Here is a 72,089-nt window from a genome sequence, read left to right as displayed (position 1 = left end):
GGAGCCTTGGAGACATTAACTTGGTGAGGTTGAAATGCTAATTTGAGTGTGATATCATGATTCTCAGTCAGAGAAGCTTTCATTGTATTCTTTAATTAATAAGTCTATAACAGTTGCGTATTCTTTAAATGATTCGCATGAATCCCCCTGCTCATCAATGACCTTCGCTAACTGGGGAAAATGTTCATCCAAAATGTCATTTTGAAGAAGTAGTTTTGAAAAAATATAGCTTTTTTCGAAATGCTTGGATTTTTTGCCACATATCATATGTAGACATAGTTTTACCTTGCAAAGAAACATTCAAGTCATTTTGCTTTGACATGATATCACATGAAATCTTCTTTCAATAATTCACATTGCTGATTCTGTTCTTCATGAAATTCAACTATCTGTTCTCGCAAAGATAAACATTTTTCTAACACCCGTCCTCCCTGCGATAGCCAATGCTCTACAATGCTGCAGCAAATCCACACTGAATGCCTCATCGTCCAACTTTAGCATATTACGAAACTGACGATGCCGTGTTGCATTTGCACGAATATAGTTAACAATACTTATAACTTGTTGCAAAGTGTCACGTAAAAAAGTAGATTTAGCACAGAGATTTTGCTGATGTAAGATACAATGAAAAGAAATTCGAGCATCTGGATCTGATAATACCTTTTTTATCTGTGCAATAAACCCTTCACGTTTACCTGTCATGGAAGGTGCACCGTCTGTACATACACTCACTAGGATGGAAGGATTATTTTGTTGAATCTTCTTTTACTCTTTGGTATTTTAAATACGTTCATTTTAAGATTAAAATAAAAATAATAAAAGACAAACAAAAACATATTAATAACAATAAAATGATTTGTCCGACAAAATGTTGATTCGTTCAACTTAACAGCCTAGAAGGCCGCAGGTTCCCCACCCCTGATCTTAATCGTGTGAAATTAGGAAAAGGGGAGGTGCAACGAGACCTGGATGTCCTTGCACTTCAGTCACTGAAAGTAAGTATGCACGTACAGCAGGCAGTGAAGAAGGCCAATGGCATTTTGGCCTTCATAGCGAGAGGATTTGAGTATAGGAGCTAGGAGGTCCCACTGCAGTTGTACTGGGGACCGCACCTGGAGTATTGTGTGCAGTTTGGTCTCTTAATTTGAGGAAGGAAATTCTTGCTATTGAGGGAGAGCAGCATAGGTTCTTGAGGTTAATTCACTGGGTGGCAGAACTGACATATGATTAAAGAATGGATCGACTGGGTTTATGAAGAGGGAAAAAGATTAGGTTTCATTGCCTTCCATCACAGTGGGGAATGTGGAACCCACTGTGGTGGATGTTTATGTTAACTTTTATATAGTTGTGTGGCTGGTTGCTTTTTTCTGGTGTTACTGTATGGTAAATCGAATTTCACTGTATACCTGACAATAAAGGACCGTTGAAATGTTGATGCTTACTGGAATTTAGAAGGATGGGAGGGAATCTTGTGGAAACATAATATTCTTAAAGGATTGGACAGGCTAGATGTAGGAACAATGTTCCCGATGTTCGGGAAGTACAGAACCAGGGGTCACATTTTCAGAATAAGGGGTAGGCCATTTAGTACTGAGATGACGAAAAACGTTTTCACCCAGAGTTGTGCATCTGTGGAATTCTCTGCCACAGAAGGCAGTGGAGGGCAATTCACTGGATGAAGTCAAGCCAGTGTTAGATATAGCTCTTAGGGCTAAAAAAAATCAAGAGATATGATGGGGGGGGGGGGGGGGGGGGAGACAGGTATGACAGGGTGCGGGCTCAAAGGGCCAAAAGAATGACAGGTTGAATGGCGGTGCTGGCTCGAAGGGCTAAAAGGCCTACTCCTGCACCTACTTTCTATATTTCTGTTTCTAACCCCCGCTTTGTCCCCCCCAAAAAATTCTAAGCTCATTAAAGCCTTGCAAGAATTTTTTTTCCGCCCTGCAAAATAAGAGCTTCATAAATGTCATTAGTATGCTCATATGTTCTACCTTGGAATCAGGATGCATAATACAGATTTGTTAGTTCTCCATTAGATTCTTGTGTAAATTAATAAATAACCAGCAGCAGCTAGCTAACAAGAAGTGACATTTATGTCTGTGTCCACTTAGAGGAAGTCAGAGAAGGAAAGTTTTCTATTTCAGTTCAATGTTTGTGCAAACCAAAAGTCCTCCCTGCGCAACTACCTCAGAAAAATAAACCTTGATGTATTGACATTCACACTTCCCGGTTGACCAAATTTAAAAAAAATATGGGGGAAGCAGAACAGAGCAGGAAGCACAACTCTCCTGTGCTTTGGCAAAAGATGGACTGGCTTTAAAAGGAGTGATATGGCTGGAATGTGGACTAGAAATAAACACACCAACATTTAGTGATTTGGGTTGTCTGAAGAAATCTTGTGACATGAATTAAAATATCCTGAACTTGGAAAACTTACAAGAAGAAATGGAACGTACTGCAAATAGTAAAGATATCTGGCACAATATTCGTTTAGTTTCAACTACAGCAAAATTGAATCAAACTTTAGTTGGCTGATCAAATATATTTGTATGAGGGGGCTACTAATATGCAAGAAGGGAGCTGCTGCCTCACAGCTTTGGAGATATGCATTCAATCCTGACCGCATGTGCTGTCTATGTGGAGTTTGCGAGTGATCATTGTGACAATGTAGGTTTCATCCAGGTGCTCCGCTTCCTTCTCACATTCCAAAAAGTTAAGGGTTTGTAGATTGACCTATAAATTTCCCCTAGTGTGGAGGGAGTGGATGGAAAAGTGGGATAACAGACCTAGTGTGAGCAGGTGATTAATGGCCATCTATCTACTGTCCCACTCCTTCCAGCAGTATGTTAAAATCATTCACCACTCAAGTTTTTCAACTCCTGCTCCATTATTACATTTGTGGTTCAATGTTTCTTCTGACAAGCACCCTTGAAAAAGCAAATGGAGTGTCTCAGATAAGGAAAATTGCGGATTGAACTGTAAAGCTGGAGCGATCGATATGGGTAGAAGGAAATGGGGGAGGGGAATGGAAGGGGGGGGTGTAAAATGAAGAGATGGGATTTGGGCATGGGCGACGAGTGTCCAGAAGAGGGGTAAGGAGCAGGGAGACCAGGGTGGTGGAAGAAATGCGTATGTACTGGGAAAGGGGGATGAGGGAAGAAAGAAATATTATTTGAAAATGGAAACTTCAAATAAAACATGATAATTTTTTACCATTACTGAATCTCGGTTATGCTATATAACATATCACTTTAAACAGTCCAAATCACAACTTAAATCAAAAAACTCTTTATGGCCCAGTACAACTTGCCAATTCCTATTTTAAAAAAGCTGAGAAATATTATTTTTGACGATACACGCAATAAATGAAATTCTGGTAAAGTCGCTGGCTCGCATGCCAGAGACCCGGGTCCGATTCTAAACTCAGGAACTGTCTGTGTGGAGTTCGCTCGTTCTCCCTGAGCTTCCTCCGGTTTCCTCTCTCATCCCATGATGAGAAAATGGGTGTTTGATGGCTGCCGTGGACTAGGACAGTGGAAATGCCGTTTCCAGGCGATATCTCTGAATTTCGCAGTACTCATTAATCCAAGTACTTATTTTTTTTATTTACAAGTTTTGAAGGATACACCTTAGCATCCTATGACAAGAAATATCATGCTGAGTAACCTTCAATCACACCTCTCCCCCAGGCACTGGTGAATTCCTAATTTGTACAGGAGTCCTGAACATCACAATAATCTGTTTTACCTTGGAGATCTCAATGGATGAATCATAGTAACAGTTGTACATGAGGCGAATCCATGCGGAAACAGGACATTTGGCCCTGCAGGCCTATAAATCTTTATTCCCTTCCCCTTACGCTTCTGTAACCTCCTTGCTACATGTCTATACTGCTCACTTCAATTAATCTCTCAGTTCATTCTAACCATCCCTAGGTAAAGAGGCTTCCTTTCCATTCTCCATTTAATTTCTCTTCAAATATGTTTTATTGATAGTCTCTGGTTTTGCCTTTTCCTATATGGAAGCACAGTGTTCGCTGCAATATTACCACCAGTGGTGACACAGGTAACTTTGCTGCCCCACACTCCAGAGACTTTGATCTTGACCTCTGGTGTTGTCTATGTAACGTTTGTATGTTATTCCTGTGTTTGTGTGAGATTCCTCCCATGCTTTGGTTTGGTGGCTGCCAAAGGTAGGTTGGTTGGGTCCTGTAAATTACACCTAATGTGGTTGGACTGCAAAGTTAATTGACACACGAGTGAGAATAGGCTACAGGGAATTAAAGTGGATGTCATTGCTCCAAGAGCTAGTATAAACTTAAGGGGTGCATGCCCCCTTCTACTTTCATAAGAAATATGGGGGGGGGGAAATAATATTTCATAACCCTCCATTAAGTCACCCTACAAGTTCATAAGTACTAGGAGCAAAATTAGGCCATTTGGCCTGTCAAGTCTACTCTGCCATTCAATCTTCTTTCTATCTTTCTTTAGTTGAATAAGAAAACATCTCATTCACACAACCATGAGGGTCATAACCAGCGGGCATATATTTAAGGCACTTAAAAAGATTAAGGGAAAACTAATCACACAAAGTATGGAAATAGTTGTGGGGATAGACAGGCTGGTCTGAGAAGTTAGTGGATGTGGCACGTTCATCAGTTTTAGGAGCAGAATTAGGCCATTCGGCCCATCAAGTGTATTCCGCCATTCAATCATGGATGATCTATTCGTTCCCTCTCGACCCCATTCTCCTGCCTTCTCCCCATAATTTCTTACTAACCAAGAATTTGTCAATCTCTGCCTTAAAAATATAATTTGAGTTGCCCTCCACAGCCATCTGTGGCGGCTCTACCATTTCATGAGAAAAGAAATTGATGCAATTTGTTCATCCTTTCCTGATAGTAATATGTAAAACTCTGCTAGTAACCTTGCAGATCTGTGGTGTGGCATGCTGACAGTGTCATATATCCTTTCTACAATGTGCTGATTGAAACCTGACAGAATAGGATTATGTATTCCAATCCAGGGTTTGAATAAAGTTCAACATTGGAACCAACCCCTTTGGTTCCCATTCTGAAGAAACAAAAGGGAGAGATTAAAAACGAGTAACCCGTGGTTACTTAATAATTCTATTCCCTGTAATTGCTGGGTAATGATGCAGAATTGCCAGCAAATTTTGATCAAATGGATTTGTTAAATTGATTCATAATGTGGGCAACTGATAGGATCAGATCAGTGGACTATTTAATCTCCATCTGATTGATGTTTGATTGAATGTTGTTATTCCAATAGCCTTAAGCAAGGGACAATTGTCCTATTTTAACCTCCTTTGTAAAGGCATTCCCAACTCCATTATAAATATCACAAATTTAATCTTATGCCAATGTATCTCTATTCTTAAATTATTCAAAAACATTCTGCTTACATTGATAAAATGAAGGGAAATGCTGAAGGCAATGCATGGTTAACATGAAAAAATGTAAACTCCAAAAAATAAAATATAAAGTCCCCTCCATAATGTTTGGGACAAAGAGCCATCATTTATTTATTTACTCCACAATTGGAGATTTGTAATAGAAAAAAAATAAAAATAAAATAATAATAATAATAATCACATGTGGTTAAAGTGCACTTTGTCCGATTTTAATAAAGGGTATTTTTGTACATTTTGGTTTCACCATGAAGAAATTACAGCTGTGTTTATACATAGTCCCCGCTATTTCAGAGTACCATAATGTTTGGAACACAGCAATTTCATATAAATGAAAGTAGTTATGAGTAGTATTTTGTTGCATAGCCTTTGCATGCAATGACTGTTTGAAATCTGCAATTCATGGACATCACCAGTTGCTGGGTGTCTTCTCTGGTGATGCTCTGCCAGGCCTGTATTGCAGCCATCTTTAGCTTATGCTTGTTTTGGGGGCTCATCCCCATCAGTTTTCTCTTCAGCATATAAAAGGCATGCTCATTTGGGTTCAGATCGGGTGATTAACTTGACTACTCAAGAATTCACCATTTTTTAGCTTGGCAAAACTCCTTTGTTGCTTTAGCAGTATGTTTGGCAACTTTGTCTTGCTGTAGAATGAACCGCCGGTCAATGAGTTTTGGGGCATTTGTTTGAACTTGAGCAGATAGGATGTGTCTATACACTTCAGAATTCATTATGCTACTACCATCAGCAGTTGTATCATCAATGAATATAAGTGAGCCAGTACCTTCAGCAGCCACACAAGCTCAGGCCATAATACCCCCACCACCGTGTTTCACAGATGAGGTGGTATGCTTTGGATCTTGGGCAGTTCCTTCTCTCATCCATACTTTGCTCTTGCCATCTCTCTGATATGTTAATTTTCATCTCATCTGTCCACAAGACTTTTTTCCAGAATTTTCCAGTTGCTCTTTTAAGTACTACTTGGCAAACTGTAACCTGGCCATCCTATTTTTGCAGCTAACCAGTGGTTTCCATCTTGTAGTGTAGCCTCTATATTTCTGTTCATGAAGTCTTCTGCGGACAGTGGTCATCGACAAATCCACACCTGACTCCTGAAGAGTGTTTCTGACCTGTGGGACAAGTGTTTGGGGATTTTTCTTTATTATAGAGAGAATTCTTCTATCATCAGCTGTGGATGTCTTATTTGGCCTGCCAGTTCCTTTGCGATTAGTAAGCTCACCAGTGCTCTCTTTCTTCTTAATGATGTCCCAAACAGTTGATTTTGATAAGTCTAAGTTTTGGCTGATGTCTCTAAAAGTTTTATTCTTGTTTCTCAGTCTCATAATAGCTTCTTTGACTTTCAATGGCACAACTTTGGACCTCATGTTGATAAACAGCAATAAAAGTTTGCAAAGTTGATGGAAAGACTGTAGGGAAGACTAGATGCTGAGAGCTCTCTTATTCCTGCATTAAACACACCTGAGCAATTAGAAATGCCTGTGAAGCCATGTGTCCCAAACATGATGGTGTCCTGAAATGCAGGGACTATGCATAAACGCAGCTGTAATTTCTACATGGTGAAATCAAAATGTGTAAAAATACCCTTTTATAATATCTGACAATGCCCACTTTAACCACATGTGATTTTTTCTATTACGAATTTCAAATTGTGGAGTACAGAGGCAAATAAATAAATGACGGATCTTTGTCCCAAACATAATGGAGGGCACTGTAGTCAAGTGGCAAACTAGCACACAAAAATCCAGATGAGCTGATGTATGGGTCAGCAGAAGGCATCATAGGACATGTTTTTTTTTAATGTGGAAATGACAAGCAAAAGCCAAGGCTCCAAGGGGTCAAGTTTCACCTGGTATACTACATAAGAATGACTGCAGATCAAAATAATACCCAAGTTTCTCAGACAGCAAAGAAATTCTCCTGTCTCATTAAGTTTTACTGCAAGGTGTACAATTTCTGTTGTATTAATTATTGCTGGTCCTCAATGCTACCCATCAGAATTTTAGAGATCAGAAGAAACAATATACCAAAGGCAGAGTAGGGCTAGTGGAGAGACATTGTTCTATTTCAACTGTGTCACAGTTTGTCACCCGACAGGGGGCTTACCCAGTGAAAGCTAGGAACTCATTACACATGAGAATGCATGTTTTCAGCTTAAAATACAACAGAACATATAACAGTGTCGCACTAGAACAATCCCACTAGAACTTGCTAGCTGAACTGATCTTGTCTGATCCATATCCCTCTATTCTCTGCATTTCCATGTGTCTATCCAAAAGTCTCTTAAACACCACTATCATATCTGCTTTCACCATCACCCCTGGCAATGTTTTCCTGGCCCCCACTACCCTCCGTGTTAAAACATAGCCCCGCACACCTCTATTAAACTTTTCCCCTCTCAACCTATAGTGTTGGATATTTTCAAGCTGGGATAAAGGTTGTGACTATCTAACCTAGTTATGCCTCTCATTATTTTGTATACTTAACCAAGTCTCGCCTCAACCTCTGACATTCCAGACAAAACAATCCGAGCCTATCCAACTACTCCCTGTAGCTGAAACCTTCCAATCCAGGCGGCATTCTGATAAATCTCTGCACCTTCTTCAAAGCTTCCACATCTTTCCTGTAATGGGGCGATCAGAACTGCATGCGATATTCCAAATGCTGCCTGACCAAAGTTGTATAGAACTGCATCCTGACCTTGATTTCTGCTCCAAAGTTAAAGCTTTTATAACAGCATTGAATGCAAGAATAGCTCTCACCTTTGAATGTCTCCTTTCTATCTCAGGACTAGAATTAGCTCCACATTGGCCAGATCAGAGCACTGGTTTCATCACTAACTATTTAAAAAAAATGCATTGCACAGCTGAATACACTTTGATGACTGCTGCATGGAATTGGTTACTTTGATGACTGCTGCATGGAATCGATTAGAGAGTACAGAGGAGATTTACTAGAATGTTGCCTGGGTTTCAACAACTAAGTTACAGAGATAGGTTGAATAAGTTAGGTCTTTATTCTCTGGAGCGCAGAAGGTTAAGGGGGGACCCGATAGAGGTCTTTAAAATGATGAGAGGGATAGACAGAGTTGATGTGGACAAGCTTTTCCCTTTGAGAATAGGGAAGATTCAAACAAGAGGACATGACTTCAGAATTAAGGGACAGAAGTTTAGGGGTAATATGAGGGGGAACTTCTTTACGCAGAGAGTGGTGGCGGTGTGGAATGAGCTCCCAGTGGAAGTGGTGGAGGCAGGTTCATTGGTATCATTTAAAAATAAATTGGATAGGCATATGGATGAGAAGGGAATGGAGGGTTTATGGTACGAGTGCAGGCAGGTGGGACTAAGGGGAAAAAAATTTGTTCTGCATGGACTTGTAGGGCCGAGATGGCCTGTTTCCGTGCTGTAATATGGTTATATGGTTTATATGGTTATATGGTTACTTCATCTCATATCCATTATCAATTAGCTCTGCTATTTGCCACATTGCACAGGTGTGATGCATGGAGTATTTTCAACACCCCTAACATTTTCCCGTATTATCCATGGAATGACCATACAATGATTCCTACTTTGTACGTACATTGCAATACCTGTATCAAGTTTAAATTTAATCTGCCCAATCTCTGATTTTAAGTAATTTTCTAATTGTCATTAATTTCCATTCCACTGACCTTCCTACTTTGGTTATATTTGTGAATTGGTCAGAGTTACAGTGATACAGCATGGTAACAGGCCCTTCTGCCGAACTTGTCCACACCGACCAACATGTCCCAGCTACACTAGCCCCACTTGCTAGCATTTGGTCCATATCCGTCTAAACCTGTCCTATCCATGTACCTGTCTAACTGTTTCTTAAACATTGGGATAGTCCCTGCCTCAACTACCTCCTCTGGCAGCTTGTTCCATACATCCACCACCCTTTGTGTGAAAAAGTTACCCCTCAGTTCCTATTAAATCCCCTTCACCTTAAACCTATGTCCTCTGGTCCTCAATTCACCTACTTTGGGCAAGTGACTCTGTGCATCTACCCGATCAAAACCTCTCATGTTTTTATACACCTCTATAAGATCACCCCTCATCCTCCTACGCTCCAAGGAATAGACCCAGCCTCCTCAAACACTCAGAGAGTGATACTATTTGGAAACAGGCCCTTCGGCTCAACTCAGCCACACCGGCCAACAATATCCCAACTACACTAGTTCCACTTGCCTGCGCTTGGTCCATATCCCTCCAAACCTGTCCGATCCATGTACCTGTCTGTTTCTTAAATGATGGGATAGTCCCATCCTCAACTACCTCCTCTGGCAGCTTGTTCCACACACCCACAACCCTTTGTGTGAAAATGTTACCCCTCAGATTCCGATTAAATATTTTCCCCTTCACTTTGAACCTATGTCCTCTGGTCCTCGATTCCCCTACTCTGGGCAAAAGACTGTGCATCTACCCAATTTATTCCTCACTATTTTGTACACCTCTATAAGATCTCCCCTCATCCTCCTGCACTCCATGGAATAGAGACCAAGCCTACTCAACCTCTCCCTATTGCCCACGTCCTCTAGTCCTGGCAACATCCTCGTAAATCTTTTCTGAACCTTTTCATCCAATCATTGATGTAGATGACAAACAGTAACGGGCCCAGCACTAAACCCTGAGGCACACTACTGGTCACAAGCATCTAATCTGAAAAGCAAACTTCCACTATTACCCTCTGCTTCCTTCCATGGAGCCAATTTGCTATCCATTCAGCATATCAGCTATCTCTCCTTGGATCTCCTTCAAAGTAACATTAGCATATTTGCAGATGACACAAACCATATAACACCATATAACAATTACAGCACGGAAACAGGCCATCTCGGCCCTACAAGTCCGTGCCGAACACTTATTTTCCCCTAGTCCCATCTACCTGCACTCAGACCATAACCCTCCATTCCTTTCCCATCCATATACCTATCCAATTTATTTTTAAATGATAAAATCGAACCTGCCTCCACCACTTCCACTGGAAGCTTATTCCACACAGCTACCACTCTCTGAGTAAAGAAGTTCCCCCTCATGTTACCCCTAAACTTCTGTCCCTTAATTCTCAAGTCGTCCTCTTGTTTGAATCTTCCCTACTCTCAGTGGGAAAAGCTTATCCACGTCATCTCTGTCTATCCCTCTCATCATTTTAAAGACCTCTATCAAGTCCCCCCTTAACCTCCTGCGTGCCAAAGAATAAAGCCCTAACTTATTCAACCTTTCTCTGTAACTTAGTTGCTGAAACCCAGGCACCATTCTAGTAAATCTCCTCTGTACTCTCTCTATTTTGTTGACATCCTTCCTATAATTAGGCGACCAAAATTGTACACCATACTCCAGAATTGGTCTCATCAATGCCTTGTACAATTTTAACATTACATCCCAACTTCTATATTCAATGCTCTGATTTATAAAGGCTAGCAAACCAAAAGCTTTCTTTACCACCCTATCTACATGAGATTCCACTTTCAGGGAACTATGCAGTTATTCCTAGATCCCTCTGTTCAACTGCATTCCTCAATTCGCTACCATTTACCATGTACGTCCTATTTTGATTTGTCCTGCCAAGATGTAGCACCTCACACAAAGCTGGTTCAAAGTAACATTAGCAAATTTGCAGATGACACAAAGCTGGGTGGCAGTGTGAACTGTGAGGAGGCTATTTGGGTGGAACTGAGAAATTGGAAAGGGGTAGCAACACTTATAGGGGTGTATTATAGACCACCAAATGGGGAACGAGAATTGGAAGAGCAAATATGTAAGGAGATCACAGATATTAGTAGTAAGCACAAGGTAGTGATTGTGGGAGATTTCAATTTCCCACACATAGACTGGGAAACGCATTCTGCAAATGGGCTGGATGGTTTGGAGTTTGTAAAATGTGTGCAGGATAGTTTTTTGCAGCAATACATAGAGGTACCTACTAGAGAAGGGGCAGTGCTGGGCCTCCTTTTAGGAAATGAGACAGGTCAGGTGGCAGAGGTATATGTTGGGGAACAGTTCGGGACCAGTGATCACAATACCATTAGTTTCAATATAATTATGGAGAGGGTTAGAACTGGACCTAGGGTTGAGATTTTTGATTGGAGAAAAGCTAACTTTGAGGAGATGCGAAAGGATTTAAAAGGAGTGAATTGGGACATTTTGTTTTATGGGAAAGATGTGGAAGAGAAATGAAGGACATTTAAAGGTGACATTTTAAGAGTACAGAATCTTTATGTCCCTGTTCGGTTGAAAGGAAATAGTAAAAATTGGAAAGAGCCATGGTTTTCAAGGGAAATTGGACACTTGGTTCCGAAAAAGAGAGAGATCTACAATAATTATAGGCAGCATGGAGTAAATGTGGTGCTTGAGGACTATAAAGAATGTAAAAAGAATCTTAAGAAAGAAATTAGAAAAGCTAAAAGAAGATATGAGGTTGCTTTAGCAAGTAAGGTGAAAGCAAATCCCAAGGGTTCTACAGCTATATTAATAGCAAAAGGATAACGAGGGATAAAATTGGTCCATTAGAGAGTCAGAGTGGACAGCTATCTGCAGAGCCAAAAGAGATGGGGAAGATATTGAACAATTTATTTTCTTCGGTAATCACCAAGGAGAAGGATATTGAATTATGTGAGGTAAGGGAAACAAGTAGAGTAGCTATGGAAACTATGAGATTCAAAGAAGAGGATGTACTGACACTTTTGAAAAATATAAAAGTGGATAAGTCTCCAGGACCGGACAGGATATTCCCTAGGACATTGAGGGAAGTTAGTGTAGAAATAGCAGGGGCTATGACAGAAATATTTCAAATGTCATTAGAAACGGGAACGGTGCCGGAGGATTGGCTACTGCGCATGTTGTTCCATTGTTTAAAAAGGGTTCTAAGAGTAAACCTAGCAATTATAGACCTGTTAGTTTTCACGTCAGTGGTGGGCAAATTAATGGAAAGGATACTTAGAGATAATATATATAAGCACCTGGATAAACAGGGTCTGATTAGGAACAGTCAACATGGATTTGTGCCTGGAAGGCCATGTTTGACTAATCTTCTTGAATTTTTTGAAGAGGTTACTCGGGAAATTGATGAGGGTAAAGCAGTGGATGTTGTATATATGGACTTCAGTAAGGCTTTCGACAAGGTTCCTCACGGAAGGTTGGTTAAGAAGGTTCAATGGTTGGGCATTAATGGTGGAATAGCAAGATGGATTCAACAGTGGCTGAATGGGAGTTGCCAGAGAGTAATGGTGGATGGCTGTTTGTCAGGTTGGAGGCCAGTGACTAGTGGGGTGCCACAGGGATCTGTGTTGGGTCCACTGTTGTTTGTCATGTACATCAATGATCTGGATGATGGTGTGGTAAATTGGATTAGTGAGTATGCAGATGATACTAAGATAGGTGGGGTTGTGGATAATGAAGTAGATTTTCAAAGTCTACAGAGAGATTTATGTCAGTTGGAAGAGTGTGCTAAAAGATGGCAGATGGTGTTTAATGCTGATAAGTGTGAGGTGCTACATCTTGGCAGGACAAATCAAAATAGGACGTACATGGTAAATGGTAGCGAATTGAGGAATGCAGTTGAACAGAGGGATCTAGGAATAACTGCATAGTTCACTGAAAGTGGAATCTCATGTAGATAGGGTGGTAAAGAAAGCTTTTGGTGTGCTAGCCTTTATAAAGCAGAGCATTGAGTATAGAATTTGGGATGTAATGTTAAAATTGTACAAGGCATTGGTGAGGCCAATTCTGGAGTATGGTGTACAATTTTGGTCGCCTAATTATTGGAAGGATGTCAACAAAATAGAGAGAGTACAGAGGAGATTTACTAGAATGTTGCCTGGGTTTCAGCAACTAAGTTACAAAGAAAGGTTGAACAAGCTATTCTTTGTCTTTGTTCTTTGGAGCGCAGAAGGTTAAGGGGGGACTTGATAGAGGTCTTTAAAATGATGAGAGGGATAGACAGAGTTGACGTGGATAAGCTTTTCCCACTGAGAGAAGGGAAGATTCAAACAAGAGGACATGACTTGAGAATTAAGGGACATAAGTTTAGGGGTAACATGAGGGGGAACTTCTTTACTCAGAGAGTGATAGCTGTGTGGAATGAGCTTCCAGTGGAGGTGGTGGAGGCAGGTTCGATTTTATCATTTAAAAATAAATTGGATAGTTATATGGACGGGAAAGGAATGGAGGGTTATGGTCTGTGCAGGTAGATGGGCTAGGGGAGAATACGTGTTCGGCACGGACTAGAAGGGTCGAGATGGCCTGTTTCCGTGCTGTAATTATTATATGTTATATGATGCTATGAGAATGCAGGGTGACTTGGACAGGTTGGGGGACTGGGCAGATGAAGTTTAATGCGGATAAATGTGAGGTTATCCACTTTGGTAGCAGGTACAAGTGAACCTCTGCCTCATCTGAAAAGACTGTTGGGTTCCTTGGACGGAGTCGAGGGAGTAGGTATAGGGACAGGTGTTGCATCTCCTGCGGTTGCAGGGGAAAGTACCTGGGGAGGGGACGAGTTAACCAGGGAGTTGCACAGGGAACAGTCTCTACGGAAAGGGGTGGAGATGAGAAGATGTGGCTAGTGGTGGGATCCCGTTGGACGTGACAAAAATGTTGGGAGGATTATGTGCTGTATACGACGGCTGATGGGGTGAAAGGTGAGGACTAGGGGGATTCTGTCCCTGGTGAGACTGGGGGAGGTGGAAACAAGACCAGAGCTGCGGGATATCAAGGAGACATTAGTGAAGGCCTCATCTATAATGAAAGAGGGGGAACCTCCATTCCCTAAAGAATGAGAACATCTCAGATGTCCAGGTAAGGAACACCTAATTTTGGGCGCAGATGTGACGTAGACATTGGAATTGGGAGTATGATCAGTGGAGATTGACATGTTCTTGATTAGTTGGGGGTCAAAGGTTTCGGGGAGACAGCAGGAGAGTTGTTGAGAGGGAAAGATAGATCAGATACCTTTGAGTGGAGTAGACTCAATGGTCCAAATGGCCTAATTTTGCTCCTATGAGTTATGAAACATCGGATTTTGCACTATTTCTGTTCAATATGCATTGCATAATTATCAATAATATTTGACTGATAAATAAGAATATTTATGGCCATCTGTTAAGCCTTTGAATAAATTCTGCTAGGGCACAACCACACCAGTTTATTGAAAGGCTTAACAAATGGACATAATTATTCTAGTTATCAGTCAACTGTGCCTTTAGAAAATACACCTACCAATCCAAAATATCCGAAGAATAATGAACAAAAAAAAATCCAAGGCCTTTCCAAAGGTAACACTTGAGACACAAATTAATTAAAACAATGTCTCTCTCCTTACATGGAGGTTTCTTAGGTTGCATTTGCCAAACTGATGACCCTATGTTGCTATTCTTTTGATCCGCTACATTTAATGAGATTTTGCTTCCTCCAACCATCTTCTTACCCTTGCCCCGACCTTCAAACTCCTAAACAATATCCCAAAGAGGTTATGTGTTGGAAGGAACTGCAGTTTAACCCAAAGATAGACACAAAGAGTTGGAGTAACTCAGCAGGTCAGGCAGCATTTCTGGAGAAAAGGAATATTTGACATTCTGGTTCCAGTTGACAAGAGAGTGATATCGAACTAATGAATGAAAGAAACGTAACAATGACCAAGCAAAGATGGAACCCACAATGGCCCATTGTTGGCTGTGGGCTAGGTTAATCAATACAATGATGAATCATGTCTTCCTTACTGGAGTGACTTCGCTGCTGGGCGAACATACACATAGAATACACACTGCCAGTGTAAATTGAAAAGCAGCTGTTTGGAAAAATGCATGAAACCTAACTTGAAATTATATGAATTCTGAATGCCACAGTTAAAAAAAAAACTGAAAACAGTGGAAAACCATTTATAGTAGATTACTGAGAACGAAATGTCACATCAACAAATTAATAATAATTTGATTTACTGCTGCATGGAAGAATTTAAGATATGTCTTTTATTTTTTTTTGTAACCATTCTCACTGAATTTGCACATAACATTGCAATAGTTTTAAGTATTGTAGCAAGGACTTCTCTGGAACTCAATTTTTGAGGTAAAGTAATAAATGTTGCTGCTGCTAACATACAATACATTTGGTGGTACCAACCAAGGGTGATTTTCTAGGCACATGTAACAATAAACTAAGCATTAGTGGCCAGAAGCAGCTTTCTAACACTTTGCATTACTTACAAAATATCTAATATCATTAGAGCCCTTCGGAAAGTTGATTTTGTGTTAGCAAGGATCACAAATGTACTAAACAGACTATCATTTGTAATTTAACTATTAGCAACTTTAATCTAAGGAAACTTTTCTGAAATGGCAATTCAATTGATGTTTGTTAGACATTGAGTATACCTTTTAAAATGCAAAACAGCATTTGAAATCTCAAAATGTATGCCCTAACGGATGTACATAAACACAAATATGGTGAACTCAGGCTAGTAATTCTAACAAGTCCAGAGGCTGGCACAAAACAAAATGTTAACCTTTTTCCCCATTTCCTCCACAGTTGCTCCACACACTGCCTCTCATTTCCCATCATTCTTCCTCAGTCCAACAACCCCCCCCCCCCCCCCAATTGAAGCCACCCACTCCAAATTGAGGCCCCCCCACTCCCAAGTGAGCACCTCAAGTCATCTGTCTTTGACTATCCGTCTTAGTCATAGACAAAGACGGGAAAAATGTGTGAGTTTCTTCATAAAGTTCTGTTTTACGAATTCCAATTTTTTATTTAATCAAAATAGTTTTCTTACAGTAGTACTAGATAATATTTTAACTTTCCTTTAAAAACAGGATTCAAAATTTCAGAAGCAATCTTTAGGTTGGTTTTCAAGGAATTTGTGCCACCATGATTCCATGATGCACAAATTAAAAACAAAGGAAAGTATTAGATGACTTGATGTTTTAAAGTATGAGATTTGTGACTCCAAAACATAAAATGCTGGAACTAGCAAGTCAGGCAGCATCTGTTAAAAGATAGTCAGCATGTGTAAGGTCTGTGACTTTTCATCAAAGAGGATTTCAACATTTAGTTATTTTTGCTCTTCAAGACTTGATGTGCAAGGTGGCACAAATCTTTTTTTAAATATCACTATTTATTCCAAAATAAAAACATTAACATATCACGTCCCCAACAGGTCAAGATAGAACCTAGCACCAGACTGAGAAAAGTTCTTAAACACTTCCGTAATTCTTTCAGTTATGAAGCTATATAATTGCTTTTCGTGTTTTCATCCAGCATCCACAATCATGTTTTTGTATATCCTTTTTTTATTTTCTGCAGTGGCTAAAAAGAGTTTGTTTCAACTTAATGTGCATTTACTCCATTTGGACTAATAAAGAATGGTAGTGCCTGATTGGGTTGTGAATGTGTTGAAAACATTGTAGAGGATTGGACCTATTGTGACATTTTTGTTTCTTACCTTTTGTGAATCAGCCAATGTCTGCAGAAATAATTACTCTTTCTAGCCTAAAAAAATTTCAATATCCCAATAAATGTGCAAGTGTTCACCTAAGCAGATTTGGTCTATTTTACTATTCTCTCTGTATCTGAAATGTACTAAACAATGAAAAACAAAATTACTCTGCTATCTCCAACATTTAAATGTTTATTTTATAATCCCAAGTAGAATGTTAAGGTCCAATAATTGTATTAAACCAATTGTTATTACCCATCTAATGAATGTAATCAAGGTAGAACAGGAATGTTCCTGTCTAATATACAAATGGCATTTTTATATTATAACTCTTTAATGCACAAATCGATTGGCAAACTTGGCCATTCCAGCAGGTTATGTTTCCAAAGTAATTTCACTCTTCTGTCACCGATGTCTTTCTGGGTTTCAATACAAGATCTTTGACGAATGGTGTTAATTCTTGCAGCTCCTTTCGAGCTGCCTCTCCTTCACTCTCTGCCTCTTTCTCAATGTTACTGTATTCGCCAGAGTCCTCATCTCCTTTGCCTTTTCTGTGCTGACCAATAAGTTGTTTCACGACTAGACCTTGATATTTCACGAGGAGTTTGTACTGGTCCTGAGGGGGAAAAACAAAAAGATCCTATTTACTACTTTAGGATTTTTTTTGTTACAACTGCTTTTCTGACTAAGCCATCAAGACATCTTATGATGTATAGGAAGGAATTACAGATGCTGGTTTACACCGAAGATAGACACAAAGTTCTGGAGTAACTCAACGGGTCAGGCTGCATTTTTAGAGGAAAGGAATGGGCATCAGACTTTGAAGAAGGGTCTCGACCCGAAACGTCACCTATTCTTTTTCCCCAGAGATGCTGTCTGACATGCTAAGTTACTCCAGCATTTTGTGTTTATCTTATGAGGTGGTTGTTGATGTCATTAAATCCCAATAAACAGTTTCTCAGGTTAGAATTGTAATGTAAAACACTGTGGAGAATATGAACGATGGGGAAACCAGCTTTTAAAAATGGGTTGAATTGCAAGTGTTCAGCTGGCAAGTTCTAAAATTTGCAAGTTCTAAATTTGTGCAGACCTGCTGAAACTCAACGTGGCATACGTTATACAATGTGGAAACAGGCCCTTCTGCCCAACTTGCCCACACCGGCCAACATGTCCCAGCTACATTAGCCCCACCTGCCACATTTGGTCCATATCCCTCCAAACCTATCCTATCTATGTACCTGTCTAACTTTTTTTTAATGTTGGGATAGTCCCAGCCTCAACTACCTCCTCTGGCAGCTTGTTCCATATACCCACCACCATTTGTGTGAAAAAGTTACCCCTCAGATTCCTATTAAATCTATTCCCCTTTACCTTAAACCTATATCCTCTGGTCCTCGATTCACCTAATCTGGGCTAATGTCCCTGGTTTTCAATGCTTGATACCACGCTGTCCAATTGTGAAGCCTGATCGCGTTAGAATCCCTAGCTCTTAGATGGTGAATCCACCTCTCCAATCTCACGCCAGCCAGAATTATTTTAAAAAAGCAATCTCAATAGATTGAACATCAGAAACATTTAAAAGCCCCCATCTTTGATCTGAGGTGATGTGCCCTCCTCAGTTTTGCTTAGGGTGATTTTTGTGCATGGTCTGACAGCTAAACTATTCCTTTTCATTCAACATGAGTAAATGCAGGCAGACAGCTAATTGAAGCAGGTTCCATTTGGACCTGTGTTATGTTGAAGGTCATGCCTTGGAGATAACAGCATAATCTTAACAAAAAATCTATATATATTTTTGGGACAGATTAAGTATTTGTTTTCTACTTAAGGTGCCAATGGGACATTCCAATCCCGCTGCAGATCACAAATCGGCATGGCAAGCAATCATTGCGGGGGAGAATATAGTATTAAATATTTATGCCTCATTAATGAGAACACCAGGGACATAATAGATCAATAACGCTTAGTCTTCCACCTATTTCTGGCTTTATACATTCACAAGATGATGCAAGTTAAATACTTCCAAAATATTTGATTATTCTGGCTGCTTGAATGTCAATTCAACATCAGGTTTTAAAGCAGTTAAATAATCTGAAGCAAGCAACATTGTCTTTGGACCAGTTGTGTAAAAGTTATTCTACATATTTATCTTGGATGTGAAGTCCTGCAAATTCACAGATAATCAAGATTGTCTATTATAAAAAAATGTCTATTCATCCTCTCATTGCCAATCTGCAAAGATAAGTGTAAGAGTATCAGTGCAGGGTATTCCTTCCCAAAGCCCGCTCTTCCAGCCAATTCATGGCCAATCTACGTCACTCAAAGTCCACTTTACCCATAACACTTATTGATTTTTTTAATTGATGAAAAATCATGTGGTAAGGAATTCCAAGGCTCAAAACTCTGAGAAGAAATTCGCCCTCATCTATATTAGGTGTCCACTTATTCCAACACAATGACCTTTGGTTCTTGTCTCTACCATGAGAGAAAATATCCTCTCATCATTTATAGTCCTAAGAGTCATGCAGCACAAAACCAGACTATTTGGGCCAACGCAGCGAGGCCGAAAATGCAGGATTATACCTCATGGATCCAGAATCTCAATACCCATTTCTTTGAAGATCCTTGGGGATTACTAGCCTTTAGTCTCATTCTGATGGAGAATTAACATCTTGGGTCAAAGACAGTTTCTTTTTCTGCAGCTTGACCAGCTGAGTGTTTCTAGTATTTTCAATTTCTACTTTAGTCCAATTGGTTTGTGTAATTATTCCTCTGGTGATGCGATAGTATTTAATTCTTTGTCGGCATTACTCTGTCTTAATGGGAAGTTCACATCACCTTCTCTATTGAGGAGTGATGCAATGTGTGTTACATTCATCTGCCATTTTCTTGTTTCCAATTGCTATTTCACTAGCCTCCCTGGGGCCAAAGTTTACACAGTGTCTGAAAAAGGCTCCTGACCCGAAATATCACCTATCCATGTTCTCCAGAGATGTTGCCTGACCCACGGAGTTACTTCACTACTTTGTATTGTTCACATGGAACGTTCTCCTTCTTTGGATGTTCAGATTCTCTTTCACTTACAAACCAAGAAGAAAATACTCTTGTAGCTCCCTGCTAAAGACCATGATATAAAAAAATAGGGCTTATTTGATGAAACTTGCTTTGCTCAAACAACACTAAGATACAGGAAAAATGAATAAATAGTAAGAAATAAAAGAATGCCATGCAACATATGAGTTTTTTCTCTACATATTCCAAAGGGGAACTAGCAATTTTAAAATATGTAACAGTCATAAGGTCATAAGTGATAGGAGTAGAATTAGGCCATTCGGCTCATTCAATCATGGCTGATCTATCTCTCCCTCCTAACCTCTGGGGTTAGGAGGGAGAGATAGATCAGCCATGATTGAATGGGCCGAATGGCCTAATTCTACTCCTATCACATGACCTCCTGCCTTCTCCCCATAACCTCTGACATCCGTACTATTCAAGAATCAAGTTAATTTTGAATCAAATCTACCAACTCCCCATGTATCCCTAGTGCCTTAATGTTCTGGATCAGTCTAACCCCAGGTACCTCAGCGAGAACTTACCTCAGGAATCTTGCCATTGAGGAAACTGATAATCTGCGGTACACATCTGCCAGGTGCATGAAGCATGTGGTGTGATGAAAGTTGGAACAACAGAACAGATGTCAGATGCAGAACCAGTGCAGGGTCCTCAGATGTTTTGACTTGTTCAAGTAATGCTTGCCTGTGTTGGAACAGGACTTGCCTAGGACAAGAGGGCATGTTGGTTGAAAGTTAACTGGTGTTTAAAAGACATGTTAGCCAGAATTCAGATCTGGACTTATTCTGCATTGCTCTGAAGATAGACACAAAAATCTGGAGTAACTCAGCGGGTCAGGTAGCATCTCTGGAGAGAAGGAATGGGTGATGTTTCGGGTCGAGACCCTTCTTCATATTGGTTAGGGAAAAGGAAACAAGAGATATAGATGGTGATGTGGAGAGATAAAGAACAATGAATGAAAGATATTCAATAAAGTAACGAAGATAAAGGAAACAGGCCATTGCAAGCTGTTTGTAGGGTGAAAATGAGAAGGTAGTGCGACTTGGGTGGGGGAGGGATAGAGATAGAGGGAATGCTGTGTCTATCTTCGGTTAAAACAAGCATTTGCAGTTCCTTCTTACACATTTTGGCTGCATTGCTCTGACTTGCATACAACATAGCCCAAATCTAAAACAAAAGTACTGTTCACATTTTTGATTTGACAAATTGCCTAAAGAATATTAGGAATTAATATCTGGAATAGTTGAAGAAATGAGAGACAAATTGCCTTCTGGAAATAAACCACCTCAGTCCATTGTAAATGTGTTTCAAGGATATTTGTAAAGAGTTGCCTAGAAATCAGATCTTACACAGCATCTATTTAAAAATGTTTATGGTGTGAATGTTAAATTGGAAATGACGAACAAATGGTCAAAATCAGAAGCTTTAGATGAAGAAATGTTAACTGTAGTTTTCTTCCCTTTAAGAATATTTATAAGATGACCTGCACATTTCATTGTTTGCATTTGCTTTATCATTCACACGTTGACCCAGGCAAAATGGGTACGTGCTTTTGGAGATCACTCCATAGAGATGATTAAAAATGGGTATGCACGATGGGGGAAAAAGGGTTATTTCAAGCTGATTATAATTGTTAAAAACAAACCACTGGAAGAACTCAGCAGGTCAATAAGTATCTGTGGAAGCTGAGGAACGGTCAGGTTTCAGTTTAGTTTATTGCCACATGTACCGAGGTACAGTGAAAAGCTTTTGTTGCGTGCTAACTAGTCAGCAGAAAGACAATACATGATTATAATCGAGCCATTCATAGTGTACAGGTACATGATAAGGGAATAACGTTTTGTGCAAGATAGAGGCAGTAAAATCCGATCAAAAACAGTCCAAGGTCTGGGGCTGTAGAGGGGAGATGGCCAGTATAAAGAAGAGGTGATGCGGAGGGATGAGGTAGGAGCTGGCAGACTGTAGGTGTAACTTGGGGATGAAGGAGTTGATGATAGGCAGATGGAGCCAGTTGGGGGGGGGGGGGGGGGGGTGAAGAGGGTGGAGGTACAGACAACGGTTAGAAGGCAATAAATAAAAACACAACAGGCTGTAGATGCTGCAATCTGAATCTGGCCTCCGCAGCCTTCTTATGTTTTCTCTCATCACCTTCCAGCCTCAGTCTCTACCTCCAACCCTTTCCCTCTCCCTACATGGATCCATCTGCCCCTTTTTGTTGTTCTTCTTTCTCCATATGTCTATACCTTTCACCCACCGGCCACTGTCTCCCAACATCTTCCCTCTTCCCCCCCCCCCCCCCAACCTAGCTATGCCTGCCCAATATCTCCTTCCTCACTTGGTTCCACCTATTGCCTGCCATCTTCTGCCTCATCCCTGCATCTCATCTCTTTATAGTAACCGCCATCCCTCCCTGATGCAGGCCTTGACCCGAAACACTGACCATCCCTCTGCCTCCAACGCCGTTTGGATCTGTTCTAGGTTAAAGCATCTAAGGGTGCCAGAGACCTGGGTTAGATGCTGACTATAGTTGCTGTCTGAACTGAGTTTGTACGTTCTCCCTGTGACTGTGTGGGTTTTCTCCGGGTGCTCCGGTTTCCTCCCACATTCCAAAGATGTCAGGGTGTGTAGGATAGAACTAGTATGCGGGTGATCGATGTTCGGCCTGGACTCGGTGAGCCGAAGGGCTGTGTCCACGCCCCATCTCTAAACTAAAATCTAATCTGCAGTCGCTTGCGCCTCCGATTATATAAAGGTTGTTGATGGCGGCATTTTAAACTAATTGTTAATTTTTTTAAAGAATACGGTGCACATGGATATAATCACCTGTCGGGTGGGGGTGGGGGGGGCACATGAAGGGCAAATTAAACCTGCGTTAGGGTGATTGGCTTCTACATCTATCTGGTCCAATTTCCCTGTGGGCGTGACTGGACTGGAAACGGACACAAGAACTTCAATACAGGAGAATATCGCTTTTTATACATGATTTATAAATCATAAACTGATGCAAATGGATCAAATTTCTAAGCAACTGGTGTTACTATTTGTTATTTACTCTTAAAAGGCCTGCAATCAGATTTACCAAGTACAATGCACACTAACATAAACCCCATCATTGTAAATTACATTTTCCAATGTCCACATTTTTCTTATAATTTTACCTTTCTTTCTTTTTATCGATCTTTTTGAGCATAAGTCCACAAACATCTGTTACACCATCCAAAATGGAAAGAAACTCTTCAATACACTGAATGGGGGAAAACAAAAGTAAATCAACCAAAAGTCCTGATTAAGTCAATCAGAAACCTTCCTTTAAAGGAGCTGGTTCTGTTTTAATACTTCACTGAACCTTTTGATGAGTACTCATTGCTTCTGGATTTGTTGCTTCACCAATTTCAAGTGCAGGTTAAATACAATTGCTGAGCTGGAACTAACCTTTATTAACCTAGAATTTATTTTACTAATTTCAATCTCAAATGTATACATGTATAATCTTAAAATTAATGGCATTTATCTTTCTCAAATACTATGCAAAGGCAGAAAAGTCACACCCTATTTCAACTCTGCTATAATTAATTATTCAGTCATGAAAACTGCAGTTTGAATGAATTTTTCATGAACCCCCTACAATATCAACTCTCTTAGTGTGCGGCACAGTGGCACAATGGTAGAGTTAATGCCTTCCAGCACCAGAGACCCGGGTTCGATCCTGACTGTAGATGCTGTCTGTCTGGAGTTTGTATGTTCTCCCTGTGACTGCTTAGGTTTTTTCTGGGAACTCCGGTTTCCTCCCACACTCCAAAGATGTATAGGTTTATAGGTTAATTGGCTTCGGTAAAATTGACCCTAGTGTGTAAGATAGATGATTGTTTGTTGGCATGGACTCTGTGGGCCAAAGGGCCTTTATCCACACTGTATCTCCAAACCAAAGTAAACTAAACTCTTCACAAAAAAGACACAGTAAAGGTAAGCATAAAAGTAACAGACACAAGTGGTGTAGGGGTAGAACTACTGCCTAACTATGGGTGCTGTCTGTACAGAGTTTGTACGTTCTCCCCGTGAGCTGCGTGGGTTTTCTCCGAGATCTTCAGATTCTTCCCAGACTCCAAAGACGTACAGGTTTGTAAGTTAATTAGCTTGATATAAAAAAAATTAAATTGACCCTAGTGTGTGTAGGATAGTGTTAGTGTGCGGTATTGCTGGTCGGAGCAGACTCGTTGGGCAGAAGGACCTTTTCTGCGCTGTATCTCTAAACTAAACTAAAAGTAGGAATATTGGGCAGCTCATATTCTTTTAAATCAGTTCACACTTGGGTACACCTTTGTCACTAAATGTTTCCTACAACTGCAGGAATAGGAACACTCCCTCTCCTAGCCTGGTTTAAAGCTCAGCTTTGAGAGCACGGGGAGAGGAGGTGAACAGGAAATAGGATGTCTTCTCCTGGCAGGAGAAAGATTTCCAGACAAATGAATAGCAGGAGGGGAGAGATGGTGGAGGAGGTCTGCAATGGGTAACCCAGTTATACATTTTCTAAGTACTTTGATGATTAGACCAGGGCTGCTAAGATCTCTCAATCCTTTCTTCAGTACTATTTTATTTACAAGCTGACCATTCCCCTACAACCTGGACTCTTGTTTCAGTCTCTGGAGCAAATGATTCTGCTCTTTACGGTCTCTTAACTTAGTATGTGCTTCCAGACACACCAATATGGTTGACACTTAACTGCCTTTTCAGTGAAGAGGTAAATAGGGGTGAACAATAAAATATGGTAGTGTGTAGGAAGGAATTGCAGATGCTGGTTTAAACCGAAGATACACACAAAAAGCTGGAGTAACTCCGTGAGTCAGACAGCATCTCTGGAGAAAGGTAATAGGTGGCGTTTTGGGCGAGATGTCACCTACAGGGTGTGATAATAATGGAATTTGGAGGGAGTGTATTTTGAGGGAGAACTTGCAGCCTTCCCTTGGAATAATGAACGACATATATACATATATAAATACACACACACCTACTAACTTAAACTTGCATACATACAGAAACTGCTATAAAATCAAGGTTGAGAAAAACTACTTACTGATTCATAGTGGAAGAATCAAAACTTACTTTGCCATTCAGTGAGTTATGAAGCTTCAAGAGAGGACCTCTACTTTCCTCAGCTAGTTTTGCCAACATTTTCAATCTGAGCTGAGCATTAAAAAGGACACAACTTTAGCCTCTGCAAGTGCAACATTCAAATAAAACCATTCAGATAAATGTTACATAGTTGTGCTGACTTCTCCTTACCTCAGAGGTTATTGATGTGTAGATTTCGACTGACATCATTAGGTCTCCGGCCATGAAGTTGAACAGGAGGTTGGAGATGTCAGTGCAAATGGTCTTCAATAAATGCTTTTCCAGTTGAACTTGTGTGTCATCTAAAATATCCCAAAACATGACTAGTTTGCATGGCATGACCAACAAAATGAGCACCATTAGCATAAATGAGATTAACATGTAGACACAAAATGCTGGAGTAATTTTGTGAGGCAGCATCTCTGGAGAGAAGGAATGGGCAACATTACAGGTCGAGACCCTTCTTCAGACTGATGTCAGGGGAGGGGGCGGGACAAAGATAGAATGTAGTCGGAGACAGTAACACTAGTGGGAGAACTGGGAAGGGGAAGGGGATGGAGAAAGAAATCAAGGGTTATCTGAAGTTAGAGAAGTCAATGTTCATACCGCTGGGGTGTAAACCACCCAAGCGAAATATGAGGTGTTGTTCCTCCAATTTGTGCTGGGCCTCACTCTAACAATGGAGGAGGCCCAGGACAGAAAGGTCAGATTGGGAATGGGAGGGGGAGTTGAAGTGCTGAGCCACCGGGAGATCAGATAGGTTAAGACGGACTGAGCGGAAGTGTTCAGCGAAACGATTGCCGAGCCTGCGTTTGGTCTTGCCAATGTAGAGAAGTTGACACCTGGAACAGTGGATACGGTAGATGAGGTTGGAGAAGGTGCAAGTGAACCTCTGGCTAACCTGAAAAGACTGTTTGGGTCCTTGGATGGAGTCGAGGGGAGAGGTAAAGGGACAGGTGTTGCATCTACTGCGGTTGCAGGGGAAAGTACCTGGGTGGTTTGGGTGGGAAGGGACGAGTTGACCAGGGAGTTTCAGAGGGAACGGTCTCTGCGGAAAGCAGAAAGGGGTGGAGAAGGGAAGATGTGCCAGTAGTGGGGTCCCGTTGGAGGTGGCAAAAATGTTGGAGGATTACATGCTGATATGCTGTGGAAGGTGAGGACAAGGGGGTCTCTGTCCTTGTTACGAATGGGGGGAGGGGGTGTAAGAGCAGAGCTGCGGGATATAGAGGAGACCATAGTGACAGTCTCATCTATAATGCAAGAAGGGAACCCCCGTTTCCTAAAGAATGAGGACATCTCCGATGCCCTGGTGTGGAACACCTCATCCTGGGTGCAGATGTGGCGTAGACGGAGGAATTGGGAGTAGGGGATAGTCTTTACAGGAAGCAGGGTGGGAAGAAGTGCAGTCAAGATAGCTATGGGAGTCAGTATGTTTGTAGTAGATGTCAGTCAATAGTGTGTTTCCTGTGATGGAGACGGTGTCAATAATGTGTTAAACAAGCATGTATGTGTTGGCTTTCAAATTCTCAATAAAAATCACAGTTGGTAAACAGTCATATTTCCTGGCTGCACTGCACAAAATGGTTACTGCAATAGTTCTAAGAAAATGTCTGCTGCGATAGTTCTAAGAAAATGCTATACAAAGGATGTTTGAAGAGGCTAACAATTATTGAAATATCAAATACATAAAGGCTGGTTATTAAATGCAATCACTCGACATTAAAAAAAAACATACACCTATACATTGCACACTAAAGTGAAGTATTGCAGAAAGCAGAAATCTGAAATTAAAGTTTGTTAAGTAACAATCATGGAGAGATACAAAACTAATACTACAAGCACGGTGGTGCAGCGGTAGTGTTGCTGCCTTACAACGCCAGAGACCCGGGTTCGATCCTGAACGCGGGTGTTTGTCTGTAGTTTGCATCTTCTCCACGTGAGCTGCGTGGGTCTTCTCTGGGAAGCTCTCATTTCCTCCTACACTACAAAGACGTATAGGTTTGTAGGCTAATAGGCTTGGTATAAATGTGAAAAAATTGTCCCCAGGATAGGTAGGATAGTGTTAGTGTGCGTGGATCACTGGTCGGCTCGGACTTAGTGGGCTGAAGGGCCTGTTTCCGCACTGTATCTCAAAACTAAACAATGACCTTTCAACAGAAATATATATTGTTGGAGTTGCGAGTGTTTTGTGGAAAATACAAAAGACACGTAAATGAGAGAGTGGAAGGGAATATGATGGAAATAGGAAGAGAAATTGGATGTCAAAGGTAATGATTGTGCAAGGCAAAAGGGACTGAGAGTGTAGAGGGTAGATAGCCAGCAGGGCCAGCCTTAGGAGGTGCGGGGCCCAATTGTGAAAATGTTTTGTAGAAATATAAATAAATAATTATAAATGAGTCACGTGTCGTGAGTAAAATGACAATTTGGGGGAGAGTTCCTTTCACAGCGTGTGGGGAGTCTAGCCAGGGGTAAAGTTGCGAGGAGGGAAGGAGGGAAGAGAAGGAGGGGGTCGGGTTCATGCCTGTAACACTCACTCACCGCTGCCACGACGCTCCGGGCGCTACCGCATTGTGGCTGGGGAGGGAAGCAGCTCGCGTGGCTACGAGCGGCTTCCATCGCCGGACAGCGGAATCGACTGCCATCTCAGCGCCTTCTGCCGGCCCGCTCACCTCTGGCAGTGCTCTCCGTCTGACCAGTGAGGGGACCAGCTCAAGAGCAAAGATCATAGAGCGGAGTGGGTCAGCGGGTGATGGATAACATCACAGCGGGCGGTGGAGCTTACTCTTGTGTTAGCGCGAACAAGGGATCAATTGAGGTTACAACCACTGATACATGGAGTAAGCTCCACCGCCCGCTTGCCTATTATCCATCGCCCCCTGACCTGCTCTTGAGCTGGATGATCCCCGGCCGACCCCCTCCTTCTCAACCCCCCTGCCCTCCCCACAACTTTACCTCTGGGACAGACTACCCACACGCTGTGAAAGGAACTACCTCCCCCCCAGCAGCGCTGTCCTTTTTCAGCCGCTTCCCACTTTACAGCTGCTTCCCATCAGCTGCCAGCAATGAGGGATAGACTTGGCTATACCTCAGTACAGCAACATCGTTCTTGACGTTGCTGTACTGAGGGATAACAAAGTCTATCCTTCTTGGCTAACAACCTAACCTTCGGCCTCCAAGAAGCAACTACATTTTCTAGCAATGTTACAACATTTTGAGATTTTAAAAATCAAGTCTGCAATTTTATCTAATTCTGAAATTGAAGATAGACAAAAGCTGGAGTAGCTCAGCAGGAAGGCAGCGCAGTGACTCTGGAGACAAGACCCTTCTTCAGACTGAACTGAACTCTCGTCGGTGAGAGTATTTGTGATTGTCTGAAGAAGGGTCTCGACCAGAACCGCAACCCTCTCCCCAGAGCCCCTGCCCATCCCGCTGAGCCACCACAGACAGGGAGTTGAAGGTAGACACAGGGGGGTCCACCTTCAACTTCAGAGCCAAACAAAAAACAGAGTGCTGGAGGAACTCACCGGGCAAGGCAGCACCTGCGGAGGGAACCGCCACGGGCCAGGACTCTCCCCCCCCTCCCCCCCAACAGAAAGGAACCGCAACTGCAGCCATCACCGCAAAACGTCTAAGAAGGAACTGTAGATGCTGGAAAATCGAAGGTAGACAAAAATGCTGGAGAAACTCAGCGGGTGAGGCAGCATCTATGGAGCGAAGGAAATAGCCGGGTCTGAAGAAGGATTTTGACCCGAAACGTTGCATATTTCCTTCGCTCCATAGATGCTGCCTCACCCGCTAAGTTTCTCCAGCATTTTGGTCTACCGCAAAACGTCAATGATTCCGGGAATGTCGAGAGTTAGAGAGAGAGGTGGGGAACGGGAGAGAGAGAGAGAGAGCGCACGGGAGAGAGAGCGCACGGGAGAGAGAGGGAGGGAGAGAGCGAAAGACAGAGACACAACGTGGCTCGGTAGGTAAATTGAATGACTAACTTGCTGTAGGCCAAGAAGTTCTCACTCATGATGGTGAGTTTTAAGAAATTCTCAATGTGTCATTAATGCATCAATCTACATTCCTCAGTAAAATGTAATTATGTTTTGAAGAAGTCTTAATGACGCCGCGTGAATTGTATTCAAAGGAACGCAGCATCATTAATACATCTTCTAAAACACAATTACACATTTACAGAGGAATGCGGATCCATGCATTGATGCCGCATTGGATAACGACTTGTAACTACTGGCTGTTAACACAAGTGCTACAGTCGTTAACACATCGTTTTTTGTCTGATAGCCGTACAGCGCTTGTATTCCATGTATAAAACCATGTAAGTTTTGTAAAAAAAAAACGTATGGCAAATGTTTTTTTTAAATCTTTATTTAACAAAGCGGATTTGAGTTTCCATGTGAAATACGGAAAATTAACGCGGGGCCCCCCTTGGGCGCGGGGCCCAATTTGGAAAAATCGGTCCATTTGGCCTAGGGCCAGCCCTGATAGCCAGTATAAAGATATACATTTTAAGCAATGCACAATTATTGCAGGTGGTATAGTTGATGTTTATGGGATTTCTAACGTTGTTTGACAAAGTACCAAACTATTAACCAGTTAGCAAAATTAAAACCTTGTGGGGTGCAAAGGAACAGGACAGTGGTTACATGAAGACAGGTTTTCACTGAGAAAGTACCATATCTTTGGATCGAAGATAGACACAGAATGCTGGAGTGAGCAGGTTGGACAGGCAGCATCTGTGGAGAGAAGGAATGGGTGATGTTTTGGGTTGAGATGCTTCTTCAGACCACTGTCAATGCCTTACAGAGGATTCAGATAAGATTTACTCATGTGATACTGAGGATAACTAAAGATCAACATACAATGACATCTTCATTGTTCTTTTCTTTAAATTTGATGGACAAAAGAAATAGAGGGCAAAGTAGCCAATTTGGCACATTGTCCATTCCACTTCATCCAACCAGTGTATGTCTAATGGTTTACATCAGCGTCAAGTTCCTGATCTAACTGCATATCCCATGATTCTGTAATATCCCAAATTTTTATCAAATCCAATAGTTTATCAATCGCATTACTAACAGGGCTTGCTGATACCAATCAGGAGAATATTACCAAGAAGTATTACGTTCCTCTACCTGGAGATGCAAAAGCCAATTACGCTGCTTCTAGTGCAAGTCTGAGATCAGTTATTATAACCATACATATAAGAATTTCATTGTTCCATTTCAGTACATATGACAATTAAACACTCTTGACTCTCAACACAAATGCTCACTCAACTCATTGAGCAATATGATTTGACGTGGTTCATTTTTCAACAATGTAAATGTGGCAATGGTCAGCCAATGGCAAGTTTTCTCCCTATTATTATCTTTCTCAAGTTCTTCCCCCCTCCCCCCCCAATAGTCCCCTGGGCCACAACTGTACCATGGCGGTTGTAATAGCTGCAACCAGCCAGACGAAGACAAGCGTCCACACTAGGGTCCGTTGGTCAATTATGCAAAACAAGGAAAACCACACAATATAAATAATTGAAAAGTCAGCGCTGCGCCGGTAAAGTGATCCTGAGATTTGAAGGAATCGAGAGATTCCCAGGACACATATCACAGATAGGGCTGGGGAAGGAGGCAGAAAGCAGGTAAGCGGATAATCACTAATTAGAATGCCCAATCACTAGTTCGTCGAGACAAAACACACATAAACAGAAAATACATAGGACAGAGTACAGAAACACAAACACGTGTGAAACAAATCACGTACCGGGATGAATAGAGTGCCATGGTGTCAAAGTGCTGCGCGCGCGTTGCGGACGCAAGGGGGTCAAGAGTTATATAGCCGAATTTAAATAACATAAAAGGGTGACACAGTGTGTGAATGACGAGTGTGCTCGAGACGACGCACACCAAACACACACAAAACATAACCAACTGCCATCTGCCGCTATCACAACCCCTACAAATTGGCGGCTCGCTAGCGCCCCCGGCGCACCCGGCGATCCGGGAGTACCGCCTGCTTTGGTACGTCTAACCACAGACCCCCCTGCCGTAGCCTGGGAGACACCCCCTCACCTCTTGCCAACCCTCAACCTGACACACCGGGGGGCGAGCCGCACCTTGGGCGGAGCCCCCGCCGCGACGACCTCAGTGCACCGAGTCCGTCCACACCGGGACCGTGACTAACAGCCCATCAACAAGAGGCAGAAATGAGACCGGTGATGGCACACACGCAATCACCAAACACAACTAACTAAGAAACCGAGCATGAGGGTGGCCCCAGGCACGCGTGAGCACGGGCCGCGAAACAGTCCCTGGCCACATTACACCGAGCCAATAAACCATAGACTTCTAAAAAAACGGGGCTAAAGACGGGGCAGCAACCATCAAGCTCGCTGCCCCACCACCCTCATGCACAGGAGACAAAGGAAGGCACGAGGTTTCTACAAAATTCAGGGCCGGGATGCCCATTGCAAATACACGAAAAACCGTTACGGATGACGGTGAAGAACCACAACAAATAACCGCGACTCTGGCAAGCTTAACCGAGGGTGCGTACGCGTCATAATAAGATCCAAAGAAGAACGGAAGAAAAAAGAGTTTCCCCCCACACATCTCATACTCAAAGCCGGATTCGCAGAATCATCACCACGCAGTCCCATCGAGAGCGCCTGACCCTGCATCACATGAAAGGATGCACTGACGGTTGCCCCCGGAAAGCACAGTCAAGGGGGGGGGATTGCCCCCACGCATCACCGGAGGGGGCCGCGCGCCCCCGTCCAGTGAGTCCCTGTCCAACAACGCTGGCCCTGCGAACCGCCACTCCCTAGACTCGCGCGCACCACCCACACTCAGGCTTGACCCGCATACCTCCCATGAGATGCGCGGGTCTCAGCCAATATAGTACGGAAGCACCACAGGTCGAGGCAGCTTACGGCCCACGCGCCGTGGGGTCCAACTAAGGTCTTCTTCAACATCCCAGTAATCCCTCGGTAACTGCGGCTCTCAACATACACAGGTGCTAGGTCTCCACTATATGATGCGTCCTGCCCGCAATACAGCGACGATGCTAATGCAGTTGGGGAAGCCCGGCGGTACTGGACTACGGACTCTCTTCCTCGCACTACGTGAAATTTGTCCAGGTCGACGGTGCGGCGAGACCGGATGCTAATGCGGTTAGAAGCAACATTATGTCAAATCTGCTCACTGAGGGGAAAATAAAGGGGCGTTCCAGACAAAAACAATACTATGTGAAAAAGGGGGCTGGTGGCAATCATTCTGCCACGCCTGTTCTCTGTGAGGGTGAGGCAGGAAAAGGGCAAAAAATTGCATGTCCGTACCCCAAAAGGCTAAAATCAGCAAGTCCGGGTCGAAACAACATTTGCAAGCCACGGATCACCTCAAAAGCACACTAATTAAAAAAATAGACGCATGACACGGGAAGATCCGTAAAAAAACAGGGAGAAAGGGTTAATACGGAGCTTGAGGGGTCATCCAAGGAGGGGCCAAAGTGTAGTTCTATCTCTGCAGAAGCGACCGCAAGGCTCGTCAAAGTGGACGGGAGGGGTAGCATTACCGATTAGGCAGCCATGTGCTGGGGACCTCTCGGTACGGCGCTACCTGAGCGATGCCTGCGGGCTCGCAAATACATAGAAGAGACAGCCCGGGCACTCAGGTCTAAGAAGAGCGGGACAATCACGAGAGGTCACCGCTCCTCCGACGGTATGGGGGAGGCGAGCAGGAGTCCAACTTACAGGGCCAAAAGCCCAGTGAGTGTCAGGGAAACACCGTAGTGAAGTGAGAGAACGACAGGACGCAGCCACCGGAAAGCAGTGGAGGGGACTGCTCACAGAGTGGGGCGCCGCGCGCAACCACCGGAGCGGGGGAGAAACTGGGAGACCTCCTCCTAGCAGGCTGTCACGTCGTGTGTTTCTCCGATGACGCCCGAGGTAGAGGAGGATGTGGATGTGAACAGGGGGGGGGCTGAAGCAACACCTTCCTTGGACGAGCCTTTGCTATTGGTCAAGCACTTACGATGTAAATCAGAAAGCCTTGGGAAAGGGGGTGCGTGAACTCCGGCAAGAAGGACACACACAGCCTCCGGTATCTTTAAAAAAGGAGTCGGGAGTGCAGGAACAGGTGGGACTATGTCAATGCTATACTGTTTTATCACTATGGTAGCTTGCGCTCGGTACAATCACACGTGTGTGTGCCAAAAGAGATCAGGGCACGTTCGGAAGACCGTCCGCGTCACAGGCAGAGACCAAGAGAATGTTAACATCATCAACTCAAAGACCTCTAGTGAGGGGGAAGGGGGTTTTCCACCCGATGGCGGGACATTGATATCGTAAGGACATGATAGATTGCCACGCAGCTGGCCAGCAACACCGGCTTCGGCCGGCCGGGCCCAATCGGTAATTCAGGGGCGGCAAATGAGACGCACGGTCAAGTTGTATTTGATGTGAGTTGGCAGATACCTCGGCGAGGCGCGGGCGCTGAGGGCCTCGCGACGATGGGTCTCGGTAGGTGACTGGCGTACTGTGACGCGGTCCATGATTGAGGACAAATGCGCACACCCCTGCCATTCCGAGCGAAACCCGTGCCGCGCGGCGCTGGTACAACACACTAAGCCGCTCATGCGCCAGCGACGTGGAGACCTACAACAAACGGATCATGCTTTCGGCCGTCCGTTGCAACGTTGGCAGCACCCGTCGTTTGCTCTCTGCTCGACCCTCAGTCCTGTACACTGTGATGTTAAACCACTACAGTCGTTTCTCTCCTAGCTACCAACGGCAATGGCTTCGGCCCTGTCACCAGCTCGGCGCTCCAGCGCCTCAGCAAAGCAACTACTAGAATAGACACTGAAGGGGCCATGGTCGGCGAGAGGCGGTTGAGAAGACGAGCGAGCGGTTTCCCAAGGTCGTGCGTCTATCGGGGCTCGACGCGGTTAGATGCAAGGTAAAGTGGAAGGTGGGGGTCAGGGGTGGGTGGAAGCGAGACCAGCAGCCTGACGCGTCGCGAAGAGAGTGGGCGCCAGTGCCCCTGTCGCGCTATGCGTGGCGGACTCAAACCGCGATGCGGTTGCCACGGGCCAGGAGCTGTGCAAAATGCTGTCAATGCGCTGTGGCGAGAGAGTGAAAATGCAGGCCTGGGCTTGCGTTTTAACCGCGTCACAAAGAAAAAACGACACAGAGTGTGTGAAGTATGTGAGACACCATTGCGCAAACCGATGAGCCTCGATTTCTCAGCGCCGCACGGGTTTCCTCCTGTGCTCACCAAGTGCACCAGGCGTCCAAGCGAGATAGAAGTAAAAGTGGCGAGGTGTAAAAATCGTAACAAAAAGCTTGCGTGTTCGCAGATCTTTCGCCTCCTCCCCGCAGCGCCCACTATTATCTCCCCCATGGCTCTTTCCCCTGTCTTTTCTCTGAACTCTTCCCCCCCGCCCCGCTCCCTGACGCCTGGTCTGAGGGCGCCGATTGCTGATGCTCCTCCGGGGCACTCAAGAAGGGAGAGGAGCGACAACATCGAGATCCTGGGGAGGGAGAGTGGGGGAGGAGGGGATAGAAGGAGTGGCGTAGAGAGGAGTTATGGAGGGGGGAATGGAGTGACTGAGGGCAGGGGAAAGGAGAGGTGAGGGAGGGATTGAGGGAGGGTAGGAGGAGAGGGAAAAGAAGAGGGAGGTGGTGAAGAGGGAGAGTAGGGAGGAGGAGGAATAGTGGGAGATGGGGGTGGAATAGAGGAGGGGTAGTTGGGGAGGTAGGGAGTGGGGAATAGATGGAGAGGAGGGCAGCAGGGAGGTGAGGAGGGATAGTGGGAGATGAGGTGTGGGGGAGGTGGGGGTTAGAGGGATAGGAGGGGGGTAGGGAGGGGAGTTAAGTGGGAGTGGCACGGAAAGTGGAAGTGACAGACGGTAGGGGAAAGGAGAGGGAGAGAGAGGTGAGGGAGGGATTGGGGAGGGGAGGAGGAGAGGGGTAAGAAGATGGAGGGTGAAGAGGAGGGGGAGAGAGTGCTAGGGATGAGGGGAAATGAGGTGCGCCTGTGCAGTTCGGGGCTATGGGTGTGTGGTGGAATATTGCATTGAGGGGACCAAGCCTCCTGTGTGACAGGGACCCAACGGGTCCCACTTAGTCTAGTCATCACTATTTTTCAGTTTCCTTTAAGTACTCGTTTAGGGGATTACAATCTCCACTTCCCTAGGCTATACTAAACTATTATTATAGAAAGCATTAATTTATAGGCAGGAATAAAGCAATACTCTTAACATTCATTGGGGTACATTTGTTCATCTTTACATAACACTCTGGTGATTATACCTGTATCTTAGCCAGAGCTCCTTCAAATTATTTGCTTGCTTCCCAGTGTCCTTGGATATATCTGAATCAGGCCTAGGAGATGTAACTGCATTCACAAGCTTTCAATGTGATGTCCAGCATCACTATAATGTGGACTATCCTCAATACATCTCCACTAACTATCCCAAGTTCCCTAGTATTCATGTCTTTCTCCACAGTAGAAACAGAGGATAAATACTCATTAGGGCTCCTGCTCATCTCATGGGGCTCCGCTTTGGGTTGTGAGGTGACCTATTCTCTAGTTGCCCTCTTTCCCTTAATATACACAGAATATCTTTGGATTTTAATTTATCTTATCTGCCAGAGCTATCCCCAGGCCTTTTTCTCCTCCTGATTTCATCCTTAAATATGCCCCTCAGTACTCCTCAACTCCTTGACTTGATCCCAGCTGCCTATAACTATCCCAGGCCTGAGACACAATTTCTCTCATCATCTAGACTTCCTTAGTTCCAGTTGCTTGGGAGGGGATAGAAGGAGTGGCGTAAAGAGTGGTCCTTGCTCTGTACTCTGACAGGAATATGCATGCTTTGAACTCTCACCATCACATACTTTAAAAGCATCACATTTTTCAGACATCCCGTTGCCCTCAAACAAACTATTTCAATCAACTCTAACAAGTTCCTGCCTAATATTATCAAAGTTGGCCTTTCCCCAATTCAGAACTTTAACTTGTGGGCCTGCCCTAAACCTAAATCTGTAACTAATTGTGCATTGTTATAAAGTGATTTTCACAAAAAAAAGAGGAAATTAAGCCTTAGGAGGCATATAAATGGGAACAAAATTATAACAAACTGAAGTAAATATTAGAAATGTACTGTTTATAATTCACTGTATTAAAAAATGAAAGAATTGACAGCAATTAGTCTTCACACACACACACACACCTGTGATTGGCATCTCTTCATCACTATCCTCATCTCGCTTTCCTCTCTTCTTGTGCTTTTTGGTCCTGATTTCTCTTGCGTTGCCACCACCTCCAGCACGGGCACTTCCACTGCCATCTGGTGGACGATGATTGAAATGTAGGCATTAAATCAATGATAATGTATTCAATGTTTAAGAAGGAACTGCAGATTATGGGAAATCGAAGGTAGACAAAAATGCTAGAGAAACTCAGCGGGTGAAGCAGCATCTATGGAGCGAAGGAAATAGGCGACGTTTTGCGTCGAGACTTTTCCTCAGACTCAGTATTCAAAGATAAGTTTATTGTCACATGTACCTGGGTACAGTGAAATTCTTTGTCTTGCATGCAATCTGGTAAAATCATACAGCAGACTTCACCTAGGCAGCACACAAAGAGTCACTATGTTTCTGGTTACAAAAGGTTCATCGACCAGTCTTATTTTTTTCTCATAGTGTCTAACCAGGCCTGTCGCCTCACTGGTCCTCAGGTGGCTCCTTGTTCTCAGTGTCCCCAACCCGCCAGGCCCCTTTTGATCTCGGGATCACCCCGCTGGGTCCCTTAGTTCTCGGCGTCCCCCTGCTGGGCTCCTTCGCTCTCAGAAGTCCCCCGCTAGGTCCCCCTTCGATCTTGGGGACCCCACACCAGGTCCCCTTCTTTCTTGACGGCGCGGGTCCCCCTAAGCTCTCAACACTCAATGAAGGTTTGCCTTCTTTGTTTGATAGAAAATATGAATTCAAATGGTTCCAAATAATTCCTCCTATGTAAAGTTCCAAACGACAATGGTATCCCTAGAATAACACAAATTGGAAGTCTGTGGGCTGATAAGTATGTTTCATGCTAGTTCGATTATGTTCTCTTTTGATGTTATGTTAGAGAGACATAGGGCTGAGCATAGCATCTAACGTCATTGGCGTGTACATGGTCCTTACTGTGCGTGTGGTAGTTTGCTGAAAATGAAGAATTGATTGTGCAACAAGGAAAATAAATTAAAGGCATCTAACGTTGATTAGGAACTTTAAACTTGAATGGAAGAATTAATTGTCAAAACCTATACGTGGAATGACTGAAGACAGGGAAAGAGAGCCAAAATAGCAAATTAAAAGATTATTTGAAACAAAATCTTTTCGCAATTTCAAAATCCCTTATAACAGCTTGAAAATCAATATCTTCACCCTCTTATTTACTTACTTACTGCCTATTATGCCTCATGGTATGTAGGGCAGCAACAAAGGTCCTCCACTCCTGTCTGTTCTGGGCTAGCTTCTGGACACTACCCCAGGTCAGGTCCATTGTTTTCATTTCCTCCTCTACAGTTCGACGCCAGGTGGTTTTGGGTCTCCCTCTTTTCTTTTCCCTTCCGGTGTCCAGTGCAGGGCTATTCTTGGGATGCTGTCTGGTTCACTTCTCAGTATATGGCCAATCCAGTTCTAGCAGCTTCTCTTATGTTTGGCATTTAAAACTTCCACCTTCCTGCCAGTGGCTTCCTTTCGGCTTTCACCATTGACATTCATTCTAGTATTTGTCGTTAGCTCTGGAAGTCCATCACACCCAGTAGTGTTGATTCCTTCAGTTACTGTTTCCGTAACATATTTGTTTTATGAGACAGAGTTGTTAACCCTGTGCTCAACCCCCAACCTGGAGGACCAGTGGATCGCTCTTCGTCTCGCCTCTACCCTTCGACCTGTCCAGCACGGGAGACCCTAACAGGAGACAAATCTCCCGCTGGCATAGCTCTAGGGGTCACTGAGACACACAAGCTCCCCGACCACGACAAGGTTGCAATCCAACGGGGAGATCTTCACCCTCCAACCATTGAAATTCTTCACATTGGAACCATTTTAGTAACTCTTCCTTGTAGCCTGTTTAGAGTCTACACTTTTCCTAAAGTTCAGTGACCAGAAAATTCCAGTTGTTGTCAAACCAGTGTTTTGTACAGGTTCACCATAATTTCCCATCTGTTGTTACCCTGTGCCTCTAATTTGGAATCCCAAGGTCCCATTTACTTTACTTCCAACATTTAGGATTTATGTACACACAGGATTCCTGTTTCTGCATATCCTCAGCATGCTCCTTCCTGTTAGGGCGAAGGGACAGGCAGGCAGGATTTGGGAGCCCGAGTTGACCAGGGATTAAACATCTCCCTGCAGGTATTGACAACTAGGATCAAGTGAATCCCATTTTGCCTTCCCGATTTCCTTCTTGAATATACCCTGCAGTCCCCAAACCTTCTCCAGGGATACACATGATCCCAGCTACCCATACTTGTGTCGTGCCTCCTTCTTTTTCCTGATTAGAGAACCCAATTTCTCACATCATCCAAGCTTCCTCACCCCCAACAGCACTTCACTCTAACAGGAACATGCATGCCCTGAACTGTTATCATCCCACTTTTAAAAGCGTCCCTCTTTCTGGATGATCCTTTGACCATAAACAGCTCCAATCAAGTTTAGTAAGTTCCTGTCTAATACCATTGAAGTTGGCCTTACCCCAATTCGGAATTTTGGCTTGTGGGCCTGCCCTGCCCTGCCCTGTCCTTATCCATAACTCTTTTAAAGCTAATAGAATAGTGGTCGCTGGGCCTCAAAGATTAGTTCATGGACACTTCACCTACTTGCCCTTCCCAATTGCCTGAGTGTAGATAAGGCTTTGCCCTCTCCCTCATAGGGCCTTCAACATATTGCCTGAGGAAATTCCCTGAACACATTTGACAAATTCCAACCAGTTTAAGCACTTGGCATTATGAAACCCTTGGTCTATATTGTGAAAGTTACAACAACCTATTTTGTTTTATAGCTGCCTGCAATCTCCTGGCCTATTTGTTCTTCTAATACATGTTGTCTATTTATACACCCAGTACACACCCATCAAGGTGATCATCCCCTTTTTATTGCGCAGCTTCATCCATATAGCATCAGTAATGTCATCTCAGATACCACAAAGACATATCATTAATCAATAAAGGACCCCCCCACCCAGCCTCTTTTACCCCACCTCTGTCTCCCCTGTAGCACCTGTACCCTGGAACATTATGCTGCCAGTCCAGTCCTTAGCCAGGAAACATAGAAAAAAGGTGGAGCAGGTCATTCGGCCCTACGAGCCGGCACCGTCATTCAATATGATCATGGCTGATCATCCAAAATCAGTACCCCGTTCCTGCTTTCTCCCCTTATCCCTTGATCCCATTCCTTCTCTCCAGAGATGCTGCCTGACCCGCTGAGTTACTCCAGCATTTCTTCCCTTGATTCTGTTAGCCGCAAGAGCTATATCCAACTCTCTTTTGAAAACTTCCAGTGAGTGGGCCTCGACTGCCTTCTGTGGCAGAGAATTCCACAGATTTACAACTCTCTGGGTGTAAACGTTTTTCCTCATCTCAGTCCTAAACGGCCTACCCTTTATACTTAAACTGTTTATGCAATGGCTACAACGTCCCAGTCGTACGTATCTATCCACGCTCAGTGTTCGTCCGTCTTACCCGTCAGGCCTCTCGCATTAAAATAAATGCAATTCAATCCAACAGTCCTTCCTCGCCCCTTGCTGTGCTCCAGCCTATTCTGTCCACTGAACTTTCTTTCATTATCTTCCAACCCAACTCTCAGCCTCTGAATGTCCTCAGTCCTGCAATGGATCCTGCCCCAAATTGCCCATGATGTGTAGGAACTGAATGCAAAAATTGGATAACATTCACAAAAGCACATCTATGAACTTTGTTATTGATAAACCTACCTGATGTTTTCTTCTTCCTATCCTCTCGCTTGTCCTTTTTAACTGAAATCATACTTTCGGCAATAATAGCAGCTTGCTTCAGGTCCTCTTCTGTCAACACGTGGGCATGATTGTTCTGCATCTCCTGAAATTATGACAAGTAGGCAATGGAAAAACATACATGAAAAATGGGTTCTTTATCAACAGCTTTAAGAGATTTGGTTTAGGATATTAGGCTTACATTCAAGGGGAAAAGGTTTAATAGGAACATGAGGGGTAACTTTTTCACACAAAGGGTGGTGGGTGTATGGAACAAGCTGCTGGAGGAGGTAGTTGACTCTGGGACTATCCCAATGTTTAAGAAACAGTTAGACAGGTACATGGATAGGACAGGTTTGGAGGGATATAGACCAAACGCAGGCAGGTGGGACTAGTGTAGCTGGAACATGTTGGCCGGTATGGGTAAGTTGGGTCGAAGGGCCTGTTTTGTCACTGTATCACCCTATATTTGGGTCGAACTGCAATTCTGTACCCAGCTCAAAGTTGCTCTATTCATGCATAAATCCACATGAATCTCAATGTACACGAGAAATGGGTTAAATGTTTGATAAAAACAAAGAAAACATATATTGGTGTGTAATAATTCCCCACAAAGAATGTACAGAGAGCCAAGGACTTAGATGTGATCTGTACCTATGTACACATGACAATAAACTAAACTTAATTCATACAGTGAATATCAAGAACAAACAGCAAGTGGAAATGACAGTCAATGGAGCTAAAACCAAATGCTTGGAGATATTCTTTAAGCTTATTCAGTGTATTGGGGATCAGCATTTCATATTAAAAGTAATTTCTAGTTCACAAACCAAGATTTAAAAAAATGGACCATTTCAATAATATAAATAGTTTGAAGGGTGCATAGGCTATTGGGCTGGAATCAAACATAATTGGGATCGCAACCTGGGTTTGAACCACAGCTCTTAAATTTATAGAGTGACAGTAAATCTATATGTACAGCATGTAGCTAAACTTTCTGGTGGTTATCTACACTAAAGTATAAAAGATCATAAAGGGTTTCAAAGTGGAAAAGTATACTTTGAACAGAAGTAAAATAATAAGGTATGTGTCTTTTTACAATGCTGGATTTTGAGGAACAAGATTATTATTCAGGTTTTTACAGCAATACACTGTTCTTAACAAAAATCTACCCATCATGTGAAATCTTTTAAATAACAGATAGAAATTAGATTACTTCAAGACTGAAAGTCAAAAACATTTTTTATGACAGACAAATCTTCATCATTTTACCACCAATTTGGACACCAAAAATGTGACATTAAAAACGCTGCCACATTTAGTCATGAATTCATAAATAAACTTAATTTGGCCCCTCATACATATACGTTTTGATAATAATCTAGGGACATATCTTCATCAATACCAGGAGAAACATACAGTAACATAAAGATAATACAGTACAGTAAAGATCCTGTAACAGCCGTTGTGCTTGGTGTCCATTGTCACAACGACCGTTATCGGGGTCGGTACCTCCGTAAGTTAAATCACAGAGACTCCAAACCTCTAATGCTTTTCAAAAACCCAACGAGGTATCCTTCCTACGATAGTAGCGATTTTTGGGCGAGTTAATTATTTTTTCGTATTTTCCAATTTAATATATCAAAAACATTGCGGTGTCAAAAACGCAACAACTGTTTACGATATATTTTCCAACTTTTTAAAATCAAGAAAAAAATTTTTTTGGACATATATTGGTTCATTTTAAGTTACTGTTATTTGTTTTTAAATCTCTGAATGGGCTCGCCCCGCCTTACCTCTCTGAGCTGCTCCACCCATACACTCCTGCCCGGTCCCTCAGGTCAGCTGGTCAGCTACTCCTGGAGGTACCGAGGTCTAGTCGGAGGCTCAGAGGGGATAGAGCCTTCTCTGTTGCTGCTCCGGCACTCTGGAACACCCTGCCGCTGCACATCAGACAGGCCCCCTCACTGTCCATCTTCAAATCCAGTGTTAAAACGCATTTGTACTCCCTGGCTTTTGACCATGCCTGAGGCTTTGCTTCTGTTTGTGGTGTTTTTGATGTTTCTTTATTTTACATGTCTTTTCCTACTATTTCTTTTGATTGTTATTTTTGGTGTGTATTAACTTTTTTGTCAATGATTAGAGATGTACAGCACTTTGTTGCAGCTATGTTTGTTTTTAAAGTGCTCTATAAATAAAATTATTATTATTATTATTATTATCAAAACTAAGAAACTGAGCCAATCGTTAATTTGGCAACACACTGTCTCTTGTTTACCTTTCGTACGGACCAAGTTGCTAACTTCATTCCTACTTGTCAACTTCGGGAAGCTTTGCAAAGATCGTTATTGAGTCATTTTACTCACTAAAAAAATCAGCCCAAATCAAACATTCTAACGAATCATCGACCATCGATATAGCTCAAATCCATAAGGTAATGTACTGTTTAGATCACATTGGTGAAAATGTTTGGTTTTCGCTAATAATGTAACGTTCGTTTTCTGGGACACCAAACCTTTTAGTGTCCACCGCAACGTACTTTTGTATATATGATGTGTAACGCTCATTGCGGTCTCCATTACATGTAGTATTCTACTACATGATCAGGTGAGTGAAGTGGAAACAGTGTTTGCAATGTTATTGTTCCATGTGGTAAACATAAACATAGAAAGGAATAAGAAATACGTGCACTTACTGTGCCAACCAGGTCACTGGTGAACACCACGCGATAACCGTTACACAAAATGCATTTGTGTAATCTGATGCCATTTTTGTAAACTTGCCATCAATATGCTATCTTTTCTTATATTTCTTTGTTGATACTATGTTAGTCATGAACCCAATAAAGTGCTTGTCAACTTTTTTGAAGGAATTTGAAATTTGACCCCCTTTGTAAGTATTGTAAAAAGACACATATAGAAAAAAATGATGGAAAAAATAATCAGTCCTAGGAAGCCCAATCAAGATAGATCGATTGGTATTAGAATTCCAGGCTGGGACTAGAACAGTTGTTACAGTGTGAAATGGTGTGAAGAAATGGAGGTGGTGCAGCGGTAGAGTTGCTGCCTTACAGCGAATGCAGCGCCGGAGACCCGGGTTTGATCCCGACTGCGGGTGCTGTCTGTACGAAGTTTGTACATTCTCCCCATGACCTGCGTGGGTTTTCTCCGCGATCTTCGGTTTCCTCCCACACTTCAAAGACGTACAAGTTACTAGGTAAATTGGCTTGGTAAATGTAAAAATTGTCCCTAGTGGGTGTAGGATTTTGTTAATGTGCGGGGATCGCTGGTCGGCAGGGACCCGGTGGGCCGAAGGGCTCGTTTCCGCGCTGTAACTCTAAAAAAAAATGCCTGCAACACGTCAACAAGTCATCATTAGATAATACAAGGCCATTTGTCAACTTTACATCCACAATGCCACATTCTTTCTGCAGCCCAACTAATGCCATTTTCTATGGGCTCCAAAGATGAAAATTAGTTTTACCTGTTCAGCCTTGTGTTGCATCATCTGATCAAAAAGTGCTGCACAGCTGTTAATGAACTGCTCGCTGACCACAATGGTATCTCCGAAGATCCAAGAATCAGACTGTTTGTTCATTGTCCTCATCAGCTGCTGGAGCAATATGGAGGCATCTTCCACAGAGAACGAACTGGGCAACAGGGGCTGCAAGCAAGACAACACGTATTCAAACACTGTTGGTGGGCCTTGTACAATTATTACTCAGAAAGAAAGTAATACAATTCAAGAGTCAAGATTGTATTATTGTTGTATGTTCCAAAACGGAATAACTGCTTTTTTATTTGCAGCAGCACAACAGATATGTAAACATAATGCAGTGAACTCTCGTTATAACAGACCATGTTGGAGGGGGAATGGTGTCTGTTATTGTCGATTGTCCGCTATAACAGTCAGGGATTACCGAATAATAAAATATAATTGTACAAGTAGGAGAAACAAAGAAGTGTAGATGTTGATTACAAAGTGTTTGAGCAACTCAACTGGTCAGGCAGCATCTCTGGAGAAGATGGATAGGTGATGTTTTGGATTGAGCCCTTTCTTCAGATTCTCAGTCTGGAACTGGGCCTTGAATCCAAGTGAGGATCGGGGCGAGGATAAAGGGAATAACGTGAACAAACAAAACAGGAGCACAACTTTGTTCTGCCAGTTTCTGTTTCTGAACAAAGGATCAATAAATAACCCATCAAAGCGGATATCGAGATTAAAAGTTTTGCCACAGTAAATGTTTTCTTAAAAGGTGAGTATAAAAAGCTAAATGTCATTAAAATATGTACATTCTTTACCCATGAAATGTTCTGTATACCTGTTGCATTTAGCTTATTGCCACATGCCCGAGGTACAATGAAAAGCTTTTGTTGCATGCTAACCAGTCAGTGGGAAGACAATACATGATTAACATGACCTCCACCTGTGACTGATTTGGTGATTTTTGATGCAATATTATACTTTCCACAATATAATTAGGTCTAATAACCAACCGCACTCATTTTTTCAAAAGTTGACTCTCCTTTTCCCATTCCTAACAGAAGAAAGTTTAATGACATTGCCTTTGAGAAACAGTACCTGTATATCCACCCACATGTCAGATCTTATAGCCTCCTCGACTGAGGCTTCCACCTGATCCACAATGGTATGGCCGACACACACGGCTTTTAAAGTGGTCATCGATGCTGATTTGTATCTCTTCTTGATATAATTTATTGGATCTGGAATTCCCAGCCTGCTCAAAGTGTCAAATTCTAGAAAACATAAGATGATTTCCATGAAAGAACAATATTCTGTTCAAAAACAAACTCTCAATGAGTGAATTAACCAATGGTAATACTCTCAGAGAGGAGATACAAGGAACTGCATATGCTGGTTTACAAAAACAAGTGCTAGAGTAATGCAACAGGTCAGGCTGCAGAACATTGATAGGTAACATTTTGGGTAGGACCCTTCTTCAGATATTCAATATTCTCATACTATTCACTATAATTTTTCTGAACAGATATCAATATCAGCAGTATAATTTTTGAAAAGCTTGTGTCCATCAAACTAGAGAGGATGGCATTTTTAAAGTTTAGTTCAGAGTTTAGAGATACATGGTGGAAACGGGCCCAAGTCCATGCCAACCAGCTATCCCCGCACATTAGCACAATCCTACACACGCTAGGGGAAGAGTCTAGGACTAGAGGTCATAGTCTTAAAATTAAAGGACGTTCCTTTAGGAAAGAGACGAGGAGGAATATCTTTAGTCAGAGGTGGTGAACCTGTGGAATTGTTTGTCACAGAAGGCTGTTGAGGCCGTCAATTAATATTTTTAAAGCAAAGATAGATAAATTCTTGATTAGTATGCATGCCAGGGGTAATGGGGAGAAGGCAGGAGAATGGGGTTAGGAGGGAGTGACAGATCACCCATGATTGAATGGCAGAATAGACCAAATGGGCTGAATGGCCTAATTCTACTACTATCACTTTGACAAATCACAATTTTAGCAAGCCAAGCCTGCAAACCTGTACGCCTTTGGGGTGTGGGAGAAAACCGGAGATCACGGAGAAAAACCATGTAGGTCATGGGGAGAACACACAAACTCCGCACAAGCACCTGTAGTCAGAATCGAACCCTGGTCTCTGGCGCTGCTAGGCTACAACTCTACCGTTGCACCACCGTGCCATCCCAATTTATATTTATTACAGCCTGGTTTCAAAAACCCCAGTCTATTCAAGATAAGCACAAGTAAACGAGTAATAAACAAAAATGACATTTCCACTGGATATTTGTGTTTTTATTCCACAAATTGGAATGCTTACCTTTCAAGAAAAGAAGACTTTGCACTTGGCAAAATGTAAAATTCTAGCAAAGTAGTTACAAAATAAGATCCCAAAAGCGTTGTAGCATCTATAAATATTTCAACAAAGCTATTGATATTACAACTACTGATAGCAAAGGATACAGAAATGTTGAACTTTTAAGTAGAAGAGTCAAGGGTCTGTCCCACTTACGCGATCTTTATAGGCGACTGCCGGCACCCGTGATAGGTCGCCAAAATTTTCAATATGTTATACAAGATATATTTGTCACATGTACCAGACGGCACAGTGAAATGTGATCACCATACAATAAAATAAAGAACACAACACACGATAGAATTCAACATAAAACATCCCCACACAGCAGAATCAAAAGTTTCCCACTGTGAGGGAAGACACCAAAGTTAGTCTCTTCCTCGATGTTCACCCGTGGTCAGGGCCTCCGGAGCCCTCCGTGGTCACCGCTACGGACAGCCCACCGCTCATGTTGAAAATTCAGCGGCAACCAGAAAGACGCTACGACTCTTTGGAGACCTCTTACGACCATAGGAGACCTCTCACGGCCATACAGGCTGTATGGTCGTGAGAGGTCACCCGCGACATGTCGCCAGCGGTCGCCTGTATGGTCGTGAGAGGTCACCTATGGTCGTAAGAGGTCTCCAAAGAGTCGTAGCATCTTTCTGGTCGCTGCTGAATTTTCAACATGTTGATAATTTTGGCGACCTATCACGTCTGTAAAGGTCGCGTAAGTGGGACAGGCCCTTCAGGCAGTCGCAGCTCAGAGGTAATGAGATAGAAACTCACCTTTGGTTACCTGCACTAAACATGTGATAGTCCTGTAACTTAATCGACAATCCTGCCAGGTCAGCTTTTAGTTCATAAATAGAGGGTAATTATTTACCATTATAGGTATCTGGTGTGGGCCTCATAAAAAGGAGGAAATAATTTGGTGCAAGAACATGAATTGTCTTATCACTTCAAGTTTGGATCCACATTGAGTATTGATCACCTTAAAACCAGTCCAAATGGATCTGAATTACACATCTCTAAAGATTATAAAAAACTGCAGAACGTTAAATATTAAAGGTAATTAATATTGAAGTATTAAAAGTTACCTAAATAGCTGTTTTGCTTGTAAAATGAATCCACCCAGTTATTTTGAGTTCTTGAGTAGATATCAGGGACATAGACAGCCTTATCCTGTCTCCCACCAATCACTGCTCCATTCAAGCGACCATTGGTAATAAACTCTTCAAGAAAAGCTGTAAAAAATCAACCACACAGACAATGATTCGGAGAAAAATTAACAATGATCCATGATTTAGCTTTAAGAATGACAAAACCAGCAAATATACAGATGATAAAAACAAATATATCCACAGAAGGCCGTGGAGGCCAAGTAAATTAATCTTTTTAAGGCAGAGATAGATTCTTGATTAGTACAGGTGTCAGGGGTTATGGGGAGAAGGCAGGAGAATGGGGTTAGGAGGTAGATATAGATCAGCCATGATTGAATAGCGGAGTAAACTTGATGGGCCAAATGGCTTAATTCTGCTTCATCACCTTATATAGATGCAAAATAGAAATTTCCTGAAATCAACCTCGTCGTGACCGTTGATTTTTTAAAATCTGCACTTTCTCTGTAACACTATATTCTGGTTCTTATTTTCTCTTGCACTACCTTGATGAACTTCCACAGAATATGCTTTGCCCAGTCACCATCCAAACAAAGGTTTTCACTGTATCTCAGTACACATAGCAATAATAAACCAATAATGTTGGGTTGGGTTTTATATGATGACATTGTCAATGACACACATATCATTGTAAATGAATGAAAAATTGCCAATTTGGTTATCAACATAAATCTATATACTATTAAAAGTCTGTGGCTGGCGTCTGGCTGCTTTCTGCCTTTTGATTCGTGCCCAATACTCGCAGATGTCCAATCAGAATGGCCGATGCACGCAGATGTCCAATCGGAATGGATCCTTTTACTTTCTTCCTTTGATTCACTGTCACGCCGAATCCAGACGCTCAATCTCCGACATCTTTTCCATTTCAGTAGAGATTTTGCTTTTCTTTCTAAGTATCCGCTCCTCATTACATTTCGTCGTGTTTAAGTACACGTTTTTAATCAAATCCTTCTCCCCCCCCCCCACTCACTTATTTTGTCGCCTCCTGCTGGCCAGCGACCATAACGGCTGCTGGCGCCCGCGTTTCAACCTCAAGAGACGCCATTTAATTCGGCCTCTCAAGACCGGCTTCAGTTCGACGACCACGCCTCCCGTGGGGGCTGCAGGTAGGGAATGGTGTTTATACACTTTTCAAACTGTGTGTGGGGGTGGTTGGTGTGTGTGATGCAGCCCCCCCCCAGTGGGGGCAACGGGTAGGGAACGGCTGCGTTGGGGTAGCAGACGGGTCTGCCATTGGTCTAGTATTTACTAAAACTTAAAATGTTGACATGCACAGGTAATTATTCAAATATGTATATTACTAACACCTGATATTCTGCTTGGGTAGCCTACAATCGAACAGCGTGAATAGTGAATTCTCCAATTTCAGATCATTCCCCGACCTTTCCATCTCATCCATGCTGATTAGCCTCCACCGTTGGGGCACACTTTTCTCCCACTGCTCCTCTCACCTTGCTCCTTCCCCTCCTCCCTCTCATCTCCCTCAACCTCCCCATCTCAAGCCCTCCATTTTACTTTTATCCTTCCCATAAATCTCTTCCTTCTGGCGTTTCACTTCTTTTTCTTCCTTTTTTGGCATCTTTTTTATTCCATTTCACTTCTAGCCTTTGTTACTATCTCCTCCCATCTGCCAATTACCCCTTCTCATCTGCATCCATGTATTACTTAACAATTTTTGTCCCAGGCCTTCTCCTCAACACTCTTTTCCAGTTTTCTCCCTCTACTCCAGGGTCGGCAACCTACGGCCCCCGGGCCGAACGCGGCCCATAACCCGAAATCATCCGGCCCGCAGCTGTATTTTTCTCCCCATATTTATCCGGCCCGCTGACTTCCATCATCTCCGGTACCCCCCGGGCCCGAAGCCGCGGTGCCCAGGCACAGCGATGCAAGGATGCATGCGCTGGCGGCTGCAATGGCGGTGGACGCCGTCAAGCTGCCAAGCAGCGCTGAGCTGCGCTAAGCTCTGGCTGTACCGCATCCTGCGCAAAGCCACCGGCACAGCCACGCACCTTTTGTCAGGATCGGAGGTAAGCAAAAAAGCTGGAGAAACTCAGCAGGTGAGGCAGCATCTGTGGATTGAAGGAATAGGCAAAGTTTCAAGTCAAGACCCTTCTTCAGAAGCGGCTGGCATTGCTCTGAGACCAGTCTGAAGAAGGGTCTCGACCCAAAACGTCACCTATTCCTTCAATCCATAGATGCTGCCTCACCCGCTGAGTTTCTCCAGCTTTTTTGTCTACCTTCTTTTTCCAGCATCTGCAATTCCTTCTTAAATATGCTGTCGGGATCGGGGCTGACAATAGGCCGGGGACGAGTGAGTATGTGTATTTGAGCCTCCGCCTTCAGGACAGAGCCAAGGCAATGGTCCGTAGATGTGCCATGTTCGTGAGCGCCCTTAACCATCTTTGCCTGTAACTAGGGGCCAGTGCTCCGAGTGGTGTCCTCGAAGGGGCTGGATCTATGTGAACATGTGATTTGATGCCTGCCATCCGGGGTGGGATCCATGTGTACACGTGATAGATGTGGCCCACCATCCACTCACAGACATGCATCCCAGCCCCTATGCAGAACAAGGTTGCCGACCCCTGCTCTATTCCATCAGTCTGAAGAAGGGCCATGATCCAAAACATTGTCTGTCCATTTAGTGCTACCTGACCTGCTGAGTTGCTCCAGCACTCCAGGTTCTCCTCAAGGTTATTTTACTCTTCATCAACTTGCATTAACTTAGAACAATTTTCCACTTTTACCCATGTCTACATGTATTTAATGATATAAAATGTGACTGCACTATTATTTCAGTGATACACTGACCTCGGTCACTGCTTTTAGGGCATTTCAAGAGGTTATTAACATACTGTCCCACAAATTGTTGCTCAAAAATTAATTAACGTGTAATCCAGTCTGTCTACATATTGTGTTGCCACAAAGTTGGGACAAACCAACAGAACAAATGGAACTTGTGAAATCTAGCCACATATTTGTCCCTTGACCACATTCCTGGTGAAGATCTAGGCAATTTCAGGCAATATGGGAGAAAAATTATTTTGTCAGATTCTTCAAATGAGGCTGAATGCAGTAATTTTGTTTTGAAGTGCAGACATTTATATAACTGCTTATTATTAAGACCAATTTTATTTATTGCCGATACACCGATTCATATCAGCGAAGCCATTTCAAGGCTTCATTGCGATTTTAAGAACAAAAGGAAAAGATGACTCATTTCATCTCTCTTAGTTCAGCACCACATTTGCAGACTGTGTACTATTTTCCACTGTGCTTAATCATATTGTGCCTGCACCAGAATAATGAACCAGCAAAGCTCAGCAAACACTGAAACCTCGTTATAGCTGCCTGTTCCTTCATGTTGTCTGACTGTTAAGTATTAGTCAACCACTTTCAGAAAACAAGTTGCTTTGAAGACTAAAAAAAGTGCTTTTAAAAATGAATCTAAGTCTGCCATTGTGTTATTTTGTTTTGACTGTGGCGCCTTACAGCCCTCGCAGCCCCGGAGACCCGGGTTCAATCCCGACTACGGGTGTTGTCTGTGCAGAGTTCACCCCGTGACCACGTGGGTTTTCTCAGAGAACTCCAGTTTCCTCCCACACTCCAAAGACATAAACAGGCATGTAGGTTAATTGGCATGGTGTATGTATAAATTGTCCCTCGTGTGTGTGGAATGGTGTTAGTGTGTGGGGATCGCTGGTCGGCGTGGAGTCGGTGGGCCCAAGGGCCTGTTTCAGCGATGTATCTCTAAACTAAACTAAGTGCAAATCTCTTTACCTGCACCAAACTGTCCGAAGATTCATTTTTGAAAGAGTTGTGGGAGGTGGAGAAGGGCTGAGATGCGGGGCGCACCTTTCCGTAATATCAAGAGGCACTTTGCAAACATGTGGGTTTTTAGTGGATTAAAGGTCCCTCTGCTGACAGAAATCAGGTACTGTAGCCTTTCATGTTGCGTGATAGGGGCAGAATTAGGCCATTCAGGCCACCAAGTCTACGTCGCCATTCAATTCAGGCTGATCAAGCTCTCCCTCCTAACACCATTCTTCTGCCTAATACCATTCCCCATAAACCGTGACACTTTCAATTGGTGTTGAAGCAACATTTTTCTGTGCTACTTCAATATATGAGACAAGAGGAAGAGCAAACGGGTATTTTTTTTACTAAAGACGAGTTTTGTGAGGTTGAAGATGTTATGTGGGATCGAACAAATCCCAGCTGGTTAACATGCTGAAAGAGTATTACTCTGCCATTATGGAGGAAATCCAAACCATTGCATGCACGAGTAGGAGAAACAGCTTCAGGATATCAAATGCTGGGTCTGGGAATCGAAGAGGGGGATGGTGGATGGCGGAGGGGTGGGGATGTGAAGGGTGGTTAAAGGAGAGGTTGTGATCTATTGTAGGGAGGAGTTAGAGATGGGGGAGTATCAGATACTGGTGCACTTGCTGTCCTGAAGGGGATCTGCTGCAAAAGGTGTATTTCATTTTATTTCTTTAATTTATTTGGTTTAAAGCTTGCCTTAGAATCTAGGCCAACTCAGACAGATAGTCTTTCAATTACATCAAAATATGTGTAATATAACTATGGAAGTGGCATTCAGCTGGGTGCTGTTGATGGTCAATGACTAAGTCCGAAGCTTTTTGTTCCTTAATGCATAATATGTATGGAGAATCCAGAAGGAAAACTGAACACTATACAGCCAGTTCCTGATTGCTGTAACCAATTAAAATGTCATTAGAACATCATATTTTACAAACATTGCTCCAATATAAATAAATTCTCTATTATGTTACAAGTATTATGTCTTTACCTGCACAGACTGACCTGGAGATAACTTTCCAATGACTAAATTTTGTACCAATTTTCTCAAAAGATTATAATTCCATAGAATACTTACAATAAAGAAGATGTTCCTGAAATTTATACTGAGATATCAAAGAGCTTACTGGCGTTGGCCTGTTGAAAAGGAACATTAAAATTTTCCATTTAAATTCATGACTAAAATACATTAAAATACATATTGCGCTGAATTTGAGTTTATCAAGATAATTCAACAAGACACCTTCCAGTTAGCATGTTTAGCTTTCTAATCCAAAATATTTATAAATTTACCCCACAATTTAAAGAAATATTTGATATAATAATATTCAAAAGGAAAAATAGACCAATCCCACTTAGGCAATTTTTCAGGCGTCTGCCGTGACTGTCAAGTCGCCGGCAGTTGCCTGAAAAACCGGCGACTGTCAGAGTGGAACACACACACATCGCTTCCTTTGCTGAGCCCGTTATGCAAGCGGGGGACAGGGCAAGCAGGGGAGAGTGCTGTCTACGTGAAATTCACACTGTGCAAAGCCAATTGTACAGACACACAGGAGGCCACTGTACAGACACACAGGAAGTTTGGCGCTGTAATTAAGACGGTGAAAGCAGTGTACGGGAAGGGTCATGCAAGTCCTTTGAAAGGGGGGGGGGGGGGGGGGGGGGGGGAAGAGGGGAGAGAAGGAGTGAAGACTACTTTTAAGAAGCCACAGATACACGGCTGGGAAACTCGGCGGACTTGAACATTACCGGTCGGTTATCCTTGGCTCTGAAAACTACTGCTTACGTGTTTTTTTCCCCCAACGAGCCAATGACATTCACCGGTCAGCACCGGCTACAACCTACGAGAACCTACAACAACCTTCAACCTCCTGGCAACCCACTACCACTGCACCTACGGCACGAGAATTCTCGCTACTCTCCATGGTGGCTTCATTCTGGTCGCCGCTGATTTTTCAACGTTGAAAAATCTGCGGTGACTATAATGAGGCCGCGACTAGTTCCCAGAATGCAGGAACTCCTCACGACCATGAAGGCGACTATCCGGAAACCACCCGCGAACATGTGGCGACCGCATAGTCTCCTGCAGTCGCCTAAGTGGGACAGGCCCATAAGTGTCAAAATAATGAGTTTTAGGGTAAGGACATATTTATTAAAATTTGATCGGCAACGGAGTGTATTATTTTGGATATGGTTCGTGATAATGCAATGTATATTTTTTTACAGTAACTTTATATATTATGAAGTGTTCATAAGAAATACGTGGCAATCTGAAAAAGACGGATGTTTTTTTCCTGCACCAGCAGATTCCTTTTAATACTGATTTAAAAACCCCACAATAGCAGTAACAGGATTTTATTTCAAGCTGAAATAAGAGTAAACACAAACTTGTCATCATACAATCTTTTTCAAATGTAGCATTTGGCTGTATTCGAGACTTATTGTGATGGGCTATTTTATTTTGTCTCGCACTACGTTAATGTTACTGCACAGATTGATGCAAAGTGAATTGCTATCAACTGGAAAGTATCTGCAATGATAAAAGCAAAACTCATTAATATTTGGATTATGAAGGTGTATGTGGTCAGATAATATTCATACAAAATATGTGTCAACTAATCTATAATTGAGGAATTTACAAATAGCATCTTGCTGAAAGTGTTAACTAAAGGACTAATATATTTTCTATTTTAGAGTAACTTGATAGATAAATACATGTCATCACTTGATCGATACCTAGTTACTGCACTGAAAAGTCCTCGAATCCGGGCCTTGTGTTGAGCAACGAAAGCTTCTGTGAAAATGACGCCTCGATCATAGGTGTCCATTTGTCCATTTATAATTCTGCCTATACGCCGTGACAATTCCTTTGAAATTTAGACAGAAAAATAAGAACATATGCATACATTAGTTTTATAAAATTAATGACTACTTAAAACCATTTGCTGGAAATAACGGATTTTTGGAGTTAACTACTTCTCTGAATCTGGCTTTGGATTTTGTAACAGTTAACACAGTTAAAAGTAAAGTGCAGTGTCAATTTACTAAAAAAAAAAGCAAGTGAATGTCCTGTTATTATTTAGTTATTCAGAGGATTTGAGGGTGGCTGGTAAGATTATTGTCCATTCTTAACTGCCCCCCAAGACTTGCCAGGCCATTTAAAAAATCTGCCCATAACACAATCACCATTAGCAATATTATAGTAATATAATACTTTTCTTTCCACAGCACATCTTTTTGTTTATTGTATGGCTGAAAACAAGGGTCCTTGTGGTGGCCAGCTTGTGTTATGTAGCCAGAATGCAACAATCCTTGACACTCATTCAAGGCATAGCAGGGCTTCTCCCAATTGATCCACGACAGAAAAACTTAATTTCAGAATCTCGATGCTCTGTCCTGTCAAAGTTCTCACTGAAGTCTAAAGTCTAAATGAAAGCACAGGGCCCTGCAGTGCCCTTTTCCCCCACTCTTACTCAGATGTCTTATCTTGATCTTGTCTACACGGTGGGTAGTGGGCTGGAACATGCTGGCAGGGGTCGTGGTTGAGGCAGATATGATAGTGGTGTTTTAAGAAGCTTGGCATGTTTGGCACAGACATTGTGGGCCAATGGGTCTGTTCCAATGCTGTAGTTATCCTTTTTCTATTCATGCATCTTCCATTTGCCCTTACAGTCCTACATGTTAGAGGACAACTAATGCACCCACGTCTGGAATAACTGGATGATGCAGAAACTAGGACAAGATTTTTCAGCATCTTCCACGTCACACGCTGCGAGTCAAAATAAAACTCTGGAAAGCACCAATCGCCAGTAGAAAAGACACCAAATAATGATTCTCTCAATGGCAGCAAGAGGCCTCCCTATTTCTGAACACATATTCAGCTCTGCAAAGCAAGGGAATGCAGCTCTAAGCAGAGGCTTTGGGGGGGGTTAAGAATTTTTTAGGTGCTTCATTTGGTGGCACAACTCTGGACAACTTATCTACAAGCTCATCAAATGAAAACTGAACTCCAAGATTTCAGCACGAAATCTCCTCAAGGTATGTCTACTTTGAAGAAGTTTCGTCCACTCCATGATATCATTGCTGCTTTCAATTTTAACTGGACTTGATCGCCCTACTCTGCATATTTCTGATGGGCATTCGATAATTTTATAGCACTTCATCACCCATGGAGCACATGTTGGATCATGCACTACAAAAGCCTCCACATGCAACAAGCACCATTTTCAAATTGAATGTTGCCATAGTGTCTACATAGAATATAGAACAGTACAGCACAGGAACAGGCCCTTCGGCACACAATATCTGTGCCGAACTTAATGCCTAGATCACCTCTTATCTGCTTGCACATAATTCATATCCCTTCAATCCCTGCATTTCGGCGTTAAAAAAAATGCTATTGAGCCAGTCCGAAAATCTCATCACAGCACCATCTAGTGACAACACACATAGTTCCTCAGTAGATGTGAATCCTTCGAAACAGATTTTTCACACCAAATATAATCTTAATAATAATGGTAACGTGAAGTTTAGATTAAAAAAGTATGGGGACTAGGAAGTATTTAAAAGCTGAAGTTACCACACTTAGTAAAATCAATCAATTCTTCACATTTTGTATCATGGCTATTCATAGCAGCCACAGATTTATAGTTGCCTCCAATCTGATGAAAGACCATCAATGAAACATTAATCTTGTTTCTCTCTTCACAGTCAATTTGAACTTTTTCCGCAATATTGTGTTTTTATTTTATTCAGATTTATTACAGATAATAGTTTTCATTTTAACTCAATGAAGTTCTTCAGATATCTGGAATATAATCAGAAAATGCTGAAAATATTCAGCATATTTTCATGGTTCCAACTATGGGGCATCATGTGAAAGAATATGAAGCATCACATGCAGACCTGATTTTCAGTTTATGTGCCACTTTCATAATGCTCTTCGACATTTGTCCATACCACGTTTTGCAGCATTTATTGTTTTCCATTTACAACTGACTGTTCAAAACTACAGAATCCATGGCAACGCATTGTGCCAATTTAATGTTAGAAAACCTGGTAGTATTAGCAACCAATTTCACAACCGACTGTCAGTGAATTATTTGAAACCTTACTGCTGTACATCGGCTGTTTGTGATATTAGATCTATTAGGTCATGTGATAGGAGTAGAATTAAGCCATTCGGCCCATCAAGTCTACTCTGCCATTCAATCATGGCTGATCCATCTCTCCCTCTGAACCCCATTCTCCTGCCTTTTCCCCATAACCTCTGACACCTGTACTAATCAATAATCTATCTATCTATGCCTTAAAAATATCCAATGACATGGCGTCCACAGCCTTCTGTGGCAAAGAATTCCACAGATTCACCACCCTCTGACAAAAGACATTTATCCTCATCTTCTTCCTATAAGAACATCCTTTAATTCTGAGGCTATGACCTCTAGTCCTAGACTCTCCCACTGGTGGAAACATCCTCTCCATATCCATTCTATCCAGACTTTTCATTATTCCGTACATTTCAATGAGGTCCCCACTCATTCTTCTAAACTCCAGCGAGTACAGGTCCAGTGTCGACATTCGCTCATTATAGGTCAACCTACTCATTCCTGGGATCATTCTTGTCAACCTCCTCTGGACCCTCTCCGGAGCCAGCACATCCTCCCTCAGATATGGTGCCCAAAATTGCTCATAAAGTTCCAAATGCGGCCTTACCAGTGCCTTATTTTGAAATAAGCCCTCTTGAAATAAATGCTAGCATGGAGTTTGCTTTCTTTACTATTGATTCGACTTGCAGATTAACATTTTGGGAATCCTGCACCAGCACTCCCAAGTGCCTTTGCCTTCCGATTTCTGGATTCTCTCCCCATTTAGAAAATATCACTATGAATGCCTCCACAATCTCTAAAGCCGCGTCTTTCAGAACCCTAGGGTGCAGTCCATCCGATCCAGGTGACATCCACCTTCAGCCCTTTCAGCTTCCCAAGCACCATCTCCCTAGTAATAGCCATTACACTAACTCTCTTGCATTTCAGGCACGTTGCTGGTGTCCACTGTGAAGACTGATGCAAAAAAGTTATTCAATTCCTCTGCCATTTCATTATACTCCATTATTTCTCCTGCATCATTCTCCAGTGGTCCAACGTCCACTCTTGCCTCTTTCTTACTCTTTATATAACTGAAGAAACTCTTGCCATCCTCTTTTATATTATTGGCTAGCTTACCTTCGTATTTCCTTTTTCTCCCCATATTGTCTTTTTAGTTACCTTCTGTTGTTCTTTAGTAGCTTCCCAATCCTCTGCTTTTTTTAACGCTTTCTCTTTTAGTTTTGTCCTTGACTTCCCTTGTCAGTCACAGTCGCCTCTTTCTCCCCAAAGAAACTTTCTTCCTCTTTGGAATGAAAAGATCCTGCATCTTCCGGATTAATCTCAGAAATTCCTGCCATTGCTGTTCCACCCTCATCCCTGCTAGGGTCCCTTTCCAGTCAACTTTGACCAGCTCACCCATCATGCCTCTGTAGTCCCCTTAGTTCAGCTGCAATACTGACACATTTCATAGTCATAGAGTGATAGTGTGGAAACAGGCCCTTCGGTCCAACTTGCCACCCAGGCCAATTTGTCCCAGCTACACTAGTCCAACCTGGCTGCGCTTGGTCCATATCCCTCCGAACTTGATCTGATTTCACCTTCTCCCTCTCAAATTGCAGATTAAAACTTATCATATCGTGGTCACTTTCTCAAAATGGTTCCTTTACCTTGAGTTCCCTTATCAAATCCCTTATCCATTACATAACACTAAATCCAGAATTGCCTTTATCCTGGTAGGCTCCAGGACAAGCTGCTCCAAGAATCAATCTCAGAGGCACTCTACAAATTCCCTTTCTTGGGGTCCAGTACCAATCTGATTTTCCCAGTCTACCAGCATATTGAAATCTCCCATGGCCACTCCCATGTTGCTTTTTTTACATGCCAAATATTGTGGAATATTAACCACTCACCTCTGTTAGAAAATCACATGGCAAGTCATACAATTTACAGAGCTCTGCTATTGTAACATGTCCAGCTTCTTGCAGTCGGTCATTAACCTCTTCAGCCATTTGATTCAGATAGGTTCTGTTTAAAATTTATTGAAATGCTGTAATTATTTGCCCATTTTCTTGTTAAATATTAAAATTTGTTGCTCATAATGTTCAATATTTAAATCACATATTTTTCACAAACTACAAAACTTCAACTTAAACTTGATCCTCAACAACATAAAAGTAAATTGTTTAATAACTCTATGTCCAAGCTGTGCTTGGAATTAAAGGTCCCCTCCATTATGAACATTTTACATGCATCGTTGTAACATCTCCACCCCTGCTGTGGTTCATCTACTGATGAAACTTTGATACCAGACTTATTTGATTCATCATTATCATCTAAACATACAACTTGGTTAATCCAAATGTTTACTGCTTATTGAATTTTATGTATTACATCGCTTTTACATCACTTTCTTCACAACTGACGTCAACTTCTATTCTGCAGATGCTGATTTACATAAAATACACCAAATCTCCCCCCACCCCCCAGTCTGAAGAAAGGTCCTAACCTGAAACAACCTATCTATGTTCTCCAGAGATGCTGCCTGACCCACTAAGATACTCCAGCACTTTGGATTTATTTTGTAAACCAGCATCTGCTGTTCATTGTTTATTAATGCAAGATATGTGGCTGCCTTTGAGAAAAAAGGTTATCTTGGGGAAAGATTCAGCAGGGTCTTTGGCAGAAAGAACGTTAATGTTGGCAGCTACTCTCAAACACTATAAAAAGATGTATGGTCAGAAGCTTGATTTATGTAGAATTGGATGGAACAGTGGGGTTGAGGGCAAAGTAAACGGCTTGAGAGGGTAATGAGGAGTTAAGTCCTAAGTACAGACATGGGAAATAGCTGGAGGAATGGTTTGAGAAATCATCAACACTCGACAGATACAGCATAGAAGCAGGCATTTTAAAAGAGTCTGCACTGACCCACAACTATGTGGCAATCTTTTGGCCGATTGACCTATCTTGACCAATATTAACTGCAACCTATCAATCCAATTCGTTGGGATGCTGGAGTAAACCAGAGCACCCGAGAAAACCTATGTGGTCAGAGGGAGAACATGCAAACTCCACATGGACGGCACCCAAGGATAAGACTGCACCCAGGCCTCTGGTGAAGTAAGGCAGCAACAATTCTAGTTTTGTGCCCAACCAGAGGTGAATGAAGCAGAAGCAAATGTACTTTTGAAATCAAATTAATTTTAATTCATGAAAATCTTTGGGCTGTTTTAGGTAAATAATCTGTGCTAGGGCTAAAAAACAGTCAATACTCACTCATCAATCAGCTGGCCCAACACAAGTTGGATATCTCTGTTTGATTTAACAATGTCATTTGCTTTGCTCTCGATGTGTGTTAGGTCCACATTAAGAATCTAAGAAAATATTGAAAAACATAATGTTAATGTGATTTAAACTCCTTAAACTAATAATAAAAAAACATATGGAATAAATACCTAACTTCACACAGAACCATTTTAAATTTTGAAAGATAATTTATTAGTTGAAGCTAACTGGCCATGGGTGATGTTGGTGTGGGATAGGATAAAGATTAAATTAAATGCGACTGGATTTAATTGGAATCCCGACACGCACTATTACTTGGGAAACCTCATCTAAGGAAGGATGTTTAACTAAACTGACGGATACCTTGAAGAACAACTCAAAATGAATAAAATACAGGGAGGTGCAGACTGATCTGTGGATGGACATCTAATCATCTCAGAGTGCATCACAAGAGCTAAAGAAATACATTTCAATATTAACTGCAGCATAAAGGAGTGAAACCTAACAAGATAACCTAATTGTCACTCAGCAAACTATTGATAAAGCACATACTCTTTGGGCAAATAGCCAAGGAAGGTGGAGTGAGATAGCTGAAGCTAAGTGATAGCACATACTCACTGCTGAAGATTGGTGGATGGGACCATTTGACATACAGAATCAACAAATCACTTTATAGAGCAAATTACTCACTTAACTGTGAGTGAAGTTGTGGGTAAAAGTTGTATTTCACTACATTGTGAGAAATATAGTTGTAGCATTGACATGATAAACAAACATACCAACTTCAGAGAAGGAAGACCATAAGAAGAAGAATGTAAATTAACCGATGAAGAAAAGATATGGATAGAGCCTTGCATAAATAACTTAATAATTTCTTAGCATGTCACAAAAATCGCTTTTCACTGCATCTCAGCACGCCTAACGGATAATTAAACGAAACTAGGACCTCTCACATAATAAAATGTGAAACTGATCAAAATAGCCTAACCACCTATCACTAAACTTTCATTAATCATGTTAGCTTTAGGCACACATGTAAGAATGGTACAAACGTGGATAGCTTGGGAGCTTTAGTGTGTTTCCTGCAGAAAATTGCTTGATGGGGTTTAATTTATTTTATTATTGTCAAGTGCACCGTGATACAGTGAAGAGTGTTTTACGTGCTACCCAGCCAAATCATACTACACAAGTATAATCAAACACAAGTGAAAAAAATGTAAATTGATTCTTTTCTGGGATGCAAAGAGTCACCATGTTCCAATACCATCTTGCAACTTCCGTGCCTCGGGTCTCTGAGAAGTCTGATGGTGGCCCAAGGTGATATACATTACTAATTTTCTCAAGGGTTCTGGTGACATTGGATCACCAATGTATGGGTTGGTCTGGTTGAGCGTCATGCTGCCCGTTCCTTTTGCCGCCGCTCCGTGCAGCTACTGCAGGCTGTGCTCAATCTGCTCGTTTACCCAGCTACTGTAGGGCCTCCAATGGCTGCCTCCACCAACCCCGCAACCTGCAAACACGGCAACCGTGCCATCTGTCACTTGTTGCTGCCACTCCTCCGCTTCCGTGCGCTGGGGTTGCCATTCCCGTTTCCCCAAACTGATCACAAAATTGTAGGGCATTTCCCGATGGTACGGGAGACGAGCTTACAGACGGTTCACAGCTACTAACTTTCCCAATGGCTAATCATCCACACAGAATTTCTTACAGCAGACTGATCGTTGCACAATGGACCCAACAAAGGCGAAGCAATGTTGCAGCAAATATCACGTCAACACAGCTGTTTGGGTTTGAATATACACTTTGTTAAAAACATAGTGTGGACTGAACTGCTTGTTTGGGTCCCCATAGGAGAATCTGGACAATTTACAAATTATTACAACAAACTGAACGGAAGTTATTTTATGCTGGTAACAATACCAACATGCTATTCTGTTGAGTTGATCTAAATTGATGTTCGGGGTGACCAAAATCTGCTGGAATATATTTAGTACAGGTAGGTTTAGTACAATTTTTCATAGCGAAAGGATTTGAGTATAAGAGCAATGATATCCTACTGCAGTTGTACAGTTCACCTGGAGCATTGTTTGCAGTTTTGGTCTCCTAATTTGAGGAAAGACATTATTGCTATTGAGGGAGTGCAGCGTAGGTTCACCAGGTTAATTCCCGGGATGGCGGGACTGACATACGATGAAAGAATGGATCAACTGGGCTTATGTTCACCGACAATAGACAATAGACAATAGGTGCAGGAGTAAGCCATTCGGCCCTTCGAGCCAGCACCGCCATTCACTGTGATCAAGGCTGATCATCCACAATTAGTACCCCGTTCCTGCCTTCTCCCCATATCCCTCGACTCCGCTATCTTTAAGAGCTCTATCCAACTCTCCTTTGAAAGCATCCAGAGAATTGTCCACCACTGCATTCTGAGGCAGAAAATTTCACAGATTCACAACTCTCTGGGTGAAAAAGTTTTTCCTCATCTCCGTTATAAATGGCCTACCATTTATTCTTAAACTGGAATTTGGAAGGATGAGAGGGTATCTTATCTCTATAACCTTTAAAATCTCATCTTATATGTGTGTGTGTGTGTGTGTATATAAGTGTGTGTCTTTATATTTTCGCCAAAAAGGCTATGCGGTAACATACGACAATAAAACACTCTTGACTTCCACCCCCCAAACCACCCAAACTCTCCCCTGCTCCCTCCTCCCCTCCCCCACCCCCCCCCCCAAACGTGGGAACGATTGATTGCCTCCATAAATTTCATAATTTTCCTTGTGGGGGGCGGCTGTCTCCAGAGCGAGCGCAGATCCAATATTGCGTTGGGGGACCAGTTGGTCTAGTAGAATTATAAAATTCTTGAGGGGTTGGACAGGCTAGATACAGAGCTGCCAAGTTTTGTCAGAGTATTTCAGTATTCTAGTAAATCTAGTATTTTGCTGAGGAAATCAGTATTTTTACGTGGTGCCATTTTGCTGAAATGTTTTTTAATGTGCAGTCATAACCATGTAAAAGTACAAGAATGCATCACTTGTTTATTGTGTATTTGTAATACAGCTTATTGTGTATTATATGCCATAGCTTCTTTCTTGCATCTCTCTTTGTCTCTCTCTCTCTCGGTGTTGGCTGTAGCCATCGTCTGATTCAGCAAGAGAAGCTGGTCAGTTATTGGTCGCAACACCCTTCGGAGCCTGCGTCTGATTGGTCGCCAAGTAACCAGCGCATTATGTGATTGGACACAATGCCCTTGGAGACAGCGGCTGATTGGATGAGAGGAGACTGATTTGTTGATTGGACGGGAATTTTAAGGGAAGCTGGTCAGTGATTATGTTCAGATTTTATAATCGTACCCTAATCATATAGGCACCTACCAGATCGAAACCTTTACTGTTTCAACTTCTGCTAACAATTCAATGTTCAAAGAACAGTGTATGTCTGTACCTCAATGCAAATTAAAACTAGATATTCAATGTGTACAATTAAAATATAATCAACAGGATTTAAAATATTACTCACATGCTGCAGATCCACAATATTTATCCTGCCTGAAAATTAAAATAAATATTTAAATGGATAAATTAAAATGTGTATAATTATTATTTGTTTTCTTCAGAAAACAAATATTCTGGTTTAATCAAATCTATTATCTCATTGTATCCAATTTGCAAACTCACCTCCATGAACGTACAGCTCATCTCGTATCTCTTTGGCAATTTGAGCTGGGGTGATATACTCTTTACCATCCAATGTATATATCACATCCAATTGTTTGTCTGCTATTAGTTTAGCAACAATTTCAATGCAGTTTCGATCAGACAACCTACATAAATGAAATTATATTATATTTTAGTTTAAAAGTGTAATCCATGCCTTTCATTTCTTTTTTGTATGCAGACATTAACAATGGAAAGTACCACTCTGAGAAAGCATCTAATTTTCAAATAAATATTTATATCACTGCAGTTTATATCACATATTTATTTTATCATATTCTTCATGACATTGGAGGCCATTCTGCTCAGAGTCATTGGTGTTCTCAGAGCAATCCCACTCCCCCAAAATACGTTCCAATAATGTGTTTCCTCTCACTTGCTCAACATATCCCCTTGATTCTCATTCCACCCACCTATTACTGGGATAATATACAGTGCTCTACATGACGTTTTGTTAAAGGGAATTTTTATACATTTTTGGTTTCACCATGTAGATATTACAGCAGTGGTTATACATAGTCCTTCCCATTTCAGGGCACCATAATGTTTGGGACACATGGCTTCACAGGTGATTGTAATTGCTCAGGTGTGTTTCATTGCCTCTTTAATGCAGGTATAAGAGAACTCGCAGCACCTAATGCCCCTGTCCCACTTAGGAAACCTGAACGGAAACCTCTGGAGACTTTGTGCCCCACCCAAGGTTTTTGTGTGGTTCCCGCAGGTTTTTGTCAGCCTCCCTACCTGCTTCCACTACCTGCAACCTCCGGGAACCGCACGGAAACCTTGGGTGGGGCGCAAAGTCTCCAGAGGTTTCCGTTCAGGTTTCCTAAGTGGGACAGGGGCATTAGTCTTTCCTCCAGTCTTTCCATCACCTGTGGAAACGTTTATTGCTGTTTATCAACATGAGGACCAAAGTTGTGCCAATGAAAGTCAAAGAAGCCATTATGAGACTAAGAAACAAGAATAAAACTGTTAGACACATCAGCCAAGCCTTAGGCTTACCAAAATCAACTGTTTGAACATCATTAAGAAGATAGAGCTTACTAATCGCAAAGTGACTGGCAGGCCAAGGAAGACCTTCACAGCTGATGACAGAAGAATTCTCTCTATAATAAAGACAAATCCCCTAACACCTGTCCGACAGATCGGAAACACTCTTCGGGAGTCAGGTGTGGAGTTGTCAATGATCACTGTCCGCAGAAGACTTCATGAACAGAAATACAGAGGCTACACTGCACGACGCAAACCACTGGTTCGCTGCAAAAATTGGATGGCCCGTTTACAGTTTGCCAAGAAGTACTTAAAATAGCAACCACAGTTTTGGAAAAAGGTCTTGTGGACAGATGAGACGAAGATTAACTTATATCAGAGTGATGGTAAGTGCAAAGTGTGGAGGAGAGAAGGAACTGCCCAAGATCCAAAGCATACCACCTAATCTGTGAAACGCAGTGGTGGGGGTGTTATGGCCTTGACATGTATGGCTGCTGAAGGTGCAGGCTCAATTAACTTCATTGATAATTCAACTGCTGATGGTAGTAGCATAATGAATTCTGAAGCGTATAGACACATCCTATCTGCTCGAGTTCAAACAAATGCGTCAAAACTCATTGGCCGTCAGTTCATTCTACAGCAAGACCATGATCCCAAACATCCTGCTAAAGCAACAACGGAGGTTTTCAAAGCAAAAAAAAAAGGTCAATTCATGAATGGCCAAGTCAATCACCCGATCTGAACCCTATTGAGAATCCCTTTTATATGCTGAAGAGAACTAGCCCCCAAAACAAGCATAAGCTAAAGATGGCTGCAAAACAGAGCATCACCAGGTAAGACACCCAGCAACTGACTTCAAGCAATCATTGCTTGCAAAGGATATGTAACAATATACTAAACATAACTACTGTCATCTACATCACATTGCTGTGTCCAAAACATTATGGTGCCCTGAAATGGGGGGGGGGGGGGGGGGGGGGGGGGGGGGGGACTATATGGTGTGAAACCAAAATGTGGTTTAAAAATTGTGGAGTACAGAGGCAAATAAATAAATAAATGATGGGTCCTTGTCCCAAACATTATGGAGGGCACTGTGCAACTGCCAATTGACCTGACAACCAGGTAGATCATCCACGCAAAACAAAAGTGGAAAATACACAAACTTCACAAAGACAGGCGAGATGCAGGAAGATTGTTCCCGATGTTGGGGAAGTCCAGAACAAGGGGTCACAGTTTAAGGATAAGGGGGAAGTCTTTTAGTCTTTAGTACTGGAGCCTTCCAGGGAGAAGGCAATTTTGGATTTAGTGTTGTGTAATGAACCGGATTTGATAAGAGAACTCGAGGTAAAGGAGCCATTAGGAGGCAGTAACCATAATATGATAAGTTTTAATCTAAAATTTGAGAGGGAGAAGGGTAAATCGGAGGTGTCAGTATTACAGTTGAACAAAGGGGACTATGGAGCCATGAGGGAGGAGCTGGCCAAAGTTGACTGGAAAGAGCACCCTAGACAGTGGAACAACAATGGCAGGTATTTCCGGGAATAATACATAAGGTGCAGGATCAGTTCAAGACGTATAACATAGCAAAGATGAGCGGGAAGCCAGAGGATTGGGAAACTTTTAAAGAGCAACAGAAGATAACTAAAAATGCAAAATGGGGAGAAAAGATGAGGTACAAAGGTAAGCTAGCCAAGAATATAAAGGAGGATAGTAAAAGCTTCTTTAGGTATGTGAAGAGGAAAAACTTAGTTAAGACCAATGTTGGACCCTTGAAGACTGAAACAGGTGAATTTATTATGGGGAACAAGGAAATGGCAGAAGAGTTGAACAGGTACTTTGGATCCGTCTTCACTAAGGAGGACACAAACAATTTCCCTGATGTACTAGTGGCCAGAGGATCTGGAGTGACGGAGGAACTGAAGGAAATCCACATTAGGCAGGAAATGGTGTTGGGTAGACTGATGGGACTGAAGGCTGATAAATCCCCAGGGCCTGATGGTCTGCATCCCAGGGTATTTAAGGAAGTGGCACTAGAAAATGTGGATGCATTGGTGATCCTTTTCCAATATTCTATAGGTTCAGGATCAGTACCTGTGGATTGGAGGGTAGCTAATGTTATCCCACTTTTTAAGAAAGGTGGAAGAGAGAAAACAGGGAATTATAGACCAGTTAGCCTGTCATCGGTGGTGGGGAAGATACTGGAGTAAATTATAAAAGATGAAATAGCGGCACATTTGGATAGCAGTAGCAGGATCGGTCCGAGTCAGCATGGATTTATGAAGTGGAAATCATGCTTGACTAATCTTCTGGAATTTTTTTGAGGATGTAACTGGGAAAATGGACAAGGGAGAGCCAGAGGATGTAGTGTACCTGGACTTTCAGAAAGCATTTGATAAGGTCCCACATAGGAGATTAGTGGGCAAAATTAGAGCACATGGTATTGGGGGTAGAGTGCTGACATGGATTGAAAAATGGTTGGCACATGAAACAAGGAGTAGGGATTAACGGGTCCCTTTCAGAATGGCAGGCAGTGACTAGTGGGGTACCGCAAGGCTCAGTGCTGGGACCGCAGGTATTTACAATATACATTAATGATTTAGATGAAGGGATTAAAAGTAATATTAGCAAATTTGAAGATGACAAAGCTGAGTGGCAGTGTGAACTGTGAGGAGGGTGCTATGAGGAAGGATGCAGGGTGTCTTGGACAGGGTGGGTGAGTGGGCAGATGCAGTTTAATGTGGAAAAATGTGAAAAACAGGAAAGGCAGATTATTATCTAAATGGTGTCAAGTTGGGAAAAGGGGAAGTACAATGGGATCTGGGAGTCCTTGTTCATCAGTCACTGAAAGTAAGCATGCAGGTACAGCAGGCAGTGAAGAAAGCGAATGGCATGTTGCCGTTCATTACAAGAGGAGTTGAGTAGAGGAGCAAAGAGGTCCTTCTGCAGTTGTACAGTGCTCTAGTGAGACCACACCTGGAGTATTGTGTGCAGTTTTGGTCTCCAAGTTTGAAGAAGGACATTCTTGCTATTGAGGGAGTGCAGCGTAAGTTAATTCCCGGGATGGTGGGACAGTCATATGTTGATAGAATGGAGCGGCTGGGCTTGTATACTCTGGAATTTAGAAGGATGAGAGGGTATCTTATTGAAACATGAAAGATTATTAAAGGTGTGGACACGCTAGAGGCAGGAAACACGTTCCCGAGTGTTTAAGAAGGAACTGCAGATGCTGGAGAATCGAAGGTACACAAAAATGCTGGAGAAACACAGCGGGTGCAGCAGCATCTATGAAGTGAAGGAAATAGGCAACGTTTCGGGCCGAAACCCTTCTTCAGACTGATGATCCCGATTTTGGGGGAGTCCAGAAGTATGGGCCTCAGTTTAAGAATAAGGGGTAAGCCATTTAGAACGGAGATGAGGAAATACTTTTTCCACACAGAGAGTTGTAAGTCTGTGGAATTCTCTGCCTCAGAGAGCTGTGGAGGCCGGTTCTCTGGATGCTTTCAAGAAAGAGTTAGATAGAGCTCTGAAAGATAGCATAGTCAAGGAATATGGGAAACGGGGTACTGATTGTGGATAATCAGCCATGATCAGATTGAATGGCTCAAAGGGCCAAATGGCCTACTCCTGCACCTATTGTCTATCGACCTGTTAATTCTTACTCTTTGCTTTTTGTCTGTCAATCTATCCATGTCAATACCCTACCTACCCCCAATACCATGTGCGCTAATTTTGCACATCTCTTGTTTGGGACCTTGCCAAAGGTTTTTTGAAAGTCCAGATACACCATATCCACTTGCTCTCCCTTATCCATTCTACTTGTTACATCCTCAAAAACCTCCAAAAGATCAGTCAAGCATGATTTCCCCTTCATAAATCCATGCTGACTTTGACAATCGACTCAAGCATCTTCCCCACTACCGATGTAAGGCTAACTGGTGTATAATTCCCCGTTTTCTCTCTCCCTCCTTTCTTAAGAAGTGAGGTTACATTGGCTACCCTCCAGTTCACAGGAACTGATCCAGAATCAAGAGAACATTGGAAAATGATCATCAATGCATCTACAATTTCTAGGGCCACCTCGAGTACCCTGGGATGCAGACCATCAAGCCCTGGTGATTTATCTGCCTTCAGTCCCAACAGTTTATCTAACACCATTTCCTGACTGATGTGGATTCCCTTCAGTTCCTCCCTCCCAATAGATTTGCGGTTCCCTAGTGTTTCAAGTCTACTCCGCCATTCAATCGTGGCTGATCTATCTTTCCCTCTCAACCGTATTCTCATGCCTTCTCCCCATGACCCCCTTATACCCTTACTGATCCAAAAACGAATAAACTAATCAAATGTTAATCTCACTTCTAATCAACACTGACCATTTAATTTCTATAATTAAGTCTTTAAATGCCAATGTACTGTGTTCTGATGTTACGGTTGTACATGGTCTTCTCTTTCTTCAAATCCATTTACTGTTTCATAACGGATTCTTGTCCTGGGTTTACTATCCAGGTTTGTTTGTCAACAAATTGGAATGAAATACACGTCAGTTTGAGTAACAAATCCTTTGTGGTGATCTTGTCCCAGTGGTAGCAGTATTCGCATGATTTAAAAAAATTGAAACTTAAATATTTCATAATTAAAGTATTACTAAACTAAAGCACGTGCTGATAAGATTGGGAGAATATTTGGACAAAACATTGGACAGTTACTGGATTTAATTTTCCCAGGTGCATTTTAGGTAACTTCAGGACATAATCTAAACAACAACTTAATGTTACCATGCAGGATAGCTTGGGCATATTTTTATAGAATAGATTCTGATTCGGTAGGAAAAGTAAGACATTGCAGTTTTTATATAAAAGGCAATGTCTTATCTATGCACAAGAATTTTGCATTTCCCAAACATATGGAGGCAATGACCATTCCAAAATAATTCGATCGCTTCACAAACATGTTTTTATTAAAACTGGCAATTTTACAACAATGCCTTTCGTCAACAGTGACAATATTGATTTTCAGCGATGCAGTTATGTTTATTTTTGTTTCTTGGCGGTTAATGAAGTCGCGCAGCCTTAAAATGACAGCGATTAGAGAACTATCTGTAGTCCGTCTGAAGTACACTACTGCTAAATAAGAAAACGGGTTTGATGGAAGGATTGAGCTAAACTGTTTCAGTAGTCACACAACTTGGAGGCAGTGCGGCCTTTAGTGCAGGATGCACGGCTGTCTCAAGATCACCAGTGAGTAGTCATCAAAAGTTATCCTGGCTGGCGAAAGGGGGGGGGGGATCTATCCGGGCCTGACCTGCAAAGCAGTTGGTGCCAGGCAGGAGAGTGGCTGCAAAGGCTCGTACTGTGACCAAACTCCCCCTTCTCTCGCTTCCTTTCTTATCCTTTCCATTCTCTTCCTACCTACCTCTGCACGGTGCTAGCGAACTGCGCTCTCTGGAAGTCGGCTGCCAGACGCCGGATTTCAGCCCAGTCTGCAGCCATGGCGAGCCGCCCTTCAGTCTGCTGCTGCTGCTGCTGCTGCTGCTGCTGGTGGTGGTGGTGGTGGTGGTGGTGGCAGCTCGCGCTCCGGGCTGCGGCGGCCCAGGGACCGTGACTCGCGCTCCGGGCTGCGGCGGCCCAGGGACAGTGACTCGCGCTCCGGGCTGCGGCGGCCCAGGGACCGTGGCTCGTGCTCCGGGCTGCAGCGGCCCAGGGACAGTGGCTCGCGCTCCGGGCTGCGGCGGCCCAGGGACAGTGGCTCGCGCTCCGGGCTGTAGTGGCCCAGGGACCGTGACTCGCGCTCCGGGCTGCGGCGGCCCAGGGACGGCTGCTGCTCCGCAAATGGGCGCTTTGCGACCGGCCACAATCAGCTCGGAGCTCGCTCTCCCTGACTCTGCAAGCCACACGTCAACACTGGCGGCTACGGGCAGGCAGTGCACACAAACCAACTAACTCCCTCTTGGGGAAAATCGTTTGGTGTTGCGAAATTCGCACAAGTGTGCTTTGTCATTTATTCATAGTTATAGGAACAGAATTAGACCTTTCGGTCTTTTATTTTGGAAAATCTAAGGTGCAATATACTTAAAACCAAGTTGTAGATATTTTTTGTGGACATGCGTATGTATCTTATCGAGGTTGGACAGAAAACCTGGATCTCCTCCTCTAGCACGTTCAGTCTCAGGATTATCGCAGTGGTCGGAAAGGCAGCCGCTCGCCACTTTTCTTTTTAAGTTAGTCATTAAATGGTGGCTTTGCCAGCGCATCTCACACAGGAAGACGCATTCGATGAAAGATGCATACAAAGGGAAGATGCCTAAGGAAATGAAGGAGAAGGCCTAAAATTATATTGATAGGTTAAAATAAGAGGAGAGGGGTGAGATGTGTATAAAGTTGCGATTTACAACTGCATGATCTCTCAATGCTGTAGTTTCGCAACAAGTACCTGAAAATGCACCGCCACAATCACTGAAGCCACCTCTTTCAGAACCCTCGGGTGCAGTCCATCCAGTCCAGGTGATCTATCCACTTTCAGCTTTTCATGCATCTTCTCCTCAGTAATAGCCAGTCTACTTATGCCCTGTCCCACTTAGGAAACCTGAACGGAAACTTCTGATGACCTTGCGCCCCACCCAAGGTTTCCATGAGTCGCCAGAGGTTTTGGTCACTCGCCTGGAAAGCCTCGACCGAAGCGTGAGCTGCATCTACTGACCAAAGATCCTACAGGATCTCTACCATAATATGTAAAAATGTCACCGTTACCGTGTCGGGTTTTTGAGGAGATGTGAATCACATATGAAAAGACACACACACTCAAATACATCCACATCCAAGATCAGAGTTTTATGAATTGTATGATGGTCACTACCTCCTCGTGGTTCCTTTACCTTAAGCTCCCTAATCAAATTTGGTTCAACACTAAATCCAGAATTGTCTTTTCTCTGGTGGGCTCCACGACAACTGCTCTAAGGAAACCATCTCCTAGGCACTCTATAAATTCCCTCTCTTGGGATCCAGTACCAACCTGATTTTCCCAGTCTACCTGCATATTGAAATCCCCCATGACCACTGTAACATTACCTTTTTTACATGCCGATTGTATCACGATGTAATTTGTACCCCAATATCCTGGCTACTGCTCAGGGGCCTGCAAATAACTCCCATCAGCATGATGGAAAAAATTACGCACAGTGTTCTATTAATGCAAAGTGCCAGGCATTATCTCCAGAGAACATAGACAGGTGACATTTCAGGTCAGGACCCTTCTTCAGATGTACTGAGGATAGAAACATAGAAAATAGGTGCCGGAGTAGGCCATTAAGCCCTTCGAGCCTGCCCCGCCATTCAATATGATTGTGGCTGATCATCCAACTCAGTAGCCTGTACCTATCTTCTCTCCATACCCCCTGATACCTTTGGCCACAAGGGCCACATCTAACTCCCTCTTAAATATAGTCAATGAACTGGCCTCAACTACCTTCTGTGGCAGAGAATTCCACAGATTCACCACTCGTGTGTGAAAAATGTTTTTCTCATCTCGGTCCTAAAAGATTTCCCCCTTATCCTTAAACTGTGACCCCGTGTTCTGGACTTCCCCAACATCGGGAACAATCATCCTGCATCTAGCCTGTCCAACCCCTTAAGAATTTTGTAAGTTTCTATAAGATCCCCCTCAATCTTCTAAATTCTAGCGAGTACAAGCCGAGTCTATCCAATCTTTCTTCATATGAAAGTCCTGCCATCCCAGGATGATGGAGTTCTGCTTTCTGCATAATATTGCACTTGTATTCACGTTGATTAGATGTTTTCAGCTCTACAAAATAACAAAGGAAATTAAACACGCGTCTTAAATAAAATTAAAAAAAGATGTGTAAACTGTCCCTTGTGTTAATAGGAATCTGATACCATTTAGATTCAGATTCAGATTCAATTTTAATTGTCATTGTCAGTGTACAGTACAGAGACAACGATTTGAATAAAAAATAATAAGTGTCCGGGGGGGGGGGTGGTGATTGGCAGTCACCGAGGTACGTTGTTGAGTAGAGTGACAGCCGCCGGAAAGAAGCTGTTCCTCGACCTGCTGGTTCGGCAACGGAGAGACCTGTAGCGCCTCCCTGATGGTAGGAGGGTA

General features: G+C 42.7%; 1 protein-coding gene across 1 annotated transcript; it reads right to left on the bottom strand.

Moving 5' to 3' along the window:
• Window positions 1–15,416: 15,416 nt before the first annotated feature.
• Window positions 15,417–69,922, bottom strand: ufl1 (UFM1-specific ligase 1). The gene is made up of 18 exons (XM_055636377.1): window positions 69,387–69,922; window positions 62,949–63,094; window positions 62,791–62,819; window positions 59,263–59,360; window positions 57,900–58,014; window positions 53,639–53,769; window positions 51,981–52,039; window positions 47,003–47,149; window positions 44,658–44,833; window positions 43,560–43,739; window positions 40,059–40,182; window positions 36,306–36,432; window positions 32,015–32,246; window positions 25,252–25,545; window positions 25,072–25,152; window positions 23,130–23,215; window positions 20,496–20,676; window positions 15,417–17,515 (listed from the first exon to the last, which is right to left on the bottom strand). Exons 1-18 carry the CDS (start codon window positions 69,461–69,463, stop codon window positions 17,294–17,296), a joined length of 2,505 nt encoding a protein of 834 aa, XP_055492352.1. The 5' UTR covers window positions 69,464–69,922; the 3' UTR covers window positions 15,417–17,293.
• Window positions 69,923–72,089: the final 2,167 nt, after the last annotated feature.

Source organism: Leucoraja erinacea, chromosome 5 (genome assembly GCF_028641065.1).
Source record: "Leucoraja erinacea ecotype New England chromosome 5, Leri_hhj_1, whole genome shotgun sequence".
NCBI classification, from domain to species: domain Eukaryota; kingdom Metazoa; phylum Chordata; class Chondrichthyes; order Rajiformes; family Rajidae; genus Leucoraja; species Leucoraja erinaceus.
Note: the sequence above shows the minus strand (reverse complement) of the source record. Positions and strands in the feature narration are given on the sequence as shown.

Excerpts from the sequence above, each read along its gene's own strand:
- ufl1 (XM_055636377.1), bottom strand. The coding sequence starts at position 69,463 with ATGGCTGCAGACTGGGCTGAAATCCGGCGTCTGGCAGCCGACTTCCAG. Across the intron at positions 63,095-69,386 it reads TTCGCTAGCACCGTGCAGAG|GTTGTCTGATCGAAACTGCA; the intron begins GTAGGTAGGAAG and ends TCATTTATGTAG. Across the intron at positions 43,740-44,657 it reads ACATGTGGGTGGATATACAG|CCCCTGTTGCCCAGTTCGTT; the intron begins GTACTGTTTCTC and ends TCTTGCTTGCAG.